The sequence below is a fragment of the Mercurialis annua genome, linkage group LG8, assembly GCF_937616625.2.
Source record: "Mercurialis annua linkage group LG8, ddMerAnnu1.2, whole genome shotgun sequence".
Taxonomy (NCBI): Eukaryota; Viridiplantae; Streptophyta; class Magnoliopsida; order Malpighiales; family Euphorbiaceae; genus Mercurialis; species Mercurialis annua.
The window spans coordinates 24,368,002-24,440,090 of record NC_065577.1 but is presented as its reverse complement, the minus strand read 5'-3'; the positions used below and the strand labels follow the sequence as shown (position 1 = coordinate 24,440,090).

Here is a 72,089-nt window from a genome sequence, read left to right as displayed (position 1 = left end):
GATATTTGAAATCAAATTAATTACTTTTGTTTATAATTAAAACAAAATATAATGTTACTAATCAAAAACTTACTTATATAAGTTATAAAAATGTTCAAGGGCTAAATTGTAATTTAGCCATTTTGATATTCAAAACCCAATATAATTACCCTAGTAATTATATTAACATTAATTTGTAATTAAACTATCGTTTCCAATATGTTACTTGTAAATCTTAACGAAATCCAATTAATAACAAAACAAAAGTAAAACTAACTTTAAGTATCCATTGATTTAAGCAACAACATTTCGGTGACCATAACAAGTAATTAACCATCCTCTTTATTCAAAACAAACATAATCCTCGCCACACATGAATCTTCAACAATAACTCCATTTCAAAACCAAAACAGTAGGCACAACTTCAAAACCAAACTTGTATCTAACCATTTTATTCAAACAAAAGCATAAGATTAAGGTTTGCAAGGCACATGGATCAAGTCAAAGCAAAAGCAAGAACAAATCGGCATAATCAACATGAACTCAACGAAGAACTAGTCGGCAATTTAAGGATTTCGACATACCTAAGAATTCTGAAGCTAATATGAAGCGGAGATGGATTTGGCTTGAATAGGGCTTAATATATCAACCTAAACAATGTAAGATTATCACCCATGCACAAACTTAGCACTTCGCCAGAATCCGGAAAACAGAAACTTAATGTTATCGCAAAATGACGAGACGACAGCGATTGAACCGAATAGAATAACGTACGGTAGAGAGATAGGAAGCCTTAGAATCGATGAGATCAGTAAGGGCTTGAATAGCAACGAAACGGATCTTGATTCAACACTAAAACGAGAGAGAATGAGTTAAGGTACGATAGCGACGTAACGAATGATTAAGAAACTGACGAGGAAACTTACCGAATCCGAAATCAAGTGAAACAGATGTATGTTGCAATATTTCTGAGTGTTTTCGATTGAAATAGTCGGCTAGGGTTTTATTAGAATGAAAAACTCGATTAGGTTAGGTTAAGGGGTCGATTTATAGACCCCACGTCGGATTTTACTCGCAGGGCGCGATGGCAGGAGTGTCGCGAGGCGCGACGGGCCATCGTGCCCTCTTATCAAATTTTAAGGCAGGGCGCGACGCGAGGCGCGCCGGACCTGTCGTGCCTTCTGTCGCGCCCTGCAGGCAAAATTTTAAAACGGCCCAAACTTGGTCCGAACCCGCCGATGAAATGAAACCGATTTCGAACTTCAAAAATGGACTATTCGAGCCCAAACACGTGAGATACGGACGATGAAACGAACGAACAACTATCGGAAACATAAACAGAAAACACGGGGTATTACATAGCGATTTAAGCCAAACGTTTAGAAACGTTATGAAACAAATCCAAACGTTTCCCCATTTTAGCGGTTTAGGGCAAACATTTACAAATGTTATGAAACAAATCCAAATATTTCACATTTTCAACGATTTCATTCAAATGTTTACAAATGTTACAAAATAAATCCTAACGTTTCCCCTTTTTAGCGATTTACGCCAAATGTTTACTAATGTTACCAAACAAATCCAAGTGTTTCACCTTTTTAGCAATTTATCCCAAACGTTTACAAATTTACGAAACAAAATCAAACGTTTCATCTTTTTAGCAATTTAAGCCAAACGTTTACAAACGTTACGAAACAAATCCTAGCGTTTCACCTTTTTAGCAATTTAAGCCAAACAATTACAAATGTTACGGAATAAAACCAAACGTTTCACCTTTTTAGCGATTTAAGCCAAACGTTTACAAACGTTACGAAACAAATCCAAACATTTCACAATTTTAGGTATTTAAGCAAAATGTTACGAAACAAATCCAAATATTTCACATTGTTATCGATTTAAGCCAAACGTTTGGATTTGTTTCGCAACGTTTGCAAACGTTTGGCTTAAATTGCTAAAAGTTGAAACACTTGGATTTGTTTCGTAATGTCTGAAAACGTTTGGCTTAAATTGCTAAAAAGGTGTAACCTTTGGATTTGTTTCGTAACGTTTGTAAACGTTTGGCTTATATCGCTAAAAATTGAAACGTTTGGATTTGTTCCTTAACGTTTGTAAACATTTGGCTTAAATCGCTAAAAAGGTGAAACCTTTGGATTTGTTTCATAACGTTTGCAAACGTTTGGCTTAAATGGCAAAAAACGTGAAACGCTTGGATTTGTTTCGTAACGTTTGTAAACGTTTGGCTTAAATAGCTAAAAAGGTGAAACGTTTGGATTTGTTCCTTAACGTTTTTAAACGTTTGGCTTAAATTACTAAAATGAGAAAACGTTTGGATTTGTTTCGTAACGTTTTAAACGTTTGGCTTAAATCGATAAAATGGTGAAACGTTTGGATTTATTTCGTAACGTTTTAAACATTTTAAACGTTACGAAACAAATCCAAACGTTTCTTCATTTTAGCAATTTAAGCCAAATCTTTACAAAGTTTTTGAAACAAACCAAACATTTCACCTTTTTAGCGATTTAAGCCAAACGTTTACAAACGTTAAGAAACAATTCCAAACGTTTCCCCATTTTAGCAATTTATGCCAAACGTTTACAAACATTACGAAACAAATCCAAACATTTCACATTTTTTGAGATTTATGCCAATTGATTATAAATGTTACGAAACAAAACCAAAAATTTTACCTTTTTAGCGATTTAAGCCAAATGTTTGTAAATTTTACGAAACAAATCCAAACGTTTCACCTTTTTAGCGATTTAAGCCAAACGTTGACAAACGTTACGAAATAAAACCAAACATTTCACATTTTTAACGATTTAAGCCAAACGTTTACAAACGTTGTGAAAAAGATCCATGCCAAGTAGATAATCGAAATTAAATATAGAAATTATATTTCAAAATGAAATATGAAGTTATAACCAATAATTTAATTTAATAAGTTAAGGGCTAAATTGTAATTTAGCCACTTTGACATCCGAAAATAAATATAATTACCTGAGTAATTATACTAACCTAAGTTTATAAAATATTTGTCATTTACAAAATAATACCTATAAATCATAAGGAAATCCAAGGTATTATCAATTCAATAGATAAAGTTTAACTTAAAGGAGTTGATTGATTACACCAAACAATTTGGGTGATTAAAATAACATATTAACCATCTCTTTCATTTCAAGTAACAACTTTCCCGCCATAACTCAAGTTGCAGCAACTTAAATCCTTAAACCCTAACTATCAAATCTACACCATAACACATCGACATGAATCAACCAATATCCTAATCATCTATTAGAACTCATATACATAAACACCAAGAACAAGTAAAGAGCAGTATTGAAACTTAATCGTCCCTATGAACGACGAACAACAAAATGGAGCCGATGAACCAAAACTCAATGAAGGGCTAAACAAACAACAACCCAAGGATTTCATGATCATTATCAATCAAAATCATGGTCAAAATGGAAGGACACTAATCGGCAGAATTAACTTCCCCTCAAAACAGATTATACAAGCTTAATACGGTAAACCGTACGGCGATTGAAACGAGATCGATAACGTACCGTTCAACGAAAATGAGGTGGGGGATCGAAGGCACACGAGTCTAGAACGTCTGGAAACAAACGGTATTGATCTCGATCTAGAAACGAGAGAGAACGATTAAGAATATGGAGTTGCCGTTTAAGATAAATCTAAAATTAAAGTTCAAGAAAACTTACCAATGGATAGCTTAGTTTGGAGGAGGATTGGGAGTGAAGTTTTTGGAGGAAAACGAAGTAGATGGTGGCTAGTTTGCTGGATTTGTAGTCAATGAATTAGGTTTAACAGATTGATATATAAGGGAGGAAAATCAGTTGGGAATCGGCTGCAATCTCGCGAGCAATGAATGGCTCAAATGCACGGTTCATTTCTCGAACGAGAACAACCAAATGGCCTTGTTCTCGTTCGAGAATGCTTGGTCTCGTACGAGACCAGGCACCAAACGAGGTTCTCGTTCGAGAATTCATGAATTCTCGAACGAGACCTACGTGATTTCTCAGGTCTCGTTTGAGATCTGAGTCACACGGCAGTGGTTCAACCATTTGGTTGAACCACGAGTCCAAAGGAGTATTCTTTTTTTTTTGAAACCGGACCTATAATCGAACCGGACCACGAGCTAACCACAAACTTAAATAAATTCTCAAAATGCATCCGAAAGATCGTCGGTAAATATCAAAAAATTATACGGGTTATTACAGTGAAACTCTTGGATTTGTTTCGTAACGTTTGTAAACGTTTGGCTTAAATCGCTAAAATGGGGGAAACGTTTGGATTTGTTTCGTAGCGTTTGTAAACGTTTGGTTTAAAGCGTTAAGAATGTGAAACGTTTGGTTTTGTTTCGTAACGTTATAAACGTTTGGTTTTGTTTCTTAACGTTCATAATGTTGCGAAACAAAACCAAACGTTTGGCATAATCGCTAAAAGGGTGAAAATGTTACGAAAAAAACCAAGCGTTTACAAACGTTGCAAAACAAAACCAAGCATTTCACCTTTTTAGCTATTTAAGCCAAACGTTTGTCTTAAATTGCTAAAAAGGTGAAACGTTTGGATTTGTTTCGTAATGTCTGAAAACGTCTGGCTTACATTGCTAAAAAGGTGAAACGTTTGGATTTGTTTCGTAACCTTTGTAAACGTTTGGCTTAAATCGCTAAAAAATTGAAACATTTGGATTTGTTCCTTAATTTTTGTAAACGTTTGGCTTATATCGCTAAAAAGGTGAAACGTTTGGATTTGTTTCGTAATGTTTGTAAACGTTTGGCTTAAATTGCAAAAAAAAACGTGAAACGCTTGGATTCATTTCGTAACGTTTGCAAACGTTTGGCTTAATTCGCTAAAAAGGTGAAATGTTTGGATTTGTTTCTTAACGTTTGTAAACGTTTGGCTTAAATTATTAAAGGAAAACGTTTGGATTTGTTTCGTAACGTTTTAAATATTTGGCTTAAATCGCTAAAAAGGTGAAACGTTTGGATTTGTTTCGTAACGTTTTAAATGTTACGAAAACATTACGAAACAAATCCAAACGTTTTCTTAGTTTAGCGATTTAAGCCAAACCTTTACGAAGGTTAGGAAACAAAACCAAACGTTTCACCTTTTTAGCGATTTAAGCCAAACGTTTATAAATGTTACGAAACAATTCCAAACGTTTCCCCATTTTAGCAATATAAGCCAAACCTTTACTAACGTTACGAAACAAATCCAAACGTTTCCTCTTTTTAGCAATTTAAACCAAACATTTACAAACGTTACGAAACAAATCCAAACGTTTCACATTTTTTGAGATTTAAGCCAATTGATTATAAACGTTACGAAACAAAACCAAAAATTTCACCTTTTTAGCGATTTAAGCCAAACGTTTATAAATGTTACGAAACTAATCCAAACATTTCCCCTTTTTAGCGGTTTAAGACAAACGTTTACAAACGCTACGAAACAAAACCAAACGTTTCACATTTTTAGGGATTTAAGACAAACGTTTACAAACATTACGAAACAAAATCCAACTGTTTACCCATTTTAGCAATTTAAGCAAAATGTTTACAAACGTTTCGAAACAAATCCAAATGTTTCACATTTTTAGCGATTTAATCCAAACTTTTACAATCGTTACGAAACAAATTATAACGTTTCCCCTTTTTAGCGGTTTAAGCCAAATGTTTACAAATATTATCAAACAAATCCAAACGTTTCACCTTTTTAGCAATTTAAGCCACCTTTTTAGAAATTTAAGCCAAACGTTTACAAATTTACGAAACAAAATAAAACGTTTCGCCTTTTTTGCAATTTAAGCCAAACATTTACAAACGTTACGAAACAAATTCTAGCGTTTAACCTTTTAAGCCAAACGTTTACAAATGTTACGGAATAAAACCAAACTTTTCACCTTTTTAGTGATTTAAGCTAAACGTTTACAAACGTTACAAAATAAATCCAAACATTTTACATTTTTAGGTATTTAAGCCAAATGTTTACAAACGTTACGAAACAAATCCAAACGTTTCCCATTTTTAGCGATTTAAGCCAAATGTTTATAAATGTTTTGAAACAAACCCAAACGTTTCACCTTTTTAGCAATTTAAACCAAACGTTTAAAACATTTCGAAACAAATACAAACGTTTAACCTTATTAGCGATTTAAGCCACCTTTTTAGCGATTTAAGCCAAACATTTACAAATTAACGAAGGAAAACCAAATGATTCACCTTTTTAGCAGTTTAAGCCAAACATTTACAAACGTTATGAAACGAATCCAAGCGTTTCACCTTTTTGGAAATTTAAGCCAAGCGTTCACAAATATTACGGAACAAAACCAAATGTTTCCCATTTTTAGAGATTTAAGCGAAACGTTTACAAACGTTACAAAGCAAATCCAAATGTTTCACCTTTTCAGCGAGTTAAGCCAAACGTGTACAAAATTGCGAAATAAAAGCAAACGTTTATAAACGTTTGGCTTAAATCGCTAAAATGGGGAAACGTTTATATTTGTTTCGTAAAGTTTGTAAATGTTTGGCTTAAATCGCTAAAAAGGTGAGATGTTTGGATTTGTTTCGTAACGTTTGTAAACGTTTGGCTTTAATCGCTAAAAAGGAGAAACGTTTGGTTTTGTTTCGTAACGTTTGTAAAAGTTTGGCTTCAATTTCTAAAAAGGTGAAACGTTTGGTTTTCTTTCGTAAATTTGTATACGTTTGGCTTAAATCGCTAAAAAGTTGGCTTCAATCGCTAAAAAGGTTAAACGTTTGTATTTGTTTCGAAACATTTTAAAAGTTTGGTTTATATCACTAAAAAGATGAAACGCTTGGATTTGTTTCGTAACGTTTGTAAATGTTTGCTTAAATCGCTAAAATGGGGAAACGTTTGGATTTGTTTCATAACGTTTGTAAACGTTTGGCTTAAATCGCTAAAAATTGGAAATATTTAAATTTGTTTCATAATAAACGTTTGGTTTTATTTCATAACGTTCAGAAATGTTACGGAAAAAAACCAAACGTTCGGCATAAATCGCTAAAAAGATGAAAACGTTATGAAACAAAACCAAACGTTTATAAACGTTACGAAACAAAACCAAACATTTTCCCTTTTTGTGATTTAAGCCAAACGTTTGAAACGATTGCATTTGTTTCGTAACGTTTGTAAGCGTTCGGCTTAAATCGCTAAAAAGGTGAAACATTTATCTTCAATTGCTAAAAAAACGTTTGGATTTGTTTTGTAACGTTTGGCTCGGATTGCTAAAAGTTCAAACGCTTGGATTTGTTTCGTAATGTCTGAAAACGTTTGGCGTAAAATGCTAAAAAGGTAAAACGTTTGGATTTGTTTCGTGACGTTTGTAAACATTTTTCTTAAATCGCTAAAAATGGGAAACGTTTGGATTTGTTTCTTTACGTTTGTAAACGTTTGGCATAAATTCCTAAAATGGAAAAGCGTTTGGATTTGTTTCGTAACGTTTTAAACGTTTGGTTTAAATCGCTAAAAAGGTGACCCTTTTAGCGATATAAGTCAAACGTTTACAAACGTTACGAAACAAATCCAAACGTTTCCCCTTTTTAGCGATTTAAGCCAAACGTTTACAAACGTTACAAAACAAATCCAAATGTTTCACATTTTTAGAAATTTAATCCTAACGTTTACAAACGTACAAAAGAAATCCAAACGTTTCACCTTTTTAGCAATTAAAGCCAAATGTTTACAAACATTACGAAACAAATCCGAACATTTCACGTTTTTATCTATTTAGGCCAAACGTTTATAAACGTTATGAAACAAAACCAAACGTTTAAAACATTACGTAACAAATCCAAACGTTTAAAACGTTACGAAAAAAAACCAAACGTTTCACCTTTTTAGCGATTTAAGCCAAACGTTTAAAAACGTTACAAAACAAATCCATATGTTTCCCCATTTTAGCAATTTAAGCTAAAAGTTTAAAATGTTACGAAACAAATCCAAACGTTTCCCCATTTTACTGATTTATGCCAAATGCTTAAAACGTTACGAAACAAATCCAAACGTTTCACCTTTTTAGTGATTTAAGCCAAATGTTTACAAACGTTACGAAACAAAACCAAACGTTTCACCTTTTCAGCGATTTAAGTCAAACGTTTACAAACGTTACGGAACAAATCCAAACGTTTCACCTTTTTTGCGATTTAAACCAAGCGTTACGATTTGTTTCGTAACTTTTGTAAACATGGCTTAAATCCCTAAAAAGGTGAAACATTTGGATTTGCTTCGTAATTTTGTTTCGTAACGTTTGTAAACGTTCGACTTAAATAGCTTTAAAGGGGAAACATTTGGATTTGTTTCGTAACATTTGTAAACGTTTGGCTTAAATCGATAAAAATGTGAAACGTTTCAAACGTTACGAAACCAATCTAAAGGTTTCACCTTTTTAGCGATTTAAGCCAAACGTTTATAAACGTAACGAAACAAATCGAAACGTTTCACCTTTTTAGCGATTTAAGCCAAACGTTACGAAACAAATCCAAACATTTCACCTTTTTAGCGATTTAAGCCAAACGTTTACAAATGTTACGAAACAAATCCAAATGTTTCCCCATATTAGCAATTTAAGCCAAACGTTTACAAACGTTATGAAACAAATCCAAACATTTCACCTTTTTAGCGAATTAAGCCAAACGTTTGCAAACGTTACGAAATGAATCCAAGCGTTTCACGTTTTTTTTTGCAATTTAAGCCAAACGTTTACAAACATTACGAAACAAATCCAAACGTTTCACCTTTTTAGCGATATAAGCCAAACGTTTACAAAAATTAAGGAACAAATCCAAATGTTTCAATTTTTTAGCGATTTAAGCCAAACGTTTACAAAGGTTACGAAACAAATCCAAACGTTTCACCTTTTTAGCAATGTAAGCCAAACGTTTTCAGACATTACGAAACAAATCCAAACGTTTCACCTTTTTAGCGATTTAAGACAAACGTTTGGCTTAAATAGCTAAAAAGGTGAAATGCTTGGTTTTGTTTTGCAACGTTTGTAAACGCTTGGTTTTTTTCGTAACGTTTTCACCCTTTTAGCGATTATGCCAAACGTTTGCTTTTGTTTCGCAACATTATGAACGTTAAGAAACAAATCCAAACGTTTCCCCTTTTTAGCGATTTAAGCCAAACGTTTACAAACGTTACAAAACAAATCCAAATGTTTCACATTTTCAGAAATTTAATCCTAACGTTTACAAACGTACAAAAGAAATCCAAACGTTTCACCTTTTTAGCAATAAAAGCCAAATGTTTACAAACATTACGAAACAAATCCGAACATTTCACGTTTTTATCTATTTAGGCCAAACGTTTATAAACGTTATGTAACAAAACCAAACGTTTAAAACATTACGTAACAAATCCAAACGTTTAAAACGTTACGAAAAAAAACCAAACGTTTCACCTTTTTAGCGATTTAAGCCAAACGTTTAAAAACGTTACAAAACAAATCCATATGTTTCCCCATTTTAGCAATTTAAGCTGAAAGTTTAAAATGTTACGAAACAAATCCAAACGTTTCCCCATTTTACTGATTTATGCCAAATGCTTAAAACGTTACGAAACAAATCCAAACGTTTCACCTTTTTAGTGATTTAAGCCAAATGTTTACAAACGTTACGAAACAAAACCAAACGTTTCACCTTTTCAGCGATTTAAGTCAAACGTTTACAAACCTTACGGAACAAATCCAAACGTTTCACCTTTTCTGCGATTTAAACCAAGCGTTACGATTTGTTTCGTAACTTTTGTAAACATGGCTTAAATCCCTAAAAAGGTGAAACATTTGGATTTGCTTCGTAATTTTGTTTCGTAACGTTTGTAAACGTTCGACTTAAATAGCTTTAAAGGGGAAACATTTGGATTTGTTTCGTAACATTTGTAAACGTTTGGCTTAAATCGATAAAAATGTGAAACGTTTCAAACGTTACGAAACCAATCTAAAGGTTTCACCTTTTTAGCGATTTAAGCCAAACATTTATAAACGTAACGAAACAAATCGAAACGTTTCACCTTTTTAGCGATTTAAGCCAAACGTTTACAAATGTTACGAAACAAATCCAAATGTTTCCCCATATTAGCAATTTAAGCCAAACGTTTACAAACGTTATGAAACAAATCCAAGCCAAACGTTTAGAAACATTACGAAATAAATCCAAGCCAAACGTTTATTAAAGTTATGAAACAAATCCAAGCCAAATGATTACAAATGTTATGAAACAAAACCAAACATTTCACCTTTTTAGTGATTGAAGCCGAACGTTTAGAAATGTTACAAAACAAAACCAAATGTTTCACCTTTTTAAAAATTTAAGCCAAATGGTTTACAAACGTTACGAAACAAATCCAAACTTTTCACCTTTTTAGTGATTGAAGCCAAACGTTTGTAAACGTTACGAAACAAATCCAAACGTTTCCCCTTTTTAGTGATTAAAGCCAAATATTTACAAACGTTACGAAATAAATCGAAATGTTTCCCCTTTTTAGCAATTTAAGCCAAACGTTTACAAATATTACGAAACAAATCCAAACATTTCCCCAGTTTAGCGATTTAAGCCAAACGTTTAAAACGTTACGAAACAAATCCAAACGATTTAAGCCAAACATTTTCAAACGTTACGAAACAAATCGAAGTGTTTCACCTTTTTACCGATTTAAGCCAAACGTTTAAACGTTTGGCTGATACCAAGTTTGTCATAGGTTTTTGTTAGCTTGAATACATGTGATGGTTTGGTTATTTGGTTTTCATGGTTTTGATTAATGGCGGGGATGGATTAATTTGAAAGGAAGAAGATGGTTAATTGGCCGTATTTGTCACCTAATGAATTACTTAAATCAATTGAATCCTTAACTATGTTGTTATTTAATAATAACTTTCCTATTTGTTTCAATTTTAAGTTGACAACTTGAAAACGATAATTGTTCTCTAAGCTAAATTAATATAATCGCTCAGGTAATTATATTTAATTTTGATTAAAATGTCAATTTGTCTAAATTACAATTTAGCCCCTAAAGTTTCTAAAAAGCTTATTTAAGTTAAGTTTTTATCTATTGGATAACTTTTGGATTTTTGATTGAATTATAAATTAGTAAATGAGTAATTAATTTGATTTCGAATATCTTATTGATTAAATGTACAGTTTAGTCCCTAACTGGCTAAAGTACAGTTTAGTCCCTAATTGGCTAAAGTACAAATTAGTCCCTAAACTTTTATAAGATTTATTTAATCAAGTTTTTGATTTGTAACTTGGGTTACTTGAAATTGAAGTTATTGAGTTCTGCTTTTAAATAGATTATTATTTTATCGAATTATTTTATAAATATAAACTCGGGTTTATATTTGATAAACGTTTTTGAGTCGGGTTAGACTTGGGTCACCCGACAAGTGAGGTTAGCTTGGTAGTTATTGGTAACTCGGCTAACCCACTATTTAGAAATTAATTATTACTTAAAGATTATTAAGTATTATTTCTAAATCAGATTTTAAGCGAGGACTCAATAAACTTGTTTTAATTGGGCTTTATTACCTATTGGGTATTTTTGGTGTTGTCTTGGATTGTTTAATTCCGACGTGTTATTTGTGCTAGTCCTATGTGGTGTCTAGTACTCTCTAGAGTTAGGGTCTGTTTTTAATAATTATTTTATTTGTCTAGACCCGTCTACTGTTCGTGCTTCAGAGGCGAACAGGGATTGGTTGCTTGCCGGTTATCACGTGGTTAGCAAGCTGTGAGTTTGTACTTACTATTTACCGCTTTATTAAGTAAATTGTTATTTAATATTAAAATATATATTGTATGTATATTGCGAACTGTATTTATATTATGGCTCTTAGTTGGAACATGCTACCTAATGGGCATCATTAGGACTTCGTGCGCACCGGTATTGATCTAGGTAAGGTATATATGGAAATGTGGTAACTCGGTGTGAGCATAGCTCTCGGGACCAGGTAGAGTAACTCGGTGTAGCTCAGCTCTCGGGACTCTGGTATAAGTGTGGTCAGTGGTAACTCGGTGTAGCTCAGCTCTCGGGACCAGGCCTATTGGACTATGGTTATTATTTAGAATTGTGGATTAGGGTTCCAACTATTATTCGTAATATCGTTATTAAATGTTTTAAACGGTTTTAAAGGTTTTCCACTTAATAAATGTAAATAGTGGTATAAACTCATCTCAGTATATCTGACCCCGTTGTTTTTCCCAAATTTTCCCAGGGTTATGATCTGAGAGAGTCTGGTGATCTCCGCATTTACTTTTCCTCGGAGGTTCCATTTATTTTAGATAAACTGTAAAACTGTTTTATTCTTAGACTGCAGTAGTAACTAGACGTCTTTATTTTATTCTGGTTGTTGTCAGATTGGTCTGACTGAATTATTATTGCTCTGGCAAGATATATGATTATTCCGAATTACTTATGTTATGCCTGTTTAATAACATTATTGGAAAGCATGTTATTTTAATGTTGAATATTACAACTGCTAGATTTAGACTCAAGTCTCGGTTGCCCCTGAGCACTGGTTTTCTGTAGGTTTATGTGTTTGTATGTTAATTGAAAGGCTAGCTACGAGTTTTGGTACTACATTACCCATACCCTAGCGCCGGTCGCGATTCATGAAAATGGGTCGTGACACAAACGTTACGAAACAAATTCAAGCGTTTCACCTTTTTTGCAATTTAAGCCAAACGTTTACAAAGGTTATGAAACAAAACGTTTGGCTTAAATCACTAAAATGGGGAAACGATTGGATTAGATTTGTTTCGTAACGTTCATAAACGTTTGACTTAAATCGCTAAAAATGTGAAACATTTAGATTTATTTCGTAATATTTGACTTAAATCGCTAAAAATGTGAAACGTTTGGTTTTGTTCTGTAACGTTTGTACACGTTTGCCTTAAATTGCTAAAATGGAGAAACGTTTGGATTTGTTTCGTAACGTTTGTAAACTTTTAGCTTAAATCGCAAAAAAGGTGAAACTAATGGATTTTTGTAAACGTTTGGCTTTGATTCGTAACGTTTGTAAACTTTTGGCTTAAATTGCTATAAAGGTGAAACGTTTGGATTCATTTCGTAAGTTTTAATGGTTTTGTTTCATTATCTCGTTTAGGCAATTTAATCTAAACGTTTACAAACATTTCAAAACAAATCCAAGCATTTCACCTTTATATCAATTTAAGCCAAACGTTTACAAAAGCTACGAAACTAATCCAAGCGTTTCACCCTTTTAGCAATTTAAGCCAGACGTTTACAAATTTTATGAAACAAATCCAAACGTTTCACCTTTTCAGCGATTTAAGCCAAACGTTTACAAATGTTACGAAAGAAATTCAAATGTTACACCTTTTTAGCGATTTAAGCCAAACATTTACAAAGGTTAAGAACAAATCCAAATGTTTCTTATTTTTAGCAATTTAACCCAAACGTTTACAAACGTTACGAAACAAATCCCAGCGTTTCACCTTTTTAGCAATTTAAGCCAAACGTTTATAAACGTTACAAAACAAAACCAAGCGTTTCACCTTTTTAGCAATTTAAGCCAAACGTTTACAAAAGATACGAAACAAATCCAAGCGTTTCACCTTTTTAGCAATTTAAGCCAAACGTTTACAAATGCTACGAAACAAATCCTAATGTTTCACCTTTTCAGCGATTTAAGCCAAACGTTTCTAAATATTACGAAAGAAATCCAAACGATTCACCCTTTTAGCGATTTAGGCCAAGCATTTACAAAGATTATGAAACAAGTCCAAATGTTTCTCCTCTATGTCAAACGTTTACAAACGTTACGAAATAAATCCAAGCGTTTCACCTTTTTAGCAATTTAAGCCAAACGTTTACAAACGTTACGAAACAAAACCAAGCGTTTCACCTTTTAAACAATTTAATCCAAATGTTTACAAACGGTACGAAACAAATCCAAATGTTTCACCTTTTTCGCGATTTAAGTCAAACGTTTACAAACATTATGAAAGAAATCCAAACGTTTCACCTTTTTAGCGATTTAAGCCAAACGATTACAAATGCGACAAAACAAATCCAAACGTTGAACCTTTTTAGCGATTTAAGCCAAACATACAAACGTTTCGAAACAAATCCAAACGTTTCACCTTTTTAGCGATTTAAGCCAAACATTTACAAACGTTACGAAACAAATCTAAACGTTTCACCTTATTAGCAATTTAAACCAAACGTTTACAAACGTTACAAAATAAATCCGAACGTTTCATCTTTTTAGCGATTTAAGCCAAACATTTACAAACGTTATGAAAGAAAACCAAATGTTTAAAATGTTACGAAACAAATCCAAATGTTTCACATTGTTAGCGATTTCTGCCAAACCTTTACAAATGTTATGAAACAAAACCAAGCGTTTCCCCTTTTTAGCAATTTAGGCCAAACGTTTACAAACGTTACGAAAAAAATCCAAGCGTTTCACCTTTTTAGCAATTTAAGCCAAATGTTTACAAACGTTCCGAAACAAATCCAAGAATTTCACCTTTTAAGTAATTTAAGCCAAACGTTTACAATTGCTACAAAACAAATGGAAGTGTTTCACCTTTTTAGCAGTTTAAGCCAAACATTTAGAAACGTTACGAAACAAATCCAAACGTTTCACCTTTTTACTGATTTAAGTCGGACGTTTACAAACGTTAAGAAACAAAACCAAACATTACACCTTTTTAGCAATTTAAGCAAAACGTTTACAAATGTTACAAAACAAATACAAATGTTTTCCTATTTTAGCAATTTAAGCCACACGTTTAAAATGTTATGAAACAAATCCAAACATTTCACTTTTTTAACGATTTATGCCAAACATTTACAAACGCTACGAAATAAATCCAAGCGTTCCACCTTTTTAGCGATTAAAGCCGACTCCATAAAAGAATCAAAAGGTTTCACCTTTTTAGCGATTTAAGCCAAATGTTTACAAACGTTACGAAACAAATCCAAACATTTCACCTATTTAGCGATTTAAACCAAACATTTACCAGCAGTATGAAACAAATCCAAATGTTTCACCTTTTAAGCGATTTAAGCCAAACGTTTATAAACGCTACAAAACAAATCCAAACACATCACCTTTTTAGCAAATTAAGCCAAACGTTTACAAACGTTACAAAAAAAATCCAAGGGTTTCTCCTTTTTGGCAATTTAAGCCAAACATATAAAATCATTACGAAACAAATCAAAGCGTTTCACCTTTTTAGCGACTTTATCCAAACGTTTAGAAAGGTTACGAAACAAATCCAAACGTTTCACCCTTTTAGCGATTTAAGCCAAACGTTTACAAACGATACGAAACAAATCCAAACGTTTCACCTTTTTAGCTATTTAAGCCCAATATTTACAAACGCTACGAAACAAATTCAAATGTTTCATCTTTTTAGCGATTTAAGCCAAACGTTTACAAACGTTAGGAAACAAATCTAAATGTTTCACCTTTTTAGCAATTTAAGCCAAAGGTTTACAAACGTTACGAAATAAATCTAAACGTTTCACCTTTTTAGCAATTTAAACCAAACGTTTAGAAACATTACAAAACAAATCCGAATGTTTAAAACGTTACGATAGAAATCCAAACGTTTCACACTTTTAGTGATTTAAGCCAAACGTATACTAACATTTCGAAATAAAACCAAGCGTTTCACCTTTTTAGCAATTTAAGCCAAACGTTTACTAACGTTATGAAACAAATCAAAAACGTTTCACCTTTTTAGCGATGTAAGCCAAATGTTTACAAACGTTACGAAACAAATTCAAACGTTTCACCTTTATAGCGATTTAAGACAAACGTTTACAAAGGTTATGAAACAAATCCAAATGTTTCACGTTTATTAGCAATTTAAGCCAAACGTTTACAAACGTTACGAAACCAATCCAAGCGTTTCACCTTTATAGCAATTTAAGCAAAATGTTTGCAAATGTTACGAAAAAAATCCTTGCTTTCCCCTTATTAGAAATTTAAGCCAAACGTATACAAATGTTCCAAAACAAATCCAAACGTTTCACCATTTTAGCGATTTAAACCAAACGTTTACAAACAGTACGAAACAAATCCAAACGTTTCACCTTTTTACCGATTTAAGCCAAACGTTTATAAACGCTATAAAACAAATCCAAACGTTACAAAACAAATCCAACATTTTCTTCTTTTTAGCAATTTAGACCAAACATATACAAACGTTACGAAACAAATCAAAGTGTTTCACCTTTTTAGCAATTTAAGCCAAACGTTTAGAACAATTAAGAAACAAATCCAAACGATTACAAATGCTACAAAACAAATCCAAATGTTGAACATTTTTAGCGATTTAAGCCAAACATTTACCAACTTTTTGAAAGAGATCCAAACATTTCACCTTTTTAGCGATTTAAACCAAACGTTTACAAACGTTACGAAACAAATCTAAACGTTTCACTTTTTTAGAAATTTAAGCCTAACGTTTACAAACGTTGCAAAACAAATCCGAACGTTTAACCTTTTTAGCGATTTAAGCCAAACGTTTCCAAACGTTATGAAGCAAAATAAAACGTTTAAAATGTTACGAGACAAATCAAAATGTTTCACATTTTTAGCGATTTAAGCCAAACCTTTACAAATGTTCCGAAACAAAACCAAACGTTTCACCTTTTAAGCAATTTAGGCCAAACGTTACTAAACAAATCCAAGCGTTTCACCTTTTTAGAAATATAAGCCAAATGTTTACAAACTTTTCGAAACAAATCCAAGAATTTCACCTTTTAAGTAATTTAAGCTCAACGTTTACAATCGTTACAAAACCAATCGAAGCGTTTCACCCTTTTAGCACTTTAAGCCAAACGTTTACAAATGTTACGAAACAAATCCAAACGTTTCACCTTTTTAGTGATATAAGCAGAACGTTTACAAACGTTACGAAACAAAACAAAACATTACACCTTTTTAGCAATTTCAGCCAAACGTTACGACGTTTCACCTTTTTAGTGATTTAAGCCGAACGTTTACAAACGTTACAAAACAAACCAAACATTACACCTTTATAGCAATTTAAGCCAAAAGTTTGCAAACGTTATAAAACAAATACAAATGTTTCCATATTTTAGCAATTTATGCCAAACGTTTAAAACGTTAATCCAAACATTTCACCTTTTTAACGATTTATGCCAAACGTTTACAAACGCTACGAAACAAATCCAAGCGTTTCACCTTTTTAGCGATTGAACAAAACGTTTACAAATGTTATGAAAAAAATCAAATCGTTTCACCTTTTTAGCGATTTAAGCCAAAGGTTTCACCTATTTACAAATGATACGAATCTAATCCAAACGTTTCACCTATTTAGCGATTTAAACCAAACGTTTACAAACGGTACGAAACAAATCCAAATGTTTCACCTTTTAAGCGATTTAAGCCAAACGTTTATAAACGCTACGAAACCAATCCAAACGTATCCCCTTTTTAGCAAATTAAGCCAAATGTTTACAAACGTTAAAAAAAAATCCAAGCGTTTCTCCTTTTTAGCAATTTAAGCCAAACATATACAAACATTACGAAACAAATCAAAGCGTTTCACCTTTATAGTGATTTAAGCCAAAGGTTTAGAAAGGTTACGAAACAAATCTAAATGTTTCACCTTTTAAGCGATTTAAGCCAAACGTTTACAAACGATACGAAACAAACGAAACGTTTCACCTTTTTAGCGATTTAAGCCAAACATATACAAATGCTATGAACAATTCAAATGTTTCATCTTTTGAGCGATTTAAGCCAAACGTTTACAAAGGTTACGAAACAAATCCAAACCACCTTTTTAGCGATTTAAGACAAACGTATACAAACGCTACGAAACAAAACGAAATGTATAAAACGTTACGAAACAAATCCAAACGTTTCACACTTTTAGCGATTTAAGCCAAACGTTTACGAACATTACAAAATAAAACCAAGTGTTTCACCTTTTTAGAAATTTAAGCCAAACGTTTATAAACGTTACGAAACAAATCAAAAACGTTTCACCTTTTTCGCGATGAAAGCCAAATGATCACAAACGTTATGAAAAAAATCCAAACGTTTCAACTTTTTAGCGATTTAAGCCAAATGTTTACAAACATTACAAAAAAAACCAAGAGTTTCACCTTTTTAACAATTATAGCCAAACGTTTACAAACGTTACGAAACAAATCAAAAACGTATCACCTTTTTCGCGATGTAAGCCTAATGTTTACAAACGTTACGAAACAAATCCAAACGTTTCACCTTTTTAGCGATTTAAGCCAAATGTTTACAAACGTTATGAACAAATCCAAATGTTTTCCCTATTTAGTGATTTAAACTAAACGTTTACCAACGGTATGAAACAAATCCAAAATGTTTCACCTTTTAAGCGATTTAAGCCAAACGTTTATAAACGCTACGAAACAAATCCAAACGTATCACCTTTTTAGCAAATTAAGTCAAACGTTTACAAACGTTACAAAAAAAATCCAAGCGTTTCTCCTTTTTAGCAATTTAAGTCAAACATATACAAACATTTCGAAACAAATCAAAGTGTTTCACCTTTTTAGAGATTTAAGCTAAACGTTTAGAAAGGTTACAAAACAAATCTAAGCGTTTCACCTTTTTAGCAATCTAAGCCAAACGTTTACAAACCATACGAAATAAATCCAAACGTTTCACCTTTTTAGCGATTTAAGCTAAACATTTGCAAACGCTACGAACAAATTCAAATGTTTCATCTTTTGAGCGATTTAAGCCAAACGTTTACAAACGTTACGAAACAAATCCAAATGTTTCACCTTTTTAGCGATTTAAACCAAATGTTTACAAACGTTACGAAACAAATTCAAACCACCTTTTGAGCAATTTAAGCCAAACGTTTACAAACGCTACAAAACAAAACCAAACGTTTAAAACGTTACAAAACAAATCCAAACGTTTCACACTTTTAGCGTTTTAAGCCAAACGTTTACAAACATTACAAAATAAAACCAAGTGTTTTACCTTTATAGCAATTTAAGCCAAACGTTTACAAACGATACGAAAGAAATCCAAACGTTTCACCTTTTTAGAGATTTAAGCCAAACATTTACAAACGCTACGAACAAATTCAAATGTTTCAACTTTTGAGCGATTTAAGCCAAACGTTTACAAACGTTACGAAACAAATCCAAATGTTTCACCTTTTTAGCGATTTAAGCCAAATGTTTACAAACGTTACGAAACAAATTCAAACCACCTTTTGAGCAATTTAAGCCAAACGTTTACAAACGCTACAAAACAAAACCAAACGTTTACAAACGTTACAAAACAAATCCAAACGTTTCACACTTTTAGCGATTTAAGCCAAACGTTTACAAACATTAGAAAATAAAACCAAGTGTTTTACCTTTGTAGTAATTTAAGCCAAAGGTTTACAAACGTTACGAAACATATCAAAAACATTTTACCTTTTTTGATGTAAGCCAAATGTTTACAAACGTTACGAAACAAATCCAAACGTTTCACCTTTTTAGCGATTTAAGCCAAACGTTTACAAAGGTTAAGAAACAAATTCAAATGTTTCACGTTTATTAGAAATTTAAGCCAAACTTTACAAACGTTACGAAACAAATCCAAGCGTTTCACCTTTTTTGCAATTTAAGCAAAACGTTTGCAAATGTTATGAAACAAATCCAAGCGTTTCACCTTATTAGAAATTTAAGCAAAACGTTTGCAAATGTTACCAATCAAATCCAAGCGTTTCGTCTTATTAGAGATTTAAGCCAAAAGTATACAAACGTTGCGAAACAATTCCAAACGTTTCACCTTTTTAGCAATTTAAGCCAAACATTTACAAGCGGTACGAATCAAATCCAAATGTTTCACCTTTTTAGCGATTTAAGCCAAATGTTTATTAACGCTATGAAACAAATTCAAACGCTTACAAACGTTACAAAACAAATCCAAGAGTTTCTTCTTTTTAGCAATTTAGGCCAAACATATACAAAAGTTACGAAACAAATCAAAGCGTTTCACCTTTTTAGCAATTTAAGACAAACGTTTAGAACAGTTACGAAACAAATCCAACGTTTCACCTTTTTAGCAATTTAAGCCAAACGTTTACAAACGATACGATACGAAACAAATCAAATCGTTTCACCTTTTTAGCGATTTAAGCCAAACGTTTACAAACGTTACGAAAAAAATTGAAACGTTTCATCTTATTAGCGATTTAAGCCAAACGTTTACAAATGTTACGAAATAAAACCAAACGTTTAAAACATTACGAAACAAAACCAAACGTTTCACATTTTTAGCGATTTAAGCCAAACGTTTACAAACATTACGAAACAAAACCAAGCGTTTCACCTTTTTATCAATTTAAGCAAACGTTTACAAACGTTACGAAACAAATCAAAAACGTTTCACCTTTTTAGCGATTTAAGCGAAGTGTTTACAAACGTTACGAAATAAATCCAAACGTTTCACCTTTTTAGCGATTTAAACCAAACGTTTACAAACGTTACGAAATAAATCCAAGCGTTTCACCTTTTTAGCAATTTAAGCAAAATGTTACCAAATGTTATGAAACAAATACAAGCGTTTCACCTTTTTAGCAATTTAAGCAAAACATTTATAAACGCTATGAAACAAATCCAAGTGTTTCACCTTTTTAGCAATTTACGCCAAACGTTTACAAACATTACGAAACAAATCCAAATATTTCATATTTTTAGCGATTTAAGCCAAACGTTTACAAACGTATAAAACAAATTCAAACGTTTCACCTTTTTAGTGATTTAAGCCAAACATTTACAAAGGTTACGAAGCAAATCCAAAATTTTCACCTTTTTAGCAATTTAAGCCAAAACAAATCAACTTTTTAGCAATTTAAGCTTAACGTTGGCAAACATTACGACACATCCAAACGTTTCTCCTTTTTAGCGATTTAACCCATACGTTTACGAACGTCACAAAACAAACACAAGCGTTTCAGCTTTTTTGCTATTTAAGCCAAACGTTTATAAACGTTACGAAACAAATCCAAGTGTTTCACCTTTTTAGCAATTTACACCAAACGTTTACAAACGTTACGAAACAAATCCAAACATTTCACCTTTTTAGCGATTTAAGCCAAACGTTTACAAACGTATGAAATAAATCCAAACGTTTCACCTTTTTAGCGATTTAAGCCAAACGTTTACAAAGGTTACGAAACAAATCCAAATTTCTCAAGTTTTAAGAGATTTAAGCCAAACATTTACCAACGTATGAAACAAATCCAAACGTTTCACGTTTTTAGCAATTTAAGCGAAACGTTTACAAACGTAAGAAACAAATTCAAACGTTTCACCTTTTTAGCAATTTAAGCCAAACATTTACGAACATTACGAAACAAATCCAAGCGTTTCACCTTTATAGCAATTTAAGCCAAATGTTTACAAACGTTCCAAAACAAATCAAAGCGTTTCACCTTTTTAGCAATTTAAGCCAAACGTTTACAAACGTTCCAAAACAAATCAAAGCGTTTCACCTTTTTAGCAATTTAAGCCAAACGTTTGCAAACGTTATGAAACAAATCCAAATGTTTCACCTTTTTAGCAATTTATGCCAAACGTTTACAAACTTTACAAAACAAATCCATGCATTTCACCTTTTTAGCAATTTAAGCCAAACGTTTGCAAACGTTACGAAACAAATCCAAATGTTTCCCCTTTTTAGCGATTGAAGCGAAACGTTTACAAACGTTACAAAACAAAACCAAACGTTTCACCTTTTTAGCAATTTAAACCAAACATTTACTAACGTTACAAAACAAATCCAAATATTTCCCCATTTTAGCAATTAATGCCAAACGTTTATAAATATTACGAAACAAATCCAAATGTTTCACATATTTAGCGATTTAAGCCAAACATTTACAAACATTACAAAATAAAACCAAACGTTTCACCTTTTTAGCCATTTAAGCCAAACGTTTACAAACGCTAGGAAACAAATACAAACATTTCAGCTTTTTACCGATTTAAATTCAAACATTTACAAACGTTACGAAACAAATTCAAACGTTTCACATTTTTAGCGATTTAAGCCAAACGTTTACAAACGTTACAAAAAATCCAAACATTTACCCATTTTAGCGATTTAAGCCAAATCTTTAATACGTTACAAATCAAATCCAAACGTTTCTAGTGATTTAAGCTAAACGTTTACAAACGTTACGAAATAAATCCAAATGTTTCACCTTTTTAGTGATTTAAGCCAAGCGTTTACAAAGATTAGGAAACAATATGTTTGTCTTAAAACTCTTAAATGGGGAAACGATTTGATTAGATTTGTTTCGTAACGTTTGTAAACATTTGGCTTAAATCGCAATAAATGTGAAACATTTGGATTTGTTTTGTAACGTTTGTAAAATGTTTTAAATCGATAAAAATGTGAAACATTTGGTTTTGTTCTGTAAAGTTTGTAAACGTTTGGCTTAAATTGCTAAACAGGGGAAACGTTTCGATTTGTTTCGTAACATTTGTAAACGTTTGGCTTAAATCGCAAAAAGGTAAAACGTATGGATTTTTTTAAACGTTTGGCTTTGTTTCGTAATTCTTGTAAACGTTTGGCTTAAATCGCTAAAATGGGGAAACATTTGGTTTTATTTCATAACCTTTGTAAACATTTGGCTTAAAATGCTATAAAGATGAAACGTTTGGATTTTTTTCGTAAAGTTTGTAAACACTTCTCCATTTAAGAGATTTAAGCCAAACGTTTACAAACATTACGAAACAAATCCGAGCATTTCACCCTTTTAGCAATTTAAGCAAAACGTTTACAAACATTGCAAAATAAATCAAAACGTTTCACCTTTTTAGCGATTTAAGCCAAACGTTTACAAATGTTATGAGACAAATCCAAACATTTCACCTTTTTAGCTATTTAAGCCAAACATTTATAAATATTAGGAAACTAATCCAAGAGTTTCACATTATTAGCGATTTAAGCTAAACGTTTACAAACGTTACGAAACAAATCGAAACGTTTCACCTTTTTAGCAGTTGAAGTTTACAACCGCTACGAAACAAATCCAAACGTTTTCCCTTTTTAGCAATTTAGGCCAAACGTTTATAAACGTTACGAAACACCAAACGTTTCACCTTTTTAGTAGTTTAAGGAAAACGTTTACAAACATTACGAAACAAAACCAAACGTTTCAACTTTTTAGCAATTTAACCTCAACGTTTATTAACGTTATAAAACAAATCCAAACATTTCACATTTTTAGAAATTTAAGCCAAACGTTTACGAACGTTACGGAAAAAAACCAAACGTTTAAAACGTTACGAAACAATCCAGACGTTTCGCATTTTTAGCAATTTAAGCCAAACGTTTTTTAAACGTTACGAAACAAAGCCAAACATTTACAAGCGTTACGAAACAAATCCAAGTGTTTCACCTCTTTAGCAATTTAAGCCAAACGTTGTTACAAAATAAATTCAAACGTTTCGCCTATTTAGCGATTTATGCCAAATGTTTACAAACGTTGGAAAACAAATCCAAACATTTCACCGTTTTAGCGATATAAGCCGAACGTTTACAAACGTTATGAAATAAATCAAAACGTTTCACCTTTTTAGCGATTTAAGCCAAATGTTTACAAACGTTACGAAACAAAGCCAAATTTTTCACCTTTTTAGTTATTTAAGCCAAACGTTTATAAACGTTACAAAACAAATCCTAACTTTTCACCTTTTTAGTTATTTAAGCCAAATGTTTACAAACGTTACGAATTAAATCCAAACGTTTCCCCACTTTAGCTATTTAAGCCAAACGTTTACAACGTTACGAAACTAATCCAAACTCTACTTATTTTTAGCGATTTAAGTAAAACGTTTACAATCATTACAAAACAAATCCAAACGTTTCCCCATTTTAGCGATTTAAGCCAAATGTTTTAAAAGTTACGAAACAAATCCAAACGTTTCTAGCGATTTAAGCCAAACGTTTACAAACGTTACGAAACAAATCTAAATGTTTCACCTTTTTTGTGAATTTAGCCAAACATTTATAAAGGTTATGAAACAAAACGTTTGGCTTAAATCGTTAACATAGGGAAACGTTTGGATTGGATTTGTTTCGTAACATTTGGTTTAAATCTCTAAAACTATGAAACATTTAGATTGTTTTCGTAACATTTGTAAACGTTTGACTTGAATCGCAAAAAATGTGAAACGTTTGGCTTTGTTCCGTAACGTTTGTAAACATTTGGCTTAAATTGTTAAAAAGGTGAAATTCTTGGATTTGTTTCGTAACGTTTGTAAACATTTCGCTTAAATCGCAAAAATGATAAAACATTTGTATTTGTATTGTAACATTTGTAAGCGTTTGGCTTAATTCGCTGAAATGGGGAAACGTTTGGTTTTGTTTCAAAACCTTTGTAAACTTTTGGCTAAAATTGCTAAAAAGGTGAAACGTTTGGATTTGTTTTGTAACGTTTCTAAACGTTTCCCCATTTTAGCAATTTAAGCCAAACATTAACAAACGTTACGAAACAAATCCAAGTGTTTCACCCTTTTAGCAATTTAAGCCAAACGTTTACAAACGTTACGAAATAAATAACTGTTAATTCCATAAAAAATCACGAACTTTACATGAAATTTCATTTTAATCATGACCTTTAAAAACTATCATTTAAAGGCACGAACTTTCAGTTTGTTTCAAATCTATCATTTAAGTATAATTTTGTTGACTAAATTCTTCATGAAACCAATAATAAAAGATGCAAATTATAAATCGATATTAAATCTTATTATCTTTCATTTGGATTATCTAGGATTAGGAATTTTTAGTCGGATAAAATACATAGAATTTTACTTTGATCATAGATTTGAAACAAACTGAAAGTTCGTGCCTTTAAATGGCAACTTTTAAAGATCATGATTAAAATGAAACTTCGTGTAAAGTTCGTGATTTTTTTAGGAATTAACCCAATAAATAAAAACGTTTCACCTTTTTAGCGATTTAAGCCAAACGTTTACAAATGTTATGAGACAAATCCAAACGTTTCCCCTTTTTAGTGAATTAAGCCAAACGTTTACAAGCGTTACAAAACAAATCAAAACCTTTACCCCTTTTAGCAATTTAAGACAAACGTTTACAAACGCTACAAAACAAATCCAAACGTTTCCCCTTTTTAGAAATTTAAGCAAAATGTTTATAAACTTTACGAAACAAATCCAAACGTTTCTCCTTTTTAGCAATTTAAGCCAAACGATTACGAACATTACGAAATAAATCAAAACGTTTTACCTTTTTAGCAATTTAAGCCAAACGTTTACTAGCGTTACAAAACAAAACCAAACGTTTCACCTTTTTAGCAGTTTAAGCGAAACGTTTACAAAAGTTACGAAACAAATCCAAACGTTTCACTTTTTTAGCAATTTAAGCCAAACGTTTACAAAAGATACGAACAAATCCAAGCGTTTCACCTTTTTAGAAATTTAAGCCAAAAGTTTAAAAACATTACGAAACAAATCCAAACGTTTTATCTTTTCAACAAGTTAAACCAAAATTTTACAAACGTTACGAAACCAATCCAAATGTTTCACCTTTTTAGCAATTTAAGCCAAACGTTACGAAATAAATCCAAGTGTTTCACCTTTTTAGCAATTTAAGCCAAACATTTACAAACCTTACGAAACAAATCCAAGCGTTTCACCTTTTTAGCAATTTAAGCCAAACGTTTACAAACTTTACTAAACAAATCCAAACATTTCACCTTTTTAGCGATTTAAGCCAAACGTTTACAAACGTTACAAAAAAATCCAAACGTTTCACCTTTTTAGCGATTTAAGCCAAACGTTTACAAAAGTTACAAAAAAATCCAAACGTTTCACCTTTTTAGCGATTTAAGTCAAATCATTACAAACGTTACAAAACAAATCCAAACATTGAACCTTTTTAGCGATTTAAGCCAAACATTTACAAACGTTACGAAATAAATCCAAACGTTTCGCCCTTTTAGCAATTTAAACATATCATTTAAAAATGTTATGAAACAAATCCAAGCGTTTCACCTTTTTAGTAATTTAAGCCAAACGTTTACAAACGTTACGAAACTAATCCAAGCGTTTCACATTTTAAGCAATTTAAGCCAAACGTTTACAAACGATACAAAACAAATTCAAACGTTTCCCCTTTTTAGCGATGTAAGTCGAACGTTTACAAATGTTACGAAACAAAACCAAACATTACACCTTTTTAGCAATATAAGCCAAATGTTTACAAACGTTACAAAACAAATACAAAACTTTCCCCAATTTAGCAATTTTCGCTAAACGTTTAAAAAGGTACGAAACAAATCCAAACATTGCACCTTTTTAGCGATTTATGCCAAACGTTTACAAACATTACGAAACAAATTCAAACGTTTCCCCTTTTTAGCGCTTTAAGCCAAACGTTTACAAACGATACGAAACGAATCCAAACTGTCACGACCCATTTTCATGAATCGCGACCGGCGCTAGGGTATGGGTAATGTAGTACCGAAACCCGTAGCTAGCCTTTCCTTTAATTCATAAACACATAAACCTGCAGAAAATCAATGCTCGAGGGCAACCGAGACTTCAGTCTAAAACTAGCAGTTATAATATTCAACAGTTAATATAACATGCTTATTCAATTCCGAGTCTAAAATAGATTCATCATAAATCAATATAAATAATACTGCATGCCAAAGCAATATAACCAGTCGAACCAATTCGACAAAATAAATAATAATAAGGACGTCTAGTTAACTACTGCGGTCTAAGAATAAAATAGTTTGACAGTTTATCAAAATAAATGGAACCTCCGAGGAAAAGTAATTGTGGAGATCACTAGACTCTCTCAGATCATAACCCTGGGAAAAATTGGGAAAACAACGGGGTCAGATATACTGAGATGAGTTCATACCACTATTTACATTTATTAAGTGGAAAACGTTTAAAACGTTTAAAACATTTAATAACGATATTACAGATAATAGTTGGAACCCTAATCCACAATTCTAAATAATAATCATAATCCAATAGGTCTGGTCCCGAGAGCTGAGCTACACCGAGTTACCACTGACCACACTTATACCAGAGTCCCGAGAGCTGAGCCACACCGAGTTACTCTACCTGGTCCCGAGAGCTATGCTCACACCGAGTTACCACATTTCCATATATACCTTACCCAGATCAATACCGGTGCGCACGCAGTCCTAATGATGCCCATTAGGTAGCATGTTCCAACTAGAATACCATAATATAAAAACAGTTCGAAATATACGTACAGTATATATTTAATATTAAAATAACAATTTACTTAATAAAGCGGTAAATAGTAAATATAAACTCACTGCTTGCTAATCCACGTGATAACCGGCAAGCAACTAATCCTGGTTCGCCTCTGGAGCACGAACAATAGACGGGTCTAGACAATAAAATAATTATTAAAAACAGATCCTAACTCTAGAGAGTACTAGACACCACATAGGACTAGCACAAATAACATGTCGGAATAAACAATCCAAAGCACACACAAATAATACCCATTAGGTAAATAAAGCCAAATTAATATAAGTCTACTGAGTTCCCGCTTAAAATCCAATTTATAAATATTATTTAATAACTTTAAATAATAAATAATTTACAAATAGTGGGTTAGCCGAGTTACCAATAACTACCAAGCTAACCTCACTGGTCGGGTGACCCAAGTCTAACCCGACTCAAAACAATTATCAATATAAACCCAAGTTCATATTTATAAAATAAATTGACAAAATAAATATCCATTTTAAAAAGCGGAACTCAATAACTTCAATTCTAAGTAACCCAAGTTACGATTCACAAACTTAATCATTTTAAGTTAATAAAAATTCAGGGACTAAATTGTACTTTAACCAATTAGGGGCTAAACTGTACTTTTGCCAAATAGGGACTAAATTGTACTTTAGTCAATTTGATATCCGAAATCAAATTTATTGCTTTTGTTTATAATTAATACTAAATATAACGTTACTAATCAAAACTTAAGTAAATAAGTTTTAAAAAAAACATTTAGTGGCTAAATTGCAAATTAGCCAAATTATACCAAATTGATATTCTTAATTAAATAAAATTACCCGAGCAATTATATCGCTAATTTAGAATTTATTATCGCTTATAAAATTCTAATTAACACGAAATCCAAGTTATAACCAAACAACACTAAAGTTTAACCTTAAGGATTTATTTGTTTTAGTTAAAACAATTTATTGATCAAAATGGCCTTTTGGCCATCTTCCCAAATTTGAAACAGAAACACCACCCGCCTAAGCCTTCATTCATACCAACAATTCCATAGCCAAACATAATAACTCAATCTTTAATATTCCATCAACAAACCATTCCTAGACATCATACAAACAACCTAAGAAGTCTAAGCAATTCATAAGCCATTCATGATTTATGTTACAGTAGCTAACTCATAATCAAATATACATAGCATTAATACACACTGTCACCAATTAATCAAAACGGAATCAAGAACGTCAAGCAACGATGGATCCCAAAATCATTGAAATCTTACACAACAACAACCCAAGATATTTATAATCATTAACAAGGTAAAATCATAACCAAGAAAAAGAAACAAAAGATCGGCAGTAGGTAGTTCATCCAAGAATCAGTTTTTAACAACGAAAACGATAAACTGAACGGCGATTGAAACGAGGTCGATTACGTACCGTTTAGCAAAACCGAGCTAGGGAATCGAAGGTACGGGAGTCTAGAACGTCTGAGATCAAACGGAATCAGTTTCGATCTAGAAACGAACAAGAACGACTCAAATTACGCAAAGCCGTTCAAAAGCAAAATCTGAAAATAAAAGGAATCATAAACACTTACTGAACAGCGATCTTTGGAGGATGATTACGGATTCAATACTCAGCGAAAGAACGAAAGAAGAGTGGCTAGGGTTAGTTTGCAGTGTGATCTAGGTTTTCTATGAAGAAATCGACTTAAAATAACGTAGGGAAGTGAGCTGTAAATGAGATCGAAAAGGGCCACACGAAAGGGTCCAAGGAAAACTCTGTTTCTCGAACGGGAATGGCCTTACAGGCCTGATTCCCGTTCGAGAATGGCCTGGTCTCGAACGAGACCAGGCCTGAAATTGGATTCTCGTTCGAGAATCCATATTCTCGAACGAGAATCAACAAAACCTATTTTTTTTTCTTTTTAATTAATTCAAAAAAACAAATGGTTTAATCAATTAAAATCAACCTTAATCCAACCAACTCGAACCAAACCACTAATATCGAAAATACTTCAAAACGACCGGAAAAATGTCGGAAATTAAATGTAATAAAATGTAAAATTTTACGGGATATTACACAAACGTTTCACCTTTTTAGCGATTTAACCCAAACGTTTACAAAGGTTATGAAACGAATCCAAATGTTTCACGTTTTTAGTAATTTAAGCCAAACGTTTACATACGTTACGAAACAAATCCAAGCATTTCATCTTTTTAGCAATTTAAGCAAAACGTTTGCATATATTACGAAACAAATCCAAGCGTTTCACCGTTTTAGAAATTTAAGCCAAACGTTTACAAATGTTAAAAAACAAATCCAAACGTTTCACCTTTGTCACAACCCAAATTATTGAGCCGCGACTCGCGCTAGGGTATGGGAGTGGTAGCTACAAATCCCGTAGCAAGCCTAAACAATTATAAAAAAATTTTCGCGATTAAAATATATCATTATGTAAAATACGTTTTCAGAAATCTTCTTTTTGTATTATCATTGCAATTATCAAAATACCGTATTCTTTTCCTGAAAACTTTTGCGAAACAATTCTTAGAAACCAGGGTCTTACAACGCGATAACTCTTATCCAGCACTGCCATGTTTCTATTCACAACTATAATTAATTCCTCTCTAGCCAATTGGTACTGACTTCAAACGGGTAACATTTCATCGTTATAAGCAATTTATTTATAAAATAATATCATAGTTTATTACACAAAATACCGTTTGAAATTACGTCATTAGTTTAACACTGACAACTACTGACTACTGCAGCTCTAAGGACTTGGATTTTGTGCAAGTCCTAAGACTTCCAACACAAAGGAGGTGGTCTGTCTGATCCGACTCCGATCACGTGAAATAAAAGACTGTGAGGGGGTCAGTATTTTGGGAAATAATGAGTGAGTTCATATATTTACTAAAAAGTATTCAGTTAAAACATAAAACAATGCAATAGCATTCAAACCTCATGCAGTCAAGTACAGGGTCCGATTGAAACCCGAATCCTTAAACATGCCAAACATATGTCATTCAATCAAATCATATATAATCACAAAGTTGTGAGTCGAACTCACTGGTGGGTCCAACCCACTAGATACGGGGACTCCAGGTTACACCGTAACCGAGTGCTCACTCGTATCGAATTCCTATTTTAAAGTTGTGAGTCCAACTCACTGTTGGGTCCAAACCACTAGATACGGGGACTCCAGGTTACACCATAACCGAGTGCTCACTCGTATCGAATTCATTGTCCAACTTCGAAATTTACATTCATAATCAAATTCACAGTTATATTAGATCAAAATTGATTTCAAACATAATCATATTCATATCATGCATATCAAATCATTCATGTTCATATTCGTATCATGCATATTCATATCAAAACATTGAATTAAAAACATTCGATTCAAATATAAAGCAATATCAAATATTTGCTTGTGTAAATATTTTAAAGGTAAATTATATAAACTCACTGCGACCGCTTATCCAAAAATACTCTGGTGCTTAGAAACGTCTAGCTTCCCGAGCTCTTGGTCCAGTGGCTCCTTGTCTCGCCGGATCTAAAAAAATTTCAAATTAATTGCCTCATGTCAAAGTCTGATTTTAGGATTGACTCTAAACTCGAGAAACGAAACATTACTCTTATTAATCGTCATACTTCTCGCGCGTACATTTCGTTAAACGGTTTCTAACTCGTTTATGAATCGTATCTCTTTCTAACTCAATTCACGTTTAACCTTATTAGGTTAACAAGTCAATCATTTGATAATCAATCGATTCAACCTCGACGTGCGAACAAAAAACAGTATCAAAAGAACATGATCGAGAAAACAAGGGTCCGGGTGCACGCTCGTGGTTTGCGGTGCACGGTCGTGCACCACATGCTGGTGCATGTTCGTGCACCATTGATGGTGCACGATCCCCCGAAATCCATTTTTTGAGCTTTCCGACATGCTTCCGGCGTGTAAGCGCTCCAAACGCGTTAATAACACTTAATCTAGGTTCAAAACTCTATAATTCAATCTCAAAACCATTAAAACGATTAAATCGTTTCGTGGCCTAAAACTTTATCTCGATATAACTCCAAATATATCAATTTAAACGGTAAAACGACAAGCTTACCGTTATTCTCCGTCGAAATACGATCAATACGAGCTATGGAATGTCGAAAACGGACGAGAAATGGAGATCGAGCGACGGAACGACGATTTTTAACGAAGGAAATGAAAAATGATATGAAAGTGGTAATGAGGGTTATGTAGCTTTCTTGCTCACCTCATTTTATATATATATATATATATATATATATATATGCTAATGTTCCATTTCAATCCGTCATTCCTTTTGTTTTAACCATTTTTCGTTTAAACTTTATATTTTAACTTAACGATTAATAATTTACTTTAATTTACTTACGTACGTATTATTAATATCCTAATAAATAATACGATTCTAAAATAATCATTTCCCGTCCATAATTTTCCAATTGCTATTCTCGGGGCTTAATTGGTTAATTTGCACTTCGGTCCTTAAACTTTTCAAAAATTACACTTTAGCCGAAAATGCATCCGCGTCCAAATTTTAATAGGTCTCCGATTGACCCGAAACTTTTATCATAAATAGTACAAAACATTTCGCTTAACTTAGCGAAATAATTCGACTTTCGGGACTTAACTGGTTAAATTTCCACTTTAGTCCCTGAACGCAGTCCTTTCGAAACCGTAATGCTAAAATTTTATATTTATCATAATTTTTCAGTAATTCTTCCGATATCGCTATTCCTGCGACTCAACACTGGACACGTAGTCCAATTAGACAATTTAATCATTTGGGGTATTACATTCTCCCCCTCTTATAAAAATTCGTCCTCGAATTTTCATACAACTCTTGATCTATCTTAACCTCTTAACTTCTTGAATTTCCTTCATAACAAGTATTCCATATTCATTCCATGATGCTTGTCGGCACGTGGAATTATTATTCTTGCTTTGTACTTCTTGTACAATAATGTCAGTCGTTATTGAAAATTTTCATATCATTATTTCCTTATATGATCTTCTTCTCCTATATCTTGGATATATTACTCTTTCATCTGTTCTTTGTCTGTTATTCAGCACTATGAACTCTTGTCTTGTAATTCAACTTTCAGTTTAATACTAATAATCAATGGTGGTTCGCACTAGTGATATTTTATCACTAGGGACGATAATTCTCGTCTCTAGGCTTCCTCATTCATCGTTGAATGATATAGACAATCCATTAACTCATTCTTCTTAATCTTCTCTGTTTGGTCGTTGTCACGACTTAATCTTGGTCTCCAACACCTTCTACAAAAGTGGTAATTTACCACAAATACTACAAAACATTTCGCGGACCTTGGCGAAATAATTCGAGACTTAACTTGTTAAATTACCACTTTAGTCCCTGAACTCTAGTTTGGGACTTTTCTTGACATTTTTCCTTTCTAATTCTATTTCCAACTTTAGAACTAAAATATAATATTAAATCTCTCGCAACAATCCTTTCGAAACCGTCCTGCTAAAATTTTATATTTATCTTAATTTCTCGGAAATCCTTCCGATATCGCTACTCCGGCGACTCAACACTAAGCACGTGGTCCAATTAGACAATTTAATCATTTGGGGTATTACAACCTTTTTAGCGATTTAAGCCAAACGTTTACAAACATTACGAAACAAATCCAAATGTTTCGCCTTTTTAGCAATTTAAGCCAAACGTTTACAAACGTTACAAAACAAATCCGAACATTTCACCTATATAGCAATTTAAGCCAAACATTTACAAACGTAATGAAAAAAATCAATAGTTTAAAACATTACGAAACAAATCCAAACGTTTCACATTTTTAGCGATTTAAGCCAAACCATTACAAATGTAACAAAACAAAACCAAGCGATTCACCTTTTTAGCAATTTAGGCCAAACATTGACAAATGTTACGAAACAAATCCATGAGTTTTAGCTTTTTAGCAATTTAAGCGAAACGTTTACAAACGTTCCGAAACAAATCTAAGCTTTTCACCTTTTTAGCAATTTAAGCCAAACGTTTACAAACGTTATGAAACAAATCCAAACGTTTCACCTTTTAAGCAATTTAAGACAAACGTTTACAAACGTTACGAAACAAATCCAAACGTTTCACCTTTTTAGCGTTGTAAGCCGAACGTTTACAAATGTTACGAAACAAAACAAAACATTACACTTTTTTAGCAATTTAAGCCAAACGTTTACAAACTTTACAAAACAAATACAAATGTTTCCCCATTTTAGCGATTTAAGCCAAACATTAAAAACGTTACGAAACAAATCCAAAAATTTCACCTTTTTAACGATTTATGCCAAACGTTTAAAAACGTTACGAAACAAATCCAAACCTTTTTAGCGATTGAAGCCAAAGGTTTACAAACCTTACGAAATAAATCAAAATATTTCACCTTTTTAGCGATTAATGTCAAACGTTTACAAACGATACGAAACGAATCCAAACGTTTCACCTTTTTAACGATTTAAGCCAAACGTTTCCAAAGGTAATGAAACGAATCCAAATGTTTCACGTTTTTAGTAATTTAAGCCAAACGTTTACATACGTTACGAAACAAATCCAGGCGTTTCATCTTTTTAGCAATATAAGAAAAACGTTTGCATATGATACGAAACAAATCCAAGTGTTTCACCTTTTTTAAAATTTAAATCAAATATTTAGAAACGTTACGAAACAAATCCAAACGTTTCACCTTTTTAGCGATTTAAGCCAAACATTTACAAACATTACGAAACAAATCCAAACGTTTCGCCTTTTTAGCTATTTAAGTCAAACGTTTACAAACGTCACAAAACAAATCCGAATGTTTCACCTTTTTAGCGATTTAAACCAAACGTTCACAAACGTTATGAAACAAAACCAAACGTTTAAAACATTATGAAACAAATGCAAACGTTTCACATTTTTAGCGATTTAAGCCAAACCTTTACAAATATAACAAAATTAAACAAAGTGTTACACCTTTTTAGCAATTTAGGTCAAACGTTACGAAATAAATACAAGCGTTTCACAATTTTAGCAATTTAAGCCAAACGTTTACAAACATTCTAAAACAAATCCAAGCGTTTCACCTTTTTAGTAATTTAAGCCAAACATTTCCAAACGTTACGAAACAAATCTAAGCGTTTCACCTTTTAAGCAATTTAAGCCAAACGTTTACAAACGTTACGAAACAAATCCAAACGTTTCACCTTTTTAGTGATGTAAGCCGAAAGTTTACAAATGTTACGAAACAAAACCAAACATTACACCTTTTTAGCAATTTAAGCCAAATGTTTACAAACGTTACAAAACAAATACAAATGTTTACCCATTTTAGCAATTTAAAGCAAACATTTAAAACATTACGAATTAAATCCAAACATTTCACCTTTTTAGCGATTTATGCCATACATTTACAAATGTTACGAAACAAATTCAAATGTTTCCCCTTTTTAGCGATTGAAGCCAAACGGTTTACTAATGTTACGAAACAAATAAAAACGTTTCACCATTTTAGCGATTTAAGTCAAACGTTTACAAACGATATGAAACGAATCCAAATGTTTCCAAAGGTTATGAAACGAATCAAAATGTTTCTCGTTTTTAGCAATTTAAGCCAAACGTTTACATACGTTACGAAACAAATCCAAGCGTTTAAGCTTTTTAGCAATTTAAGGAAAACGTTTGCAAATGTTACGAAACAAATCCAAGCGTTTCACATTTTTAGAAATATAAACAAAACATTTACAAACTTTACAAAACAAATCCAAACGTTTCACCTTTTTAGCGATTTAAGCCAAACGTTTACAAACGGTACAAAACAAATCCAAATGTTTCACATTTTAAGCGTTTTAAGCCAAACGCTTATAAACGCTACGAAACAAATCCAAATGTATCACCTTTTTAGCAAATTAAGCCAAACGTTTACAAACGTTGCGAAACAAATCCAAACGTTTAATCTTTTTAGCAATTTAAGCCAAACATTTATAAACGTTACGAAACAAGTCCAAAAGTGTAATACCCCGTGTTTTTCCGGCTTGTTCCGATGATTTTTTCGATGTGTTTCGGGTTGGTCCTTGGTGGTTTGGTTCCTTGAAACCATGATTTGGTTTTCATAACCTTCGGTGTGTTGTTTTGATTAGGTTCTGAGCCTTATCGAATAAGTGTTTATGTGTTTTCCTGATATGACATGCTTTAGTAAAATGTCCATATCTCCCAATTGCACCGTCGGATCGGGCCGCCTTCGGATATGTTGTTCCTGAGAGGATTTACTAAAATCTGGTCGGTCGGATCGTGTTTTTATTGGGTTCGCGGGCGCGAACTATAGTTAGCGGTCGCTAACTAATGCTGTTGAAGTTAGCGGGTGCGAACTATACTTAGCGGGAGCGAACTTGCACTGTTCAGTTCGCTGTTTTTCTATTTAAAGACCCCTTATTCGACCTAAACTCTTTTCTTTCGACTTTTAAAACCCTAAAACGGCTGGAGTCATATTCTAACTCATTCCTATCAACATTCCTCTCAATTTTAATCCTTGGTAAGTGTTTGTAATCTTTCCTTTGTGGTTTTATCTCTAGTTCTTCAATTCTAGCAATTCTAAATCCTATATCCCTATATGTGTGTGGTTGTAGACTGATTTGGGTTGATTGATTTCTGGGTTTTATTGTTCTTAGTCTAATCAAGAGGTATGTGGTTCTAATCCCTTCTTATATGGTGTAGAGATTGCTAAACTGTTATATGAATCTATACTTGAGTGTTTTGGCTTTATATTTTCTGTTTTGCTTTGATTTGAAATTCTGGAAATAATCTATGTGTATTGGTTTTGACTTATTGAAGTTGGCTATACATTGGATGATTGGAATACTTGTTTGATTAAAGGTTTATATGGAGTTGCTGTCGTTCCTGATTTATAATTCTGTTTTAAGCCTTTATTAAAAATCTGGAAATTTCAAAGTAAATGAATCATAGGTTGTTAGATGTTTAACAATACATTGGGTGATTGGAGGAATCGTTTAAATGAAATAATGTATCACTTGGGTTAAGTTGTGGAATTGAATTCTGTTTTGAACTTTAAACTAAAAGCTGAAAATGTTATTTTGAAGGTTAAAAGATTGTTAATGGGAAATTCCTACTTTGGGTGATTGGATATAATTGACTAAGGCTAGATTATATGTTAAAGGTTGTTTTAATTGGAGTAAAACGTTGTTTTAAGAATATTTACATATGACTGGAAATCATTTGAGTATATAAAGGATGTTTGTTTACCTTGGGTTATTTGGATAACAAATTGTTGTTATGGCATTTAAGGTAGAATTATTTTACAATGGTTTTAAAGGCTATCTAAGTGTGCAGTTCAGATCTGAGTTTATCATTTCAATGTGTTTTGGATTCATGTTTATTTACACTTAATGTGTTTTAATTGAGAAATATGAACTCCGGGTGGAATTGTCAAGTGTTGACAGTCTATTGGTTATTGTTGCTATTTGTGGTATTGGTTTGAATTTTGGTTAAGCTTATAGTGAGTTCCTTGTTTTCAAATACATTGGTTTCATTTTAAAGGATTTAACTTTGGATTTTACTCTGGTTGGGTCGGGTTAGACTTGTGTCGCCCGACATGTTGTGTTAAGCATATAGTTGATATATGGCTAACACACTACTCTGGGATATGTTGGATTTCGAAAAGGTGTTGCTGAATTATATTACTCTGGATTGTTTTTTGAAAACGAGAACTCACCTAAACTTAACTAGTTATTGTATTGGTTGGATATGTATGTACTTTGGCTTTGGGATTACTGTGTTTCGAATGTTGATCTTTGGTTGTGTTAAGATGCTAGTCCTATATGGTGTCTAGTAATCTTAGAGTTAGGGGTTGTTCAGATTTTAACATATACATTGTTTTAGACCCGTCGACTACTCGTGCTTCGGAGTCTACGCAGGGTTAGCTGTTTGCCAAGATTTACGTGGATAAGCAAGCAGTGAGTTTATAGTGCTATTTACCGCTTTATTAAGTACCACAATTTATTTTTAATATTATAAATGCTTTTGAACTGTTTTAAGCGATTATGGATCTGGATTGAAACGAGCTACTCGATAGGCTTGTATCGAGACTGTGTGCACCGGTAAGTACTCTGGAAAACGGCAGACTAAAGTCTTGCTTACGCTGGTATATATATATGACGAGGATTTGTTCCCGTCCAATCTGGGTGTATCGGTATGCTATGTCATACTTACGCTGGGATTATTTCAATACTGTTTTCCATAATCATACTATATTAGTATAAACTGTTTTGATTTAAGGGTTTTAAACTTAATAAATGTAAATAGTATTGCGGACTCATCTCAGTATATCTGACCCCGTTGTTTTCCCAAATTTTCCAGGTTTATGATTTGAAAGCTGGTCCACTCCGATTCTTTTGATTCTTCGGAGGTTTTTATGTTATTTAACTAGTTACTGTTTTCGAACTCTTAGACCGCAGTAGAACTAGTTTATTTATTACATCTGATATTACACTTTGGAATTGTCGATATATTCGATTATTTATATTTGGCATGATTACTCCGGATTACGATATTGTTATATATAAGGCATGTTGTTGAACATTTAAGATATTTAAGTTATTTATATTTGAACTGTATTATAAATTGCTAGACCTAGGTTGGAGTCTCGGTTGCCCCCGAGCAGTTTTCTGCAGGTTTAAATGTTTATTTGATTTCTGCGAGGCTTGCTACGGGTTTTGGTACAACCATACCCATACCCTAGCGCCGGTCACGGTTCATGAAATTGGGTCGTGACAAAAAGTTTCACCTTTTTAGTGATTTAAGCCAAACGTTTCCAAACGGTACAAAACAAATCCAAACCACCTTTTTAGCGATTTGAGCCAAACGTTTACAAACGTTACGAAACAAAACCAAACGTTTAAAACGTTACAAAACAAATCCAAATATTTCACATTTTTAGCTATTTAAGCCAAACGTTTACAAACATTACGAAACAAATCAAAGCGTTTCACCTTTTTAGCGATTTAAGCCAAATGTTTAGAAAGGATACGAAACAAATCTAAACGTTTCACCTTTTAAGAGATTTAAGCCAAACGTTTACAAACGATACGAAACAAACCAAACGTTTCACCTTTTTAGCGATTTAAGCCAAACGTTTACAAAGGTTATGAAATAAATCGAAATGTTTCACGTTTTTAGCAATTTGAGCCAAATGTTTACAAACGTTACGAAACAAATCCAAAGATTTCACCTTTTTAGCAATTTAAGCAAACCGTTTGTAAATGTTACGAAAAAAATCCGAACATTTCACCTTTTTAGAAATTTATGGCAAACGTTTACAAACGTTACGAAACAAATCCAAACGTTTCCCCTTTTTAGTGATTTAAGCCAAATGTTTACAAACGGTACGAAAAAAATCCATATGTTGAACCTTTTTAGCGATTTAAGCCAAACGTTTATAAACTATAAAAATAATCCAAATGTATCACCTTTCTAGCAAATTAAGCCAAACGTTTACAAACGTTAGAAAACAAATCCAAGCATTTCTCCTCTTAGCAATTTAAGTCAAACATATACAAACGTTACGAAACAAATCAAAACGTTTCATCTTTTTTGCGATTTAAGCCAAACGTTTACAAACGATACGAAACAAATCCAAACGTTTCCCCTTTTTTGCGATTTAAGCCAAACGTTTACAAACGATACGAAACAAATGCAAACGTTTGGATTTGTTTTCGTAACGTTTATAAACGATTGGATTAAATCGCTAACAAGGGGAAACGTTTGGATTTGTTTTGTAACGTTTTAAACGTTTAGCTTAAATCGCTAAAATGGGGAAACATTTGGATTCGTTTTCGTAACTTTTGTAAACGATTGGCTTAAATCGCTAAAAAGGTGAAACGTTTGGATTTGTTTTGTGACGTTTGTAAACATTTGGCTTTAATCTCTAATAAGGTGAAATGTTTAGATTTGTTTCGTAACGTTTGCAAACGTTTGGCTTCAATCACTAAAAAGGGAAAACGTTTGGATTTGTTTTATAACATTTGTAAAAGTTTAGCATAAATCTCTAAAAAGGGGAAATTTGTTTTGTAATATTTATAAACGCTTGGGTTAAATTGCTAAAAATGGGAAATGTTTGGATTTGTTTCGTAACGTTTTTAAACGTTTGGCTTAAATCGCTAAAGAGGTGAAACGTTTGGATTTGTTTTGTAACGTTTGTAAACGTTGGGCTTAAATCACTAAAAAGGTTCAACGTTTGGATTTGTTTTGTAACGTTTTTAAACGTTTGGCTTAAATCGCTAAAAAGGTAAAACGTTTGGATTTGTTTCGTAACGTTAGTATACTTTTAGCTTATATTGCTAAAAAGGTGAAACGTTTGGATTTGTTTCTAAACGTCTGTAAACGTTTGTCTTAAATTGCCAAAAAGGTGAAACGCTTGGATTTGTTTTGTAACGTTTGTAAACATTTTGCTTAAATTGCTAAAAAGGTGAAACATTTAGATTTGTTTCATAACCTTCGCAAATGTCTGGCTTAAATCGCTAAAAACGTGAAACGTTTGGATTTATTTCGTAGGGTTTGTAAACATTTGGCTTCAATCGCTAAAAAGGTGAAACGATTGGATTTGTTTGGTAACGTTTGTAAATATTTGGCTTAAATTGCTAAAAAGGTAATACGCTTGGATTTGTTTCGTAACGTTTGTAACGTTTGGCTTAAATTACTAAAAAGGTGAAACACTTGGATTTGTATTGTAATGTTTGTAAACGTTTGGCTTAAATTGATAAAAAGGTGAAACTCATGGTTTTGTTTCGTAACATTTGTAAACGTTTGACTTAAATCTCTAAAAATGTGAAACGTTTGAATTTGTTTCGTAACGTTTTAAACGTTTGGTTTTGTTTTGTAACGTTTTCAAACGTTTGGCTTAAATCGCTAAAAGGGGAAACATTTGGATTTTTTTCGTAACGTTTGTAAACGGTTGGCTTAAATCACCAAAAATGTGAAACATTTGAATTTGTTTCTTAACGTTTTAAACGTTTGGTTTTGTTTCATAACGTTTGGCTTAAATTGCTAAAAAAGTGAAACGTTTGGATTTGTTTCGTAACATTTGTAAACGTTTTTCTTAATTAATTAAAAAGGTTGGATTTGTATCATAACGTTTGTAAACAATTGGCTTAAATCGCTAAAAAGGTGAAATGTTTGGATTTGTTTCGTAACGTTTGCAAACGTTAGCCTTAAATCGCTAAATAGGTGAAATGTTTGGATTTGTTTCGAAACGTTTGTAAACGTTTGGCTTAAATCGCTAAAGAGGGGAAACATTTGGATTTGTTCCGTAGCGTTTGTAAACGTTTGGCTTAAATCGCTAAAAATGTGAAACGTTTGGATTTGTTTCTTAGAGTTTGTAAACGTTTGGCTTAAATCGCTAAAAAGGTGAAACGTTTGGATTTGTTTCATACTGTTTGTAAACGTTTGGCTTAAATCGCTAAAAAGGTGAATCATTTGGATTTGATTCGTAATGTTTGTAAACGTTTGGCTTAAATTGATAAAAAGGTCAAACACTTGGTTTTGTTTCGTAACGATTGTATACGTTTGGCTTAAATTTCTAAATATGGGAAACATTTAGATTTATTTTGTCACTTTTGTAAACGTTTGGCTTCAATCGCTAATAATGTGAAACGTTTGGATATGTTTCGAAACGTTTGTAAACATTTCGCTTACATCGCTAAAAAGGTGAAACGTTGATTTGTTTTGTAACGTTTGTAAATGTTTGGTTTAAATAGCTAAAAAGTGAAAACGTTTGGATTTGTTTCGTAGCGTTTGTAAACGTTTGGCATCAATCGATAAAAAGGTGAAACGATTGGATTTGTTTCGTAACGTTTGTAAACATTTGGCTTAAATTGTTAAAATGGTGAAACGCTTGCATTTGTTTCGTAACGTTTGTAAACATTTGGCTTAAATTTCTAGAAAAGGTGAAACACTGGGATTTGTTTTAAAATGTTTGTAAACGTTTGGCTTAAATTGCTAAAAGGTGAAACGCTTAGTTTTGTTTCGCAACGTTTGTAATCGTTTGGCTTAAATTGCTAAAAATGTGAAACGTTGGAATTTGTTTCGTAACGTTTTAAACTTTTCGTTTTTGTTTCGTAATGTTTGCAAACGTTTGACTTAAATCGCTAAAGAGGTGAAACGTTTGGACTTGTTTCGTAATGTTTGTAAACGTTTGGCTTAAATCGCTAAAAAGGTGAAACATTTGGATTTGTTTCGTAGCGTTTGCAAAAGTTAGCCTTAAATCGCTAAATAGGTGAAACCTTTGGATTTATTTCGTAACGTTTGTAAACGTTTGGCTTAAATTGCTAAAAAGATGAAACGTTTGGATTTGTTTCGTAGCGTTTGTAAATGTTTGGCTTAAATCGCTAAAAATGTGAAATGTTTGGATTTGTTTCGTACCGTTTGTAAACGTTTGGCTTAAATTTCTAAAAAGATGAAATGTTTGGACTTGTTTCGTAACGTTTGTAAACGTTTGGCTTAAATTGATAAAAAATGTAAAACGCTTGGTTTTTTTCGTAACGATTGTATACGTTTGGCTTAAATTGGTAAATATGGGAAACGTTTAGATTTATTTCGTCACGTTTGTAAATGTTTGGCTTCAATCGCTAAAAATGTGAAACGTTTGGATTTGTTTCGAAATGTTTGTAGACGTTTATTGTCACGACCCATTTTCATGAATCGCGACCGGCGCTAGGGTATGGGTAATGTAGTACCGAAACCCGTAGCTAGCCTTACATTTAACATATAAACACATAAACCTGCAGAAAACCAATGCTCGGGGGCAACCGAGACTTCAGCCTAAAACTAGCAATTATAATATTCAACGATTAATATAACATGCTTATTCAATTCCGAGACTAAAATAGACATAACATAAATAATCCGAAATAATTATATAACATGCCAGAGCAATTTAACTAGTCAGACCAATCCGACAAACAACTGTAATAATAACAAAGACGTCTAGTCAACTACTGCGGTCTAAGAATAAAATAGTTTGACAGTTTATCAAAATAAATGGAACCTCCGAGGAAAAGTAAATGCGGAGATCACCAGACTCTCTCAGATCATAACCCTGGGAAAAATTGGGAAAACAACGGGGTCAGATATACTGAGATGAGTTCATACCACTATTTACATTTATTAAGTGGAAAACCTTTAAAACGTTTAAAACATTTAATAACGATATTACAGATAATAGTTGGAACCCTAATCCACAATTCTAAATAATAATCATAATCCAATAGTTCTGGTCCCGAGAGCTGAGCTACACCGAGTTACCACTGACCACACTTATACCAGAGTCCCGAGAGCTGAGCTACACCGAGTTACTCTACCTGGTCCCGAGAGCTACGCTCACACCGAGTTACCATACTTCCATGTATACTTTACCCAGATCAATACCGGTGCGCACGCAGTCCTAATGATGCCCATTAGGTAGCATGTTCCAACTAAGAGCCATAATATAAAAACAGTTCGAAATATACGTACAGTATATATATTTAATATTAAAATAACAATTTACTTAATAAAGCGGTAAATAGTAAATATAAACTCACTGCTTGCTAATCCGCGTGAAATACCGGCAAGCAACTAACTCTGGTTCGCCTCTGAAGCACGAACAGTAGACGGGTCTAGACAAATAAAATAATTATTAAAAACAGACCCTAACTCTAGAGAGTACTAGACACCACATAGGACTAGCACATATAACATGTAGTAAATAAACAATCCAAAGCAACACAAATATATCCAAAAGGTAATAAAGCCCAATTAATATAAGTCTATTGAGTTCTCGCTTTAAAATCCGATTTATAAATATTATTTAATAACTTTAAATAATAAATAATTTCCAAATAGTGGGTTAGCCGAGTTACCAATAACTACCAAGCTAGCCTCACTGGTCGGGTGACCCAAGTCTAACCCGACTCAAAACAATTATCAAATATAAACCCAAGTTTATATTTATAAAATAAATTAGCAAAATAATAATCCATTTTAAAAGCGGAACTCAATAACTTCAATTCTAAGTAACCCAAGTTTCAAATCAAAAACTTAATCATTTTAAGTTAATAAAAGTTTAGGGACTAAATTGTACTTTTGCCAATTAGGACTAAATTGTGCTTTAGCCAAATTGATATCCAAAATCAAATTAATTGCTTTTGTTTATAATTAAAATAATAAGTTACTAATCAAAACTTAAGTTAAATAAGTTTTAAAACGTTTAGGGGTCTAAATTGTAATTTAGCCACTTTAATATTCGAAACCCAAATATAATTATCCGAGTAACTATTTTAACTTAAAATTATAAAACATTTACTGTTTACACTTTACTAATCTTAAATCAAATCGAGGTTCAAAGGTTATAATTAAAACAAAATCAATTTATAAATAACCTCAAGCACTAACATGTTTTAAGTGGAACATTATGATAATTGTAATGGCAAATTAACCATCTCCCTTATTCAAAGCAACATTCCCCGCCACTTAACAAATTAACCAAACCCCATTTGATAATTCCAGTAACCATTTCCCTAATCATACTATCATCTTCTTTACCTAATTTGAAACCAATCACAGTAGCAAAACCAAACGAAATCATGGCCCCTATAACAAACATATTAACAGTGACCATACCCTAACTAAACAAGATTTTAATTATCAATTTACTAAAAACCAAACAAAGTTATCTTGTTAATCGTAACAAGAGTAACACATTGATATCGAATGTGGATCGAAAACGATGAGATAAATCTCAATCCGAAAATTCAAACTATAAACAATTAATCATTTAAGAGATTCATAACCATGGCTAAGCAAAAACCAAATCCAAAACTCATGCAAGGAATCGGCAGCAACATATAATCAAGAACAGAACATAGGCAAAACAGAAAACGAAAACCGTACGGCGAATGGAAACGAGGTCGATCACGTACCGTTCAACGAAAATGAGGTGGGGAATCGAAGGTATATGAGTCTAGAACGTCTGAGATCAAATGGAATCAGTTTCGATCTAGAAACGAGAGAGAACAATCAAAAACGCTGAGGTGTCGATTAAGGCAAAAATCTGGAAATTTGATGAACAAAGGAGCTTACCCGAGCAGCAACTTTGGAGGATGATTACAGCTACGTTTCTCAGCGAAAGAATGAAAGAAAAGTGGCTAGGGCTACCTTGCAGCGTGATCTAGGTTTTATATGAAGAAACCGACTTAAAATAACGTAGGGAAGTGAGCCGTAAACGAGTTCGAAGTGGGCCAAACGAAAGGGTCCACGGGAACAAATGGTTCTCGAACGGGAATGGCCCTTCAGGCCTGATTCCCGTTCGAGAATGGCCTGGTCTCGAACGAGACCAGGCCTGCCAATGGATTCTCGTTCGAGAATCCTTGGATTCTCGAACGAGAACCAACGTTTTTCCTCAGGTCTCGATTGAGACCTGAGTCAAACGGAAGTGGTTCAACCACTACGGTTGAACCACAAACCAAAGAAGAAAAATCTTTTTTTTTTAAACCGAACCAAAACGAATCGAACCACGAAAATCTACGAAACTTCAAATACCCCTCAAAACACATCCAAAACCACGTCGGAAATTAACAAAATAAATTCAAAATTTTACGGGATATTACATTCTCCCCAACTAATTGAAAATTCGTCCTCGAATTTAACACGATAAGCAATTACCATTAGAACAACACGTAACACAAGTAAAAATCATAAAAGTCACAGAAATCAAGATATCGTACCTCACGGAAATAGAAAAGGATAGCGATTCCGCATATCCAACTCGGTCTCCCAAGTACACTCCTCTACAGAATGATTTCGCCAGAGAACTTTAACCATCGGAATCTCCTTGTTCCGCAATTTACGCACTTGCGTATCAACAATCTCAACTGGCTGTTCCTCATAGGACAGCTCCTGGTCAATCTCAACACTCTGAGGCACAATCACGTGTGAAGGATCAGAAATGCACTTTCTCAACATAGAAACGTGAAACACCGGATGTACTAACGACATGTCTGGCGGTAGAACCAGACGATAAGCCATAGCTCCAATCCTCTCCGAAATCTCATAAGGACCAATATACCTCGGTGCCAACTTTCCCTTGACACCAAAACGAACCATGCCTTTCATAGGCGAAACCCGAAGAAACACAAAGTCCCCCACCTGAAACTCGATGTCTTTCCTCTTCGGATCTGCATAACTCTTATGCCGACTAAAAGCAGTCTCTAATCTTCGCTTAATCAACGGTACCTTCTCTGAGGTAATCTGAATGATCTCAGCTCCCGAGAGTTTATGCTCTCCGACCTCCTCCCAACAGATAGGAGATCTACACTTGCGCCCGTACAAAGCCTCATACGGCGCCATCTCGATACTCACGTGATAACTGTTGTTATAAGAAAACTCAATCAACGGCAAATGAGTATCCCAGCTACCCTGAAAATCGAGAACACACATCTTGAGCATATCCTCCAACGTCTGAATAGTCCTCTCAGACTGACCATCAGTCTGAGGATGAAAAGCTGTACTGAAATCCAACCGAGATCCCAAGGATTCCTGTAACGCTTTCCAGAACCTCGAATTAAACACAGAACCTCTGTCTGAGACAATAGAAACCGGTACACCATGCAGACTGACAATCCTGTCGATGTACAACCGAGCCAACCTCGAAGCGGTATACGAAACCTTAATCGGAAGGAAATGAGCTGACTTGGTCATACGGTCAACTATAACCCAAATGGAATCGTACCCCTGTCGAGTACGTGGCAAACCAACCACAAAATCCATAGCAATTCGCTCCCACTTCCACTCTGGAATAGGTAGTGGCTGCAGATAGCCAAAAGGTCTCTGATGCTCCAGCTTCACCTGCTGGCACGTCAGACACTTAGAAACATACTCAGCGACATCCTTCTTCATTCCGCTCCACCAGTAGGTACCCTTAAGATCATGGTACATCTTAGTAGAACCCGGATGAACACTATAAGCAGACTTGTGCGCTTCTTCCAGAATCTGGTCTCTCAAACCATCTGAATCCGGAACACACAATCTCGAACCATGTCTCAGAACTCCATCCACAAAAGTAAACTCAGAATTACTGTCCTGCTGAACCTCCTCATTCAACTGTGGATCCTCAGCTTGTACAGCTTTGATCCGATCAATCAAAACGGGTTGCACTTGCAACTGTGCTAACAAACAACCAGTCTGAGAAATCTGAAAACCATAGCCCGAAGCTATCAAACTGTGCCACTCTCTCACCATGGGTCTACGCCCAATCTCCGAAATATGAGCCAAGCTGCCCGAAGACTTGCGACTCAGCGCATCGGCTACCACATTAGCCTTACCAGGATGGTACTGAATAGTACAGTCGTAGTCTTTCAGCAACTCTAGCCACCTCCTTTGTCTCAAGTTCAATTCTCTCTGATCAAAGATATACTTCAGACTCTTATGATCAGTGAAAATCTCACAAGTAGCACCATACAAATAATGCCTCCAGATTTTTAGCGCAAAAACCACAGCTGCCAACTCTAAATCATGAGTAGGGTAATTCACCTCATGCTTCTTCAACTGTCTGGAAGCATAGGCAATCACCTGTCCATGTTGCATCAGAACGCAACCCAACCCAATCCGAGACGCATCACAATACACTGTGAAACCATCAATGCCAGAAGGCAATGCCAACACCGGAGCTGTAGTCAAAATCTCCTTGAGCTTCTCAAAGCTCGCCTCGCACTTGTCATACCACTCAAACTTGACACCCTTCTGTGTCAGTTTAGTCAAAGGTGCTGATATTCTGGAGAAATCTTGCACGAACCGACGATAGTAACCAGCTAAACCCAGAAAACTTCTGATCTCGGTAACTGACCTTGGCCTTTGCCAATCCATGACCGCCTCAATCTTCTTCGGATCAACCTTGATCCCATCTTTCGACACCACGTGTCCTAGAAAGGTAACCTGATCCAACCAGAACTCACATTTTGAGAACTTAGCGTACAACTGATGCTCACGCAACGTCTGTAGTATAGTCCTCAAATGATAAGCATGCTCCTCCCCACTCCGAGAATAGATCAAAATGTCATCAATGAATACGATAACAAACTGATCCAAAAACGGCTTGAACACTCTGTTCATCATATCCATAAACGCTGCTGGTGCGTTCGTCAGACCAAAGGACATAACCAGAAACTCAAAATGTCCATAACGAGTCCGAAAAGCAGTCTTAGGCACATCTGCATCACGGATCCGAAGCTGATGATACCCAGACCTCAAATCAATCTTGGAAAAACACTTCGCACCCTGCAACTGGTCAAACAAATCATCGATGCGAGGAAGAGGATATCTGTTCTTGACAGTAACCTTGTTCAACTGTCTGTAGTCGATACAGAGTCGAAAGGAACCGTCTTTCTTCTTCACAAACAGAACTGGAGCACCCCATGGAGAAGTACTCGGTCTGATGAACCCGCTATCCAACAACTCTTGTAACTGGTCCTTCAACTCTTTCAGCTCTGCAGGAGCCATCCGATACGGCGGTATCGAAATCGGAGATGTACCAGAAACCACATCAATGCAAAACTCAATATCACGATCAGGTGGTAATCCAGGCAATTCCTCTGGAAACACATCAGTGAACTCATTCACTATCGGAACACTATGCATATCACCACTACTAGTCTCCAAATCACGAACCACAGCAAGAAAACCCTGGCAACCCTTGCCTAATATCCGCTTCGCCTTGATGGCGGAAATCAGATTCTTAGGTGTCTCTGCCTTTTCTCCCTGAAAGGAACAAGGTAGATCACCTGGAATCCTGAACTCGACTGACTTCCCTCGACAGTCAATAGAAGCAAAGTGGCGTGACAACCAGTCCATCCCCAAGATAACATCAAAGGAAAGAATGTCAAGTACAATCAAATCAGCACATAATTCTCTACCCTGTATAACCACAGGACAAGAAGGATAAACGACGTCTACTACTACACCTTCAGACATAGGTGTAGACACAGCTAGAGGTTCACTCAAAACAGATGGTGCCATACCCAATTTCCCAGCAAAACATGTAGATACAAAAGAATGGGTTGCACCCGCATCAAATAACACTAAAGCATCTATAAAAGAAATCGGAATGGTACCTTGCACCACAGCATTTGATGCACGCGCATCCTGAGGAGTAAGTGCGAACACTCTGGCCTGACCCTGCGGCTGCTGCTGCGAACTCTGTCCAGTACCATAACCGTTGGAACCTCTACCGCCGTTACCACGGCCACCAAAGCCTCTGCCACCAGAACCACGGCCCCGCTGGCCACCAAAAGATGCTGCAGGTTGAGAGTACCCTACAGACTGTGTAAACGCAGGTCTCTGCTGCTGATAAGATGACTGCGCCACACTAGAGTTAGACATCTGCTGCCCAGATGTCGGACACTCCCTAGAAAAATGACCCGGCTGGCCACAAGTGAAACAACCTCCAGGAGCTAACTGGCACTGACCATAATGCCTACGTCTGCAATTCTGGCAGAATGGAATGTTCGATCCACCACTGTACCCGCGTCCTGAACCACGGTTGCTCCCACTGCTACTGGAACTGTACGGAGCACTCCTGGCACTATGCCTCCCTTTGTTGTGAGTCCGTCGACTCCCCCTGTTGGCCTGAGAAGAGCCACTGTAGTAATTCCCACTACTATGCTGCACTGGGGCCTGTTGCCCCCCACTAGGAACGTCACTCTTTCCCTTCTGATTCTGGAAAGGGTCAGAGATCGTTCCAAACTGAACCATCGAATTCTCCATCAGTCGCGCACTATCCACTAACCGGGCAAACTCCATGTTTGTCCCTATCAGCAAAGGAAGAAACTCCGAGCCTAAACCCCTAACATAACGGTCGTTCACTCGCTCTTGATCACCCTGTAGATCTGTAGCAAACCGCCCCAAACGTACAAACTCAGCAGTGTAGTCTGTCACTGATCTATCCCCCTTCTTCAAATTTAGCAGCTTTTCTCTGAAACTCTCAGTAACAGAGAAGGGTAGATAGTAACCTCTGAACCTGACCACAAAATCAGCCCAAGACAAGGTATCCATAACTGGTCTGATGTTATCGCGATACCAGTCCTTAGCTGGACCCTTCAGCGACATCTCCACAAGCATCACTGATTGACGATCAGAAGCTTGAATCCTCTGACTGTTGTACTCAAATTCCTCCAAAAAGTCAAGAGCATCCCCAGTACTATCAAAAGAAGTCGGATTCAACTTCAAGTAGGTCATCACCAACTCTTTGTCTGTTGGAATATGACCGACACCAGCAAGTCCACCAATACCAGCTACAGCACCAACCTGAGGTTGCTGTTGCTGCGCTAACTGACCCAGTATATTACACTGATTCTGCAGTAGAGCCTGATTGTTCTGCATCTCGACAACGCCAGCCAAGAAAGTAGTGAAGTCGAACCCTTGCATATTTGGTGCTTGTTGCACCTCTGGTGCCTGCTGCACATTCGGTGCCTGAACACCTGCTGCACCGCGTCCTCTAGCTCCACCTCTACCAGCACCATCTCCTCTGCCTCTACCAGCACCTCTACCCCTGCCAGCACCTCCACCTCGACCAAGTCCAGCATTAGCCTGAACTAGTGGTACGTTCTGATCGACTTCCATGGAAATCGCATCATCAGCCACAGCTTCTTGCTCTGCCGCAGCACGAGCACGAGTACGAATAACGTTGTCCATATTCTAAGATTGAACGACAACAATTTAAATAACAGATATTTCATACCCAAGTATGAACAAAACAAGCAACATATAGGATTTCCCAAGAAATCAACAGCAATAAAATGTTCACCCAAGTGAAATAAAATTAACATTTAACAACATCAAATCAACATACAATGACTGACTCGACGCAATCCTATTGGTGTAGGCAGAATGTTTTTAAAATCAAAAGATGACGTTTTTAAAGACATGAAAGAATCCTATATCCGCAGTAGTTCCAAAGACACAACCATACTTAACAGAGTAAACACATAGCAAGCAATGGCCTTGGTTTGAAACCAAAGCTCTGATACCAAGTTTGTCACGACCCATTTTCATGAATCGCGACCGGCGCTAGGGTATGGGTAATGTAGTACCGAAACCCGTAGCTAGCCATACATTTAACATATAAACACATAAACCTGCAGAAAACCAATGCTCGGGGGCAACCGAGACTTCAGCCTAAAACTAGCAATTATAATATTCAACGATTAATATAACATGCTTATTCAATTCCGAGACTAAAATAGACATAACATAAATAATCCGAAATAATTATATAACATGCCAGAGCAATTTAACTAGTCAGACCAATCCGACAAACAACTGTAATAATAACAAAGACGTCTAGTCAACTACTGCGGTCTAAGAATAAAATAGTTTGACAGTTTATCAAAATAAATGGAACCTCCGAGGAAAAGTAAATGCGGAGATCACCAGACTCTCTCAGATCATAACCCTGGGAAAAATTGGGAAAACAACGGGGTCAGATATACTGAGATGAGTTCATACCACTATTTACATTTATTAAGTGGAAAACCTTTAAAACGTTTAAAACATTTAATAACGATATTACAGATAATAGTTGGAACCCTAATCCACAATTCTAAATAATAATCATAATCCAATAGTTCTGGTCCCGAGAGCTGAGCTACACCGAGTTACCACTGACCACACTTATACCAGAGTCCCGAGAGCTGAGCTACACCGAGTTACTCTACCTGGTCCCGAGAGCTACGCTCACACCGAGTTACCATACTTCCATGTATACTTTACCCAGATCAATACCGGTGCGCACGCAGTCCTAATGATGCCCATTAGGTAGCATGTTCCAACTAAGAGCCATAATATAAAAACAGTTCGAAATATACGTACAGTATATATATTTAATATTAAAATAACAATTTACTTAATAAAGCGGTAAATAGTAAATATAAACTCACTGCTTGCTAATCCGCGTGAAATACCGGCAAGCAACTAACTCTGGTTCGCCTCTGAAGCACGAACAGTAGACGGGTCTAGACAAATAAAATAATTATTAAAAACAGACCCTAACTCTAGAGAGTACTAGACACCACATAGGACTAGCACATATAACATGTAGTAAATAAACAATCCAAAGCAACACAAATATATCCAAAAGGTAATAAAGCCCAATTAATATAAGTCTATTGAGTTCTCGCTTTAAAATCCGATTTATAAATATTATTTAATAACTTTAAATAATAAATAATTTCCAAATAGTGGGTTAGCCGAGTTACCAATAACTACCAAGCTAGCCTCACTGGTCGGGTGACCCAAGTCTAACCCGACTCAAAACAATTATCAAATATAAACCCAAGTTTATATTTATAAAATAAATTAGCAAAATAATAATCCATTTTAAAAGCGGAACTCAATAACTTCAATTCTAAGTAACCCAAGTTTCAAATCAAAAACTTAATCATTTTAAGTTAATAAAAGTTTAGGGACTAAATTGTACTTTTGCCAATTAGGACTAAATTGTGCTTTAGCCAAATTGATATCCAAAATCAAATTAATTGCTTTTGTTTATAATTAAAATAATAAGTTACTAATCAAAACTTAAGTTAAATAAGTTTTAAAACGTTTAGGGGTCTAAATTGTAATTTAGCCACTTTAATATTCGAAACCCAAATATAATTATCCGAGTAACTATTTTAACTTAAAATTATAAAACATTTACTGTTTACACTTTACTAATCTTAAATCAAATCGAGGTTCAAAGGTTATAATTAAAACAAAATCAATTTATAAATAACCTCAAGCACTAACATGTTTTAAGTGGAACATTATGATAATTGTAATGGCAAATTAACCATCTCCCTTATTCAAAGCAACATTCCCCGCCACTTAACAAATTAACCAAACCCCATTTGATAATTCCAGTAACCATTTCCCTAATCATACTATCATCTTCTTTACCTAATTTGAAACCAATCATAGTAGCAAAACCAAACGAAATCATGGCCCCTATAACAAACATATTAACAGTGACCATACCCTAACTAAACAAGATTTTAATTATCAATTTACTAAAAACCAAACAAAGTTATCTTGTTAATCGTAACAAGAGTAACACATTGATATCGAATGTGGATCGAAAACGATGAGATAAATCTCAATCCGAAAATTCAAACTATAAACAATTAATCATTTAAGAGATTCATAACCATGGCTAAGCAAAAACCAAATCCAAAACTCATGCAAGGAATCGGCAGCAACATATAATCAAGAACAGAACATAGGCAAAACAGAAAACGGAAACCGTACGGCGAATGGAAACGAGGTCGATCACGTACCGTTCAACGAAAATGAGGTGGGGAATCGAAGGTATATGAGTCTAGAACGTCTGAGATCAAATGGAATCAGTTTCGATCTAGAAACGAGAGAGAACAATCAAAAACGCTGAGGTGTCAATTAAGGCAAAAATCTGGAAATTTGGTGAACAAAGGAGCTTACCCGAGCAGCAACTTTGGAGGATGATTACAGCTACGTTTCTCAGCGAAAGAATGAAAGAAAAGTGGCTAGGGCTACCTTGCAGCGTGATCTAGATTTTATATGAAGAAACCGACTTAAAATAACGTAGGGAAGTGAGCCGTAAACGAGTTCGAAGTGGGCCAAACGAAAGGGTCCACGGGAACAAATGGTTCTCGAACGGGAATGGCCCTTCAGGCCTGATTCCCGTTCGAGAATGGCCTGGTCTCGAACGAGACCAGGCCTGCCAATGGATTCTCGTTCGAGAATCCTTGGATTCTCGAACGAGAACCAACGTTTTTCCTCAGGTCTCGATTGAGACCTGAGTCAAACGGAAGTGGTTCAACCACTACGGTTGAACCACAAACCAAAGAAGAAAAATCTTTTTTTTTTTAAAAACCGAACCAAAACGAATCGAACCACGAAAATCTACGAAACTTCAAATACCCCTCAAAACACATCCGGAACCACGTCGGAAATTAACAAAATAAATTCAAAATTTTACGGGATATTACATTTGGCTTAAATCGCTAAAAAGGCGAAACGTTTGTAAACGTTTAGCCTAAATCGATAAAAAGGGAAAACGTTTGGATTTGTTTCGTAACGTTTATAAACGTTTGGCCTAAATATCTATAAAGGTGAAACACTTGGTTTTGTTTCGTAACGATTATAAACGTTTGGCTTAAATTGCTAAATATGGGAAACGTTTAGATTTGTTTCGTGACGTTTGTAAACGATTTGCTTCAATCGCTAAGAATGTGAAACATTTGGATTTGTTTCGTAATGTTTGTAAACGTTTGGCTTAAATCGCTAAAAAGGCGAAACGTTTGGAATTGTTTCGTAACATATTAAACGTTTGCCTTAAATCGCTAAAATGGGGAAACGTTTTGATTTGTTTCGTAACGTTTGTATACGTTTGGCTTAAATTGATAAAAAGGTGAAATGCTTGGTTTTGTTTTGTAACGATTGTATACGTTTGGCTTAAATTGCTAAATATGGGTGACATTTAGATTTATTTCGTCAAATTTGTAAACGTTTGGCTTCAATCGTTAAAAATGTGAAACGTTTGGATTTGTTTCGAAACGTTTGGCTAAAATTGCTAAAAAGATGAAATAACACATCAATAACTCTATCATATAAGATATCCTACTTATCTCAATTCAGACTGAGCTTATTCCCAAAGAAATAACACATCAATACGTTCTTACGAAACTTACCGCCAGCTCCCGCATCGCATCATCAAACTAGATGGAAACACCAGTGTATTAACACACTGATCTATCTTCTTGGTTTTGAGTTTCCAATATCCGTTCTAGGATAATAAAAAATAATCATCCAATCCAAAGGGAATACCTCCCTCGTCTTCCTCGATATCGAAACCCAAAGAGTTCGATCCAACAACAAAATGACAAACCCAAATTATCCGCAGTTGATACTATATCAAAATAGGGTCTGAACAAAAGTTCGACTCACCATCAAACCAAAAATCAGATATTTACCATAACTGCATGAAATAAATCATCCCACGTGCTACTTTGCACGAATAGGTGAAACACAACAATTAACTAAGTTCAACATGTGAGCGAATTATACCGCGCAAATCAAAACCAAAAATATTATGATTGCTACAATCATCAACCACCTAAGCGTTGCCATAAAGCAAAAATTTACCCCAAGCATACTTAATAGACAAAAACAAGACGTGCCACAACAAGCTTGAATTTTCGTAGCTAATCATTCTGTAATATTTAATCTCTCAAGAAAACGCTTCAAAATGTTATTTTGAAATTTTAAAGTCAAATACGGGAACTTCCAGTATTTTAGTTGAGCCCCACGGTTAAAACAAAGTCACTATCTGTAAAAGTCTCTCTATTTATCCATTTCTTAAAAAAAACGGATACCCAAGTATCTCAACCCATAAATTCATCGAGCTAGCCGAGTCATTACAACTACCAAGCCCAATTTCTTAATTTAGGTGACCCATGTCCAACCCAAAACAACTTTTTATAAAACGTATCCAGAATATTTGTAAAACCAAAACAAAAAATTTATAAAATTTCCACCCTTTCAAAATTGAGAGCTCAACTTAACCCAACCGCTAAACGGTAATTTAAAATCTCAAGTGGGAAATCTTTGATCTCACAGCTACATTTCGTAAATCCCAAAAATTAAAATGTTTATGTACTACAACATGGTAAAATAAATTCAACGTTAAAATTTTCAAAACAATGAATTATCACATAAGAATATTATTTTGAAATCATCGCTTGTTAACACCAAGCCTAACATAATATTTCAAAATACCAGAATTTCTTTTTACTGGTAACTTAACCAAAAATCAAACTTTTAAGAATTTAAAACCAAACTTCTCTTATGATTCTATGTCTACACACAAATCAGATAAAACAGTTAGTCTCAATGAATATTTTAAAGGGTTAATTACATATAAAATCACTACCTTTATACGAAATTGCAAAAATAACACGACCTTCAAAACGTGGCAATTCAGGGCACCACCTTTCATTTTTTTTCAAAAATAACACGGGCACATTTTTAGTAGCATTTTTGCTGACGTGGCGTGACACGTGGCACTCTCATCGGGTGTCCAAGTCAGCAAAATTTTATCAAAAAACGTGTCCATGTTGTTTTTGAAAAGAAATGAAAGGTGATGCCCTGAATTGACACCTTTTAAAGGTCGTGTTATTTTTGAAAATTCGTGTAACGGTGGTGATTTCATATGTAATTAACCCTATTTTAAAACAACATGTTGTCAAAGTAATGTATGACCACCAAAACACGTTTTAAAGTTAACCCAAAATCTCTTTAATTGAAAAATAAGGCTAACGCCCAACATACGCTCACATTTAAAGTCAACAATTGCGACCAAAGCCAAGATGCACTTTATTAATAAGTGAAAATTAGTTCAACGCATCATGTAAAATAACTGTAACCATTCGATATATTCTAAGCCGTATCAGGCTTGAATGCCAAAATTTACCAAACAACATCATACCCAAGTATGAGTTTAGAAAACATCATTAACAAAAGATTTCCCGAGAAATCAGAAGCAATTAAAATCACCTAAGTGAAATAAACTCAACATGATAAGACACAACAAGTAACATAACATCCAAGTGAACTTAATTGTCAAACATAGCATCAATACAAAATAAAGACTGACAGACATCACCTATAGGATGTAGGCTGAAAGTTTGAAAACAAATGATGACGTTTTAAAAGACAAGACACGAATCCTAATTCTGCAGTAGTTCCTATGACAAGACATCAACTCATCATGCCAAAAACACATAACATGTAACACGCATAAGGCCTTGGTTTGAAACCAAAGCTATGATACCAAGTTTGTCACGACCCATTTTCATGAATCGTGACTGGCGCTAGGGTATGGGTAATGTAGTACCAAAACCCGTAGCTAGCCTTTCAGTTAACATACAATTATAATAAACCTGCAGGAAAACCAATGCTCGGGGGCAACCGAGACTTCAGCCTAATTCAAGTAGTTATAATATTCAACATCTAAGTTAAAAAAATACTCGTTCAACTACGAGTCTCCAATATGGCATAAAAATAAACAGAATAAACATTATAAACATGCCAAAGCAATATATTCAGTCGGACCAATAAGACAAACAACTGTAATAAAATAAAGACGTTTAGTCAACTACTGCGGTCTAAGAATAAAACAGTTTAATAGTTTTACTAAAATAAATGAAACCTCCGAGGAAAGTAAATACGGAGATCACCAGACTCTCTCAAATCATAACCCTGGGAAAATTGGGAAAACAACGGGGTCAGATATACTGAGATGAGTTTATACCACTATTTACAATTATCAAGTGGAAAACCTTTATAACCGCTTAAAATATTTAATAACAACATTATGTTTAATAGTTGGAACCCTAATCCACAATTCTAAATAATAACATAATCCAATAGGCCTGGTCCCGAGAGCTGAGCTACACCGAGTTACCACTGACCACACTTTTACCATATCCAGAGTCCCGAGAGCTGTGCTACACCGAGTTACTCTATTTGGTCCCGAGAGCTATGCTCACACCGAGTTACCACATTTCCATATATACCTTACCCAGATCAATACCGGTGCCCACGCAGTCCTAATGATGCCCATTAGGTAGCATGTTCCAACTAAGAGTCATAATATAAAAATAGTTTGAAATATACATACAGTATATATTTAATATATTAAAATAACAATTTACTTAATAAAGCGGTAAATAGTAAGTACAAACTCACTGCTTGCTATTCCACGTGATAACCGGCAAGCAACCAATCCCTGTTCGCCTCTGAAGCACGAACAGTAGACGGGTCTAGACAAATAAAATAATTATTAAAAACAGACCCTAACTCTAGAGAGTACTAGACACCACATAGGACTAGCACAAATAACACGTCGTAATATCCAAACAACACAAAAATACCCAAAAGGTAACAATGCAAAATTATTACAAGTCTATTGAGTTCTCGCTTAAAATCCGATTTACAAATATTATTTAATAATCTTTAAATAATAATTAATTTCCAAATAGTGGGTTAGCCGAGTTACCAATAACTACCAAGCTAACCTCACTTGTCGGGTGACCCAAGTCTAACCCGACTCAAAACTTTTATCAAATATAAACCCGAGTTTATATTTATAAAATAATTCGATAAAATAATAATCCATTTAAAAAGCATAACTCAATAACTTCAATTCCAAGTAACCCAAGTTACACTTAAAACTTAACCATTTTAAGTTTATAAAAGTTTAGGGACTAAACTGTACATTAGCAAATTATGGACTAAATTATACTTTAGCCAATTAGGGATTAAACTGTACTTTAGCCAATTTGATATTCGAAATTAAAATTAATTATTAATTCTCAATTTATTAAATTATCAATCAAAACAAAGATCCAAAGATAAAACTTAACTCGAATAAGTTTTTAGAAATATTAGGGGCTAAATTGCAAATTAGCCAATTTTGACATTTCGATTAAAATTAAATATAATTACCCGAGTAATTAAATTAAGTTATAAAATATTTAACGTTATCAAATTGTCTATTAAATTCAAACTAGTTCAAGTTATTATTGAAACCAAATTCAATAGGTAAAACTAACTTAAAGGATTCAATTGATTTCAATATAACAACTAGGTGACTATACATGATAATTAACCATCTCATTTAATTCAAAGTTACCAATTGGCTCTAACCCCAACCTGCCCAATGCAGCAACCACCCACTTAACCTATTATTCAAAAACGAATCACAGTATCAGGAGCAAATCAATGGCAGCCAAAATTTAACATTTTAAACAACGAAACAGTGTCGCATCCGTGAAGCAAAACAATAAAACGATTATCTATCAACAGTAAACATATAGTAGCAACTAGTACAAGAAACGACAGCTATAGAACATGTCACGACGAAATCGAAACGGCAACGAAACGGAAACAATCGCGAGCTTAAGCAAGGTTATACCATTAACACTCAATGAACTATGAGTTACATGATCATATAAGACACATATATCATAACCAAAAATAACATAGAAGACAACAGCAACTTAAATGTAAAATAGAACAACACCACGTGAAATTACGATGAAACGACGGCGACTATATCGTATAGAATTACGTACCGTTTTGGCAAAAACAAAGATGAGAATTGTAGAGGCGTGAGTCTACAATCTCTGGGACGAAACGAAACTGGATTCGATCAAGAAACGAAGGAGAACGAATCAATTTACGGAACGCCGTTCATAATACCAAAACTGAAATCACAAGAACAACGAAGCTTACCAAGGCAGCAAGTTTGAAGGATGTTTTCAGCGTTAATTCTCAGAGAGAAAACGAGCGAATGACGACTCTCGAATTATTTATCGGAGATCAACAAAATAAAATAAAACTTTTACGGGATATTACATATAGCTACAATAGTAATATGCGTATAACATATACAACATGAGTATATGTTTTCATAATTTTCTAAGTCTACAATGAGGTAGAACACTCAGAAGACTAGCAATAAGATACGTAATCATAGAAGGTCAAAAGGAAGGAGATGTTTCTAAAGTCCAACGTACGTGGACAGAGATCAATTGTGATGATTAGTGAGTGTTATATTTTAATGAATTTGTTAGTATTCCTTTATATAATCGCTCTACTATGAGCAAAGAACTGCGTGAATGTGTGATGTTGCACAGCACGTATATGAGGCGCAAGAAGAAGATCGAGGTAACCAAAGCGAATGCAACCTACTTCAATTGTCCAGTAAAGGCCAGAGACGAGATAAAGGTCAATGGGAACTTAGCAAAGTAAAGTGGGAACATACAGGCATCAGAAGTGCCGGAGTAGCCCAACGTCATTGTGAATCAGTTAGCCGTAAAGCAACTGATATATGGAATTGTGTGCCAATAATATGACGATGGATACAAAGACAATATTAGCGTGAAGAAAGAGATACCGATAAAGGTTTAGTAAAACTGCGATGACTTTAAATTGAGCTGTTGGATCAAGTTGATATCGGAATATGATGTTTTTAAGACGATTACCTAACTATTAATCACTGCGATTGTTGAATTAAGAGCTCGAATTAGTTTAATACAAGTATCAATGGAAGATATATATGGATAAATATGACGAGCCAAGAGGGCGTGTGACGAGAATACGAAAGACAGAGTATAGAATTTGATTAACTAGGTACAATTAACGTCAGAGTTACATGGGATTAAACAGTTTAAAGTGTAAGATTTGGCTTGCTGAGTACAGCCAACACCAACCCTGTATGAGAATGAATAGTTGGAGGTATACGATAAGAAAGATCAAGAGATAGACGATAAGTGATGCAATAAGTGAATTAAAAGTTGGAACCTCCACCACAAGTTGTGATTATAAAGCAAATGAAAAGATCAGAATAAATATAAGTATGATAGATGTAAGTGAAGCACGGGATCCTAAGTTTTGAGTTTGACTAATAAGGAGTAAAGTGAATAGTGCGATTGATCTAGAAGGTTAATAGTAACCCTTATAGGAAGGCGTAGATATAATATATGAACAGTTAAGAGATGGTATATAACATCGAAAGTGTCAGATATACGATTAAAGTCTAGTATGTTGAAATAAGTGATAGAATGTAAAGAAAAGACTCAATGTTGGAATTGAGCCATACGAAAGGAAGTAATATCAGATAAATCGAACGAGAAGATAAGAAGTGAAAGTAAGGTACGCTAAAGGTATAAAACATACATTCGATGAGAATTAAAGAAGGGATTAAGAATATTAAGAAATCATTTATGATAATAAGCATTAAGAAAATGTGAATAGCTTGCGTATGTCGCAGGGAATTCTATAAGAGAGATCGAGGTAAGGAAAAGAGAAATTACGTGGAGAACGGACAAGGAGATAAAAGAAATAGAGCTCTATGTGGTCGCGGATACATAGAAACGAAAAAGGAATAAAGGCGATTTGAACATAGGATCGGTTTCACTAACAGTCAAGGTGTCAGTAAAAGCACGATAAGACGTAAGTGATCGAGAAACATGATAAGAGCATGAGTGTGGAATACGAGAAGGGTACCATAGGGTTATAGCATTAAGACTATTAATCCTATTGGTTGACTAAGAATAAGAAGTCAAAGAAGAAGCATGAAGAAATATATCTACGGTATAGATAGAAGAAAGAAGCAACGATGTAGAAGTAACAAGACTTTGAACGGTAAAAAGGTAAACTTCACACTATAATATGAAAAAGAGAAATAGTTTGGGAATTAAGAGTCAAACTAGGATACGATATTAGAAAGTAAGAATGGAAAAGAATAGTGAATTGTGATGATGAATGCTAAAAACATCTTTAAAGGATTGGAAGATGAACGATGTCAAGAAGACGACAAAAGGAAGAATAATATAGATGAGATGTAATGAAAATGTAAATAAGAAGTTAAAGACGAGTATAATCTAAGGGTTAATACTAAGGTCAACATTTAAGTTTCAAAAGATGGACTGCAATGAGGCAGATAGTGAGATATTCACTAAAAGGAGGAAGGGATATCGAAAGAAGATTAGGGTAAAATGGTCGTTAAGTGCCAAATAGGGCAACTAGGATTCGAATATCGTAAAGGATTGTTTACGTTTGTAATAAGTATAAGCAAAGGATTTCGCAAAAGTGCGAATAGAAATTGGGCAAGTAAGAGAATGGATTAACGAATTAGAAAATTAGTGGAAGATATACGTGATAAATGAAGATGATTACATTGATAACACTGTTAAAGACAATACATGACGACAACAGATGAAAGAATCAAGGATATTCATTAGGAATGAGGAAACGAAGTACATTGGATTAATTCGGAAATAAAACTTTAACGCGGCAACAATCATTGTTCCCCTAGTACGAAGATCGTATACGCAATAGCTGCCCCAAAACCAAGAAAGTCTGTAAAGAGATTAAATATCTCTTTTCTATAGGATATTAAGCATTAGTGTACGGGCAACTGTGGTATAAAGAAACATAATGTAAGACTAATAATCTTTAAAAGATGTTAGCAATGATCATTAGAGGAAGTAGATGACGGGATAACAAAGATAATTATCCAAGATTGTAACGAATGAAAGAAGAAACAGATAAAAGTGAAGCAAGAAAAGACTAGAAGTTTTAAGAACCGTGCATCATGCTTAAGAAAAGGATGTTGATTAATGAATATACAATAAGTAAAGGAGTATACGGGAAGTAAAGACGCAAAAACAAGATTTAGCAACCCTTACAAAGAAAGCAAAACCCTTATGAGGATACGTCATGAGAATTCACCTCATGAAGGACCAGGATAAAGTGACGATAGCAAAAGAATTTTCGTACGAAAAGTGGAATAATGAGATAAAAGAGGATGGTAGGTAATGAGATTCGATTCCCAACACCCCGACGAAAAGCAATCGAGTGGTGACAACAGCAATACGAAAGAGACTACGTAAGTAGTGAAGCACGAGTTATTTGAATGTCCACATCATTCAACAAGGAAAGATTATGGGATTAAATGTATTGGACAAAAATGGAAAGAATCATAAACAAAGGATCATAAGTATATGTAAATGTGACTGATACTGTCATAAGAAAAGATGTCTCAGAATAAGAGCAAGTCGTGACAACGACCAGACAAAGAGGATTAAGAAGCATGAGCTAATGGATAGTCTATATCATTCAACGATGAATGAAGAAGCATAATAATGAGAATCATCGTTCCTAGTGATAATATATCACTAGAACAAATCACCCTTGGATATCAGTATTGAACTAAAAGTTTGATTATAAAGATAAGCGTATCATCTATAATGATAAGACATCATTGGAACGAACTACCATTGGATATTAAAAAGAACTGAAAGTTTAATTGCAAGGACACGAGTTTATAGTATGGAATGTCAGACAAAGGACATATAAAAAGGTCAGGTATATAAGATCAAGGAGATAATAATATAGAGATAGTCAACTACGGTTAACGTTATTATAAAGAAGATATAGAACTGAATAATAATTCCACGCTCTGCCAAGTGTTGTAAGATAATTATGAGATACCGATTATGAATGAAGTTCAAAATGTTAGGAATTTAAGATAAGTCAAGAAGTTATATGAAAATTCGAGGACGAATTTTTATAAGGGGGGAAGGATGTAATACCCCAAAATATTTAAGTATCTAATTGGACCATGTGTCCAGTATTGAGTCGTCGGAATGGCAATATCGGAAGGATTTCCGAGAAATTAAGATAGATAAAATTTTAGTGGGGCGGTTTCGAAAGGATTATTGTGAGAGATTTAATATTATATTTTAGTTCTAAAGTTGAAATTAGAAGTAGAAAGAAAAAATGTTAAAAAAAGTCCCAAACTAGAGTTCAGGGACTAAAGTGGTAATTTAACCCTATAAATCCCGAGGTGAAAATTATTTCGCCAAGGTCCGCAAAATATTTTATAATACATGTGGTAAAAGTTTCAGGTCAATCGGAGACCTTTTAAAATTTGGACGCGGATGCATTTTGGCCTACAGTGCAATTTTTTAAAAGTTTAAGGGCTAAAGTGCAAATTAGCCAGTTAAGCTTCGAAAATAGCAATTAAAAGATTTTTAACGGAAAATAATAATTTTTGAAATCGTATTATTTATTTGGATATAAATAATACGTAAGTAATTGAGTTAAAGGGAATAATTAACCATTTGGTTAATTATTAAAGTTTAAAAGAGAAATGGTTTAAGTTAAAGAAATGAAGGATTGAAATGGCAAATTAACCAAATATATATATAGGTTGATCATTCTTATGAATGATCCAGAAGATGAAAGAAAGTGAGAACAGAGAAGAGAGAAATGGCGAACGATCCCGCTTCACCGCCGCTTCGCCTTTTCTCGTCCGTTTCCGACGTTCTATAGCTCGAATTGATCGTATTTCAACAGACAATCACGTTAAGCTTGTCGTATTACCGTTTAAATGAATATATTTGGAGTTATATGGAGATAAAGTTTTAGGCCACGAAACAATTTTATCATTTGAAACGGTTTTGGAATCGTATTTGGATTTTTTGAGTTTAAACTTAGTGTTTTTAAAGTGCTGGGAGCGTTTCTATATCGATAGCACGTTGGAAGCCCTGAAAAACGGATTCCGGGGATCGTGCACACGAGGTGCACGAACGTGCACCAATATATGGTGCACGACCGTGCACCAAGGTGCACGATCGTGCACCCCAAGGCACGAACGTTCACCTGGATTCGCTTGCCCTATCGTTTTGATTTGAGACCTCGTTTCGTATTAGCATATTGAGGTTAAAATCGATTGATTATCGAATGATTAAATCGTTAACCTAATGAGGTTAAACGTGAATTGAGTTAGGAAAGAGATACGATCCGTAAACGAGTTAGATAAGGGATGAGTAATGTGTCATGTCTCGAATTTAGAATCAATCCTAGAATAGGATTCTTACGTTGGTCAATCAATTTGAAATAGTGTTAGATTGTGCGAGGCATGGAGCCGCTGGACAAGGAGCTCGGGAAGCTAGACGTTTCTGAGCACCAGAGTATTTCTGGATAAGCGGTCACTATGAGTTTATACAATTTACTTTTAAAGTATTTATATAAGCAAATATTAGATATTACTTTGTGTTTGAATCGAATGCTTTCAACGCAATATTTTGATATGAATTCGATTATGAATGAGATACGAGTGAGCACTCGGTTACGGTGTAACCTGAAGTCCCCGTATCTAGCGGGTTGGACCCACCAGTGAGTTGGACTCACACTTTGAGAAATGAATTCGATACGGCTCGGTTACGGTGTAACCTGAAGTTTCGTATCTAGCGGGTTGGACCCATCAGTGAGTTGGACTCACAATTTTGTGATTATATGATTTGATTGAATGATATTTGATTAGCATGCTTGAGGATTAGGATTTCAATCGGACCCTTTAGTTGATTGCATTAGGTTTGAATGCTATTGCCTTGTTCTAAACTTTTTAGTAAATATATGAACTCACTCAGTATTTTCCAAAATACTGACCCCCTCACAGTGTTTTGTTTCAGGTGATTGGAGTCGGATCAGACAGACCATCCCCTTTGTGTTGGAAGTCTTCTGACTTGCACAAAGTCCAAGTCCTTAAAGCTGCATTAGTCAGTAGGTGTTAGAGTTAAATTAAGAACGTAATTTCAAACGGTATTTTGTAAAATAAACTCTGATAATATTTATAAATGATATTTGTTATAAAGAAGTATTTATTCATTTAAGTTTCTCCAAAAATGTTTTATATATAATATTATATTTTTAAATGCGAAAAATTTAAAATGGTTTACGCTTGCTACGAGATTTGGAGCTACCACTCCCATTCCCTAACGCCGATCGCGGCTCAATAATTTGGGTCGTGACAGTAAACGTTTGGCTTAAATCGCTAAAAAGGTGAAACGTTTGGATTTGTTTCGTAACGTTTGGCTTCAATCTATAAATAGGTGAAACGTTTAGATTTGTTTCGTAATGTTTGTAAACGTTTGGCATAAATCACTAAAAAGGTGATATGTTAAAATTTGTTCCATAACGTTTTAAACGTTTGGATTAAATCGCTATAGTGGGGAAATGTTTGGATTTGTTTCGTAACGTTTGTAAACGTTTGTTTTAAATTGCTAAAAACGTAAAACGCTTGGATTTGTTTCGTAACGTTTGTAAATGTTTGGCTTAAATCGCTAAAAATGTCAAACATTTGGATTTCTTTTCGTAACGTTTGTAAACGTTTGGATTAAATTGCTAAAAAGGTGAAACACTTGGATTTTTTTCGTAACGTTTATAAACGTTTGGTTTAAATTACTAAAAATGTGAAACGCTTGGATTTGTTTCGTAACAGTTATAGACATTTGGCTTTAATTGCTAAAAAGGTGAAATGCTTTCTTTTATTTCGAAACGTCTGTAAAGGTTTGGCATAAATTGCTAAAAATATGAAAACGTTTGGATTTGTTTCGTAACGTTTTAAACATTTGGTTTTCTTTCGCAACGTTCGTAAACGTTTGGCTTCAATCGCTAAAAAGGGGAAACGTTTTGATTTATTGCGTAACGTTTGTAAACGTCTGGCTTAAATCGCTATAAAGGCGAAACGTTTGGTTAAATCGCCAAAAAGGTAAAATGTTTGGATTTGTTTCGTAACATTTGTAAATGTTTGGCTTAAATCGCTAAAAAGGTGAAACTTTTGGATTTGTTTCGTATCCTTTGTAAATGTTTGGCTTAAATCGCTAAAAAGATGAAACGTTTGGATTTGTTTCGTAACCTTTGTAAACATTTGGCTTAAATTGCTAAATATGGGAAACGTTTGTTTTTGTTCTGTAATGTTTATAAAAGTTTGCATTTATTTCATAATATTTTGAAGATTTTTCTTACATCGCGAAAAAGGTTAAGCGTTTGGTTTTGTTTCGTAACGTTTGTTAAGGTTTGGCTTAAATCGCTAACAATATGAGACGTTTGGATTTGTTTCGTAACGCTTTAAACGTTTCGTTTTGTTTCGTAACATTTGTAAAAGTTTGGCTTTAATCGCTAAAAAGTGGAAATGTTTGGATTTGTTTCGTAACGTTTGTAAATGTTTGACTAAAATTGCTAAAAAGTTGAAATGCTTGGATTTGTTTCGTAACGTTTGTAAACGTTTGGCTAAAATTGCTCAAAAGGTGAAACGCTTGGATTTGTTTCGCAACGTTTGTAAACGTTTGGCTTAAATTGCTAAAAAGGTGAAACGCTTGGATTTGTTTCGTAACTTTTGTAAACGTTTGGCTTAAATAGCTAAAGGAGAAACGCTTGGATTTGTTTCGTAACGTTTTAAACGTTTGGCTTATATCGCTAAAAAGGTGAAACGTTTAGATTTATTTCGTAACGTTTGTAAACGTTTAGCTTAAATCTCTTAATAGGTGAAATGCTTGGATTTGTTTCGAAATGTTTGTAAACGTTTGGCTTAAATTGCTGAAAAGATGAAGCACTTGGATTTGTTTCGTAACGTTTGTAAACGTTTGGCTTAAATTGCTAAAAAGGTGAAACATTTGGATTTGTTTCATAACCTTTGTAAACGTTTGTCTTCAATCGCTAAAAAGGTGAAACGTTTGGATGTGTTTCGTAATATTTGTAAACGTTTGGCATAAATCGCTAAAAAGATGAAATGTTTGGATTTGTTCCTTAACTTTTTAAACGTTTGGCTTAAATCGCTATGATGGGGAAACGTTTGGATTTGTTTCGTAACGTTTGTAAACGTTTGGCTTAAATTACTAAAAAGGTGAAATGTTTGGTTTTTTTTTCGTAGTGTTTGTAAACGTTCGGCTTAAATCGCAAAAAAGGTGAAACGTTTGGATTTCTTTTCATAACGTTTGTAAATGTTTGGCTTGAATTTCTAAAAAGTGAAACGCTTGGATTTGTTTCGTAAAGTTTGTAAACGTTTGGCTTAAATCTCTTAAAAGGTGAAACACTTGGATTTGTTTCGTACCGTTTGTAAACGTTTGTTTAAATTACTAAAAAGGTGAAACGATTGGATTTGTTTTGGAATGTTTGTAAACGTTTGGCTTAAAATGCTAAAAAGGTGAAATGCTTGGATTTGTTTCGTAACGTTTATAAACATTTGGCTTTAATTGCAAAAAAGGTGCAATGCTTTTTTTTTGTTTCGTAACATATGTAAAGGTTTGGCATAAATCGTTAAAAATGTGAAACGTTTGGATTTGTTTCGTAACGTTTTAAACGTTTGGTTTTCTTTCGTAACGTTTGTAAACATTTGGCTTCAATCGCTAAAAAGGGGGAACGTTTGGATTTGTTGCGGTACGTTTGTAAACGTTTGGCTTAACTAGCTATAAAGGCAAAACGTTTGGATTTGTTTCGTAACGTTTGTAAACGTTTGGCTTAAGTCTCTAAAAAGGTGAAACGTTTGGATTTGTTTCGTAACATTTGCAACCGTTCGGCTTAAATCGCTAAAAAGGTGAAACTTTTGGATTTGTTTCGTATTGTTTGTAAACGTTTGGCTTTAATTGCTAAAAAGGGGAAACGTTTGGATTTGTTTCATAACCTTTGTAAACGTTTGGCTTAAATGGTGAAACACTTGGATTTTTTTGTAACGTTTGTTAACATTTGGCTTAAATTGCTATAAAGTTGAAACGTTTGGATTTGTTTCGTAACCTTTGTAAACGTTTGGCTTAAATTGCTAAACAGGTTAAACGATTGGATTTTTTTCGTTTGGCTTGAAACGTTTGGCTTAAATTGCTAAAAAAGGCAAACGTTTGGCTTGAAATGTTTGGCTTGAAATTGCTAAAAAGGTCAAACGTTTGGCTTGAAACATTTGGATTTCTTTTCGTAACGTTTTTAAACGTTTGGATTAAATTGTCAAAAAGCTGAAACGCTTGGATTTGTTTCATACCGTTTGTAAACGTTTGTCTTAAATTGCTAAATAGGTGAAACTCTTGCATTTGTTTCGTAACGTTTGTTAATGTTTGGCTTAAATCGCTAAAAAGGTGAAATGTTTGGATTTGCTTCGTAACGTTTGGCTTATATAACTAAAGAGGGGAAACGTTTGGATTTGTTTCGTAACTCTTGTAAACGTTTGGCTTATATCGCTAAAAAGGTGAAAAGCTTGGATTTGTTACGTAACGTTTGTAAATGTTTGGGTTAAATCGCTAAAAATGTGAAACGTTTGGATTTGTTTCGTAACGTTTGTAAACATTTGGCTTAAATCGCTAAAAAGGGGAAATGTTTGGATTTGTTTCGTAATGTTTGTAAATGTTTGTCTTAAATCGCTAAAAAGGTGAAACGCTTGGATTTGTTTCGTAATGTTTGTAAACGTTTGGCTTAAATTGCTGAAAAGGTGAAACGCTTGGATTTGTTTCGTAACGTTTGTAAATGTTTGGCTTAAATTGCTAAAAAGTTGAAACATTTGGATTTGTTTCATAACCTTTGTAAACGTTTGGCTTAAATTGATAAAAAGGTGAAACGTTTGGATTTTTTCTTAAGTTTGTAAATATTTGACTTAAATTGTTAAAAACGTGAAACACTTAGATTTATTTCGTAAAGTTTCTAAACGTTTGGCTTAAATTGATAAAAAGGGGAAACACTTGGATTTATTTCGTATCAATTGTAAATGTTCGGCTTAAATCGCTAAAAAGGTGAAACGTTTGGATTTATTTCGTAGTTTTGTAAAAGTTTGGCTTAAATCGCTAAAACGGTGAAATGCTTAGATTTATTTCATTACGCTTGTAAACGTTTGGCTTAAATTTCTAAAAAGGAGAAACGCTTGGATTTGTAACGTAACGTTTGTAAACGTTTGGCTTAAATTGCTAAAAAGTTGAAACGCTTGGATTTGTTTCGTTACCTTTGTAAAGTTTTGGCTTAAATTGCTAAAAAGGTCAACCTCTTGGATTTGTTTCGTTACGTTTATTAACGCTCGGCTTAAATTGCTAAAAAGGTGAAACGCTTGGTTTTTGTTTTGTAAACGCTTGGCATAAATTGCTAAAAAGGGGAAATGTTTGGATTTGATTCGTAATGTTTGTAAACATTTGGCATGAATCGCTAAAATGGTGACACGTTTGGATTTGTTTCGTAACGTTTTAAACATTTGGCTTAAATCGCTAAAACGGGGAAACGTTTGGATTTATTTCGTAACATTTGTAAATATTTGGCTTAAATTGCTAAAAAGGAGAAACGTTTGGTTTTATTTTGTAACGTTTGTAAACGTTCGGCTTAAATCGCTAAAAAGGTGAAATGTTTGGATTTGTTTCCTAATGTTTGTAAACGGTTGGCTTAAATTGCTAAAAAAGCGAAACACTTGGATTTGTTTTGTAACGTATGTAAACGTTTGCTTAAATTGCTTAAAAGGTGAAACGCTTGGATTTGTTTTGTAACGTTTGTAAACGTTTGGCTTAAATTACTAAAAAGGTGAAACGCTTGGATTTGTTTCGGAACGTTTGTAAATGGTTGGCTTAAATTGCTAAAAAGGAGAAACGCTCGGATTTTTTTCGCAACGTTTGTAAACGCTTGGCTTAAATTACTAAAAATGTGAAACGCTTGGTTTTGTTTCGTAACGTTTGTAATGGTTTGGCTTAAATCGCTAAAAATTTGAAACGTTTGGATTTTTTTTGTAACGTTTTAAACGTTTGGTTTTGTTTCTTAACGTTTCTAAACGTTTGGCTTAAATCGCTAAAAAGGAGAAACGTTTGGATTTGTTCGTAACGTTTGTAAAGTTTGGCTTCAATTGCATAAAAAGCGAAACGTTTGGATTTGTTTCTTAAGGTTTGTAAACGTTTTGCTTAAATCGCTAAAAAGATGAACGCTTGGATTTGTTTCGCAACGTTTTTAAATGTTTGGCTTAAATCCCTAAATGTTTCACCTTTTTAGCGATTTAAGCCAAACGTTTCCCCTTTTTAGTGATTTAAGCCAAACGTTTACAAATGCTACAAAACAAATCCATATGTTTCACCTTTTCAGCAATGTTAGCAAAACGTTTACAAATGTTACAAAACAAATCTAAGCGTTTCATCTTTTTAGCAACTTAAACCAAACGTTTACAAACGTTACGAAACAAATCCAAGCATTTCACCTTTTTAGCAATTTAAGCCAAACGTTTTCAAATGCTACGAAACAAATCCAAATGTTTCACCTTTTTAGCGATTTAAGCCAAATGATTACAAACGTTACGAAACAAATCCAAGAGTTTCACCTTTTTAGAAATTAAAGCCAAACATTTAAAAACATTACGAAACAAATCCAAGCATTTCATCTTTTTAACAATTTAAGCCAAACATTTACAAACGTTACGAAACAAATCCAAGCGTTTCACCTTTTTAGCAATTTACCCAAATGTTTACAAACGATACGAAACGAATCCAAACGTTTCACCTTTTTAGTGATTTAAGCGGAACGTTTACAAACGTTACGAAACAAAACCAAACGTTCACCTTTTTAGGGATTTTAGCCACACGTTTACAAATGTTATGAAAGAAATTCAAACGTTTCCACATTTTAGCGATTTCAGCCAAACGTTTAAAACGTTACGAAACAAATCCAAACGTTTCAACTTTTTAGCGATTTAAGCCAAGCATTAAACGATACGAAACAAATCCAAACGTTTCACATTTTTAGCAATTTAAGCCAAACATTTACAAACATTACGAAACAAAACCAAGCGTTTCATCTTTTTAGCAATTTATGTCAAACGTTTACAAACGTATCAAAAAAAATCCAAGCGTTTCACCTTTTTAACAATATAAGCCAAACGTTTACAACTGCTACGAAACAAATCCAAGCGTCTCACCTTTTTAGCAATTTATGTCAAACGTTTACAAACGTTACGAAAGAAATACAAACGTTTCAACTTTTTAGCGATTTAAGCCAAACGTTTATAAACGTAACGAAACAAATCTAACTGTTTCTCGTTTTTAGCAATTTAAGCCAAACGTTTACAAAGGTTACGAAAAAAACCCAAACGTTTCACCTTTTCTGGCGATTTAAGAGAAATGTTTACAAACGTTATGAAACAAATCCAAACTTTTTACCTTTTTAGCGATTTAAGCCAAATGTTTACAAACCTTATAAAACAAATCTAAACATTTCGCCTTTTATCGATTTAAACCAAACGTTTACAAAGGCTACGAAAGAAATCCAAACATTTAAAACGTTACGAAACAAATCCAAACGTTTCACACTTTTAGCGATTTAAGCAAAATATTTACAAACGTTACGAAACAAATCCAAGCGTTTTACCTTTTTAACAATTTAAGCCAAACGTCTACAAACGTTACGAAACATATCCAAGCATTTCATGTTTTTAGTAATTTAAGCCAAACAATTACAAACGCTATGAAACAAATCCAAGTGTTTCACCATCTTAGAAATATACGCCAAACATTTATAAACATTACGAAACAAATCCAAATGTTTCACCTTTTTAGCGATTTAAGCCGAACGTTTAAAAACATTGCAAAACAAAACCAAACATTTCACCGTTTAAACAATTTAAGCCAAACGTTTACAAACGTTACGAAACAAATCTGAAGGATTCCCCATTTTACGATTAAGCCAAACGTTTAAAACGTTAGGAACAAATCCAAACATTTCACTTTTTTAGCGATTTATACTAAACGTTATAAAACAAATCCAAATGATTCATATTTTTAGCAATTGAAGCCAAACGTTTACAAACGTTACGAAAAAAATCGAAACATTTTGCCGTTTTAGCGATTTATGCCAAACTTTTACAAAAGTTACGAAAGAAATCCAAACGTTTCACCTTTTTAGCGATTTAGGCCAAACGTTTACAAAGGTTAATAAACAAATCCAAATGTTTCACCTTTTTAGCAATTTAAGCCAAACGTTTACAAACGTTACAAAACTAATCCAAGCGTTTCGCCTTTTTAGCAATTTAAGCCAAACGTTTACAAACGTTTTGAAACAAATCCAAGCGTTTCACCTTATTAGCAATTTAAGCTAAACGTTTACAAACATTACGATACAAATTCAAGAGTTTAACCTTATTAGAAATTTAAGCCAAACGTTTACAAGCTTTACGAAACAAATCCAAACATTTGCCCTTTTTAGTGATTTAAGCCAAACATTTACAAAAGTTACGAAACAAAACCAAACGATTAAAACGTTGCGAAACAAATCCAAACGATTCACATTTTTTGCGATTTAAGCCAAACCTTTACAAACGTTACGAAACCAAACCTAACGTTTAAAAAACCAAACGTTT

The 72,089-nt window shown here is 34.0% G+C and overlaps 1 long non-coding RNA gene across 1 annotated transcript; it reads left to right on the top strand.

Moving 5' to 3' along the window:
* Nucleotides 1–37,223: 37,223 nt before the first annotated feature.
* Nucleotides 37,224–37,921, top strand: LOC126659997 (uncharacterized). The gene is made up of 2 exons (XR_007635178.2): nt 37,224–37,296; nt 37,700–37,921. It is a non-coding gene; the product is annotated as an uncharacterized LOC126659997 (long non-coding RNA).
* The last annotated feature ends 34,168 nt before the right edge of the window (nt 37,922–72,089 follow it).